Consider the following 56,019-nt stretch of genomic DNA (forward strand, 5'->3'; position numbering starts at 1 on the left):
GTGTGCCTGAATAAGACCCTTAATCTTGGCTAAGCCATTATGTAAAAACCAAGTGTAATCCTCATAGTGGTGTGTCTGCCTGCTTCACTAATAGAAACACAGCTTTTGCATAATGGAAAAAGAAGGCCAGAGGGCTAATAGGTCTGGTGAAGCAAGAGTAAGGACACCTCTGTCACATTCCACTCTGCTTGCCTCTTTAACATGTGTTGGGGGAAAACAGGGACAGTTAATCAAAAACTCATGAATCAGCAGACATGCACATGGACCCTCTTCAAGTCACTCACTCACCTGGGGTGAATATAATATCATTAATTTTCCAATAGATGTGATGTGTCAGGGGCTAAGACACAAAACAATGAGTATAAAAATGAGGACTTTATCTCAGGAGGGTCATCCCAAACACACTATTCCCAAGTGCATTTGCAATGGAGCCAATTTCAAGTGTCTTTTCGGCTCACTCGGGGTACCTATTAAAACCTTTCACCTGTTGGTGCGTCACAGCTACTCAAAGTAGGATGAAGTCAGAAGATGCTTGAAAAAAAGGTTGTATCCGCCTTAGCCTTAGTCTCTCTTTTAGCTTCTTGCAATTCCCACCTGAGCATCATGGGGAGACCTGCTGATTCCCCTAGGCGACTGCTGATTTCAGGTGGAGGATGTTACACCCTTCTATGGATCAATGCTGATGTGGGCCTCTCCGCATTTTCATGAGCTGCTGCAGAGATGAGCTTTTCAGGGTTTCGGAACTGTGGGGTTGGGAGCTTTGGCTTTAATAATTTCTTAGGGGAGCCTAGAGCAATGAACAGGCCCCCTTTATGTACTGAAGTAAAGAGAACAAGACTGTGGCTCCTCCCTATCTGTACATTGCAACTATGGATGTCTGGCCTCAAGGTACTGCACAATTACACGGGGGGTACAACTGCAGCCCTTGCTTCTTTGAGCACAAAGGTTGCTCTATTCTCGCACCCTCGCTGCTGCAGCCACCGCAGAGGCGCCAGGGAAGGAAGGGGTGCAGCCTTCCCAGCCAGCGGAGCGACGACTAGAGAGACGAGAGCACAGAATACATCCTAAGCCATGATTCAGTCAGCTGACTGAATGCATGTAGAGGCATTCTGCTGTGCCTTACTGCAGGCTAACCCATCCCTGAGTGCTCCTTGGAGAAAAGGAAAATTCCTCTGCAGTCTTTGCCCTCTGTTTCCACAGAGCTCTGCATGCACTGGTAACAAGTAGCTTGCGAAAGATGCTGGCACTTAAACACTGTTAGAGAGTACAAAGGCTCCCAGAGGTCCACAAAGGCCAACAGGAGGAATGCTTTCTTCAACCTCTTGAAGTCCCTTAGTGCTACAGTCCTGGCTCCCCTCTGTAGCCTTTAGCGGGGCTTTTGCCCATGGGGCACCACAAATGAGTATAGTAGGCACCGGGGTGCATAGATACTAATTGTGCCCAGCTGCTCTGTAAAATTCCTGTTCCTGTAACACCATCTCCATTGGGATTGAACCAGAGACCAGGCATATGCTGCTCCTTCCCTGGGGCATGTTTTTCAGGGGGCAAGGTGCTCTAACGGAAAATGCATTAGACTAGAAGTCAGGAGTTCTGGCTCCGACACAGATGTTCTAGGTAACCTTGGGCAAGCTCCTTCAGTTCCATGCCTCTATTTCCCTTCTTGCCCTTTGTAATCGCTGTTGGGCAGGGCTTACCTTACTGTTTGTTCAGTGCGTCCCACAGCGAGCACCCCCGCTCCCACCTTATTCGGGACCTTAAAAGCTTCACTTTAATATGAGCACTGTTCTAAATATTTGCCTGTTTTCTAGAAAGAGAACAAATGATTGTTCTCGGAGCTAATTCTTCAGCCATTACATTTAGGTTCACTCTGAGTACCAGTCTTCCCTGGAGAGACCACACACAGCTACTTCTTCCACGCCAGACAGTGTCAAGATAACAAGCTCCGTTAATTCAAGCACAAGGCATTATCTAAGACACCATGAACAAATCCCTGCTCCCAGGAATTTGGTCAACTTCCTGGGGATGTGAAACATTTATATGTTGTAGAAAGGAAATGTTTAGTTAATAAGTGCCCATATATACATGACAGTTAACTCTTCTTTGCAACACAAAGAAGAATGTAAACCAGAATGTTACTTAGCGGTAAAAGGATGTGTACCTGAAACAAATGCACAACCCAATAATTATGTTTTCTTCTAATAGAAATAAAGTGGCTATTTAAGGACAAGTAAGTCTGAGATTATTTTCTGCAAATTATAAGCATTTGTAAAAAATGTACCACTTAGGCTGTGGTTTCCAATCGAACCGATTAATGTAGGGCCCTGCCAGACACTGGTGACACGTGCCGCTATACTTATGTGCCATGTAATCCCATTGGGTTTATAGATATGCTACTAATAGCTAATCACAACACAAGCTTTTGGTCTGTTGCAGTGACATCTGTCACTACACTGTGTATAGGTTGCAGCCAGGACATGTGTTCTGTTGGCATAGTGTCTTCCAACCGCATCAAGGTGGTTCAGAAAAAGAAAGGAATCCAGAAAAGTGTCGATCGTTAAACGTTTCTAATTCACCAATGCTGTCCAGTGCTGTCCAGTTCAATCTTGAACAGGATCAGTACAAAAGAGACCTGGCAAAAGAGTTATCTGCAAAAGAAGCTGAATGAAGGACGTGACTCCAGATCCCAGAGCATGTGGGGCAGGGGGAGACGGGGCAAATGTAGAAACCCCGTCCCACATATGTCTTTATCAGAACAAGTGATATATAAACTGCTATAGGATTTACTGGGATTGTTCTGCTTGCTCAGATTTAGCAACATGTCCGTCAGCAGTGGAGGGCACAGTACGGAGTCCCTAAATTGTCTCCTCTGCCAGGAAGTGAACCCCCACCTCCAACCTCCACCCCCCCCCCCGATCACCACCCCCGGCGAGCCATCAGGTTTGTTCGCACGGCTATGTGAGAAGCATTGTGAATAAGCATTGTGACTTGCCCTTGACAAATATGTTGGCGGTTATTGTACATTGGGATGAGAGGATTTCTTGCCTCAGCTTTAGCTAATTCATATTCTTAAAGAGAGTGAAATAAAGGCTGCAGTTAAAACACAAGGCCTTGTCATCATAAAACCTGGGTGGGGGGGTCTATGTCAAGGACCCTAACCCATTGGAACTATGTTCCACTCCCCTCACAAAACATATGGTGCTCACCCAGTGTGAAGTGCTTGGTGATCATGGAATGAGGAGTGCTAAATACTTTATAGCTCACTTAGTTTTGCCAGTGAATGCAGTGATGTAATTAACGAAGTCATTAGAAAGTTTTCCACGTTTGGTTTCTTAGGCCTTCAGATGAAGCGCATCTAGTTCACTGCCCTGGCACTTTGAAGGAGACATTTAAAACATTACAATTTTAATTATGTGACCTGAAATGCTTCTCCATCTCCAATAAATGAATGTAGTTCTTGGTAGTGACCTGAGTGACAGTGGTGAAAGCTAAATCGTGGTGGTTGCCCGAAGACCAGATATGGCTTCATTAGAGGAAGTATTTTCTTAGTTGTAACCTACCAAGGTGTCCTTCTGCAGAGAGAGTTTCTCTATCTAACCCATTCAACAAAAAGGATAACAAAAATGATGGGGGGGGGTGGCTGAGCTAGGATGACCGGATGAAACGGACAAAATATCGAGATAGATGGGGGAAGCAAAAAAAGAAAAAGGAAAAAAAAGCTGCAGGAGCGAGGTGCCGAAGCAACAAACAACAACAAAATCCCACCTGACAACTGGGACAAATGGCGCCCTGAGAGTTCATCGGGCGGGACCTGGACAAAGTGCTAAGAATCGAGAATCCAGCGGAGGGTAACAAAAAGGATTAGGGGACTGGAACACATGGCTTATGAGGAGACCACGAGGGAACTGGGATTGTTTAGTCTGCAGAAGAGAAGAATGAGGGGGGATTTGATAGCTGCTTTCAACTACCTGAAAGGGGGTTCCAAAGAGGATGGATCTAGAGAGTTCTCAGTGATAGCAGATGATAGAACAAGGAGTAATGGTCTCAAGTTGCAGCCGGGGAGGCTTAGGTTGGATATTAGGAAACACTATTTCACTTGGAGGGTGGTGAAGACCTCAACAAGAGGTCCAAGAGAATCACTAGCCAATGGCCTCTCTGTGAAATGAGTTTGGCGGGTCTCAGCCCAATTCCCTGTAAAGCAACATCCACATGACACAGAAACCACCACAGTTGGTACTAACTGCCCCCACTATGGAGACTAAACTGACCCCATGCCCAGAGTTATCCCTTTACGTCAGGGCAGACATATCTTGGCGGGGGAAGCTCACACTGGGATAGATAGAGGGCTTCAGTCTCCAGGGCTGTCAATCTGGTACCTCTGAGCACCCCAAATATTGCCTGGTTTTGTAAAAGTTAAGATAGTTGCCCTGTGAAGTGCAGGAGCAAGGGGGCCGTACCCCATTCTCCGCTGCTCTTGGGTAAGGGGGTGGGGGGGCAGAAGGGTACTGAATATATCCCAGGTCCCTATGTGAAATGATCTAGCTCTTGGCCTTCAAGGGGCAAGCCTCTCATACACCCAGTTCCCCTCTCCCTTGTGTGTCATGAGTCCCGTGGGGGCAGTGGCGTCCCGGAGGTGCCGGAAGACGATGCGGTCATGTAAGCGGTTGGTTTGGCCCTGCCAGAACTCCACAACGTCTGGTTTCAGGATGTATCCCCCCCAGAATGCAGGCTTTGGCACAATGAGTTACCCAGAGGTTTTTAAAGGTTAGTCTTGACAAAGCACCGGGTGGGGTGATTTAATTGGGGATAGGTCCTGCTTTGAGCAGGGGGGTTGGACTAGATGACCTCCAGAGGCCCTTTCCAACCCTGATATTCTCTGATTCAGCTATGGCTTTTCTTCCGTGACTACTAATTAGCATGATGCAGTGGATGTCTGGTGACCAGGCCCTGGACCTCAACCACCACTTCACTTTCCTCTCTGCTACTTAACAGTAAGGAAACCCTTCCAAGCATATGTTCCCTCGCAGTTACATTTTAATTAAATTACGTTTTAATGAGCTAAATTTAATATATTGATTTGCAACACAAATCACAGTAAATTTTGTTAACCTGGCAGTTATAGCATAGCTACAGACATTAAAGCAATTATATTCCTTTATTTACATATATTCATAGTTTTAATTTTTACATTATCATGTTAGAACTGGTGAATGATACATTTCATATTTGCGAGAAGATTAAGTATTTATTTGTGTCAAGCTCTATTTGTTTGGAAACTTGGAAACGAACACAAATACTCAAAACAGGGGTTCTGGCTCTTAAATAAAACTAATTTAAAAGTTCTGGGTACATAAGAAAAGGTTATCAAAATATACTTCGCATTTTGTTCTTTAAAAACAGTATCTGTAGTTAGTGACTGAAAGTTTCTGGTCATGATTGTGGGACTTTTGGATCTCACCCTCTCATAGCTCATACCTATTTTCATTCATAGATCGGAAGAGTAGAACAACATTTCCTGATTTTTTTTTAGCTGTCAAGCAGTTTCTTAACTTTGAGTGAGCTGCTCATTGACCTGATCGAGTTGAATGAACTAAAATGAAAATATTCCTTCTGCACCTGCAGAAGAGGCTACTGTTGTCAAATACCTAGTTTAGTGCTTCAACTATTTCTAGTATATGCTGTTTTACTAAAGATATGCAGCAGTTCAGTGGTTTGAGTTCCTTTAACAATCCAGAAGCAAACATGTACTGATTAAAATGATTTAAATGAAAAGGAAGCAAAAAAAAAGATTATAGTAAGTTTACGTATTAACAAGTTATCAATTTTAAACAGGTTTATTAAAAAGAAAAAATATATTTAATTTAATGTTAAAAAAGCAACTTTTGTTGTTATTAACTCTGTTCTCGGAAATAAAATGAAGTCTCCCGTCATTTTTGCACATGGTTTCCATCCCGGTCCCTGCATTCCCTTTATTTGGGGAAATAAAAAATAATCAAAAGAAACATAAAATTTCTTCATATATATGATATTATATATATAGGAATAATATATATATTTACATAAGAAAATGACCAACAACAATCAGTGTATCACTTTAATCAAGATCTTCCAACCTCCACCACAGATTCCACCCTCAGGTTCATATAAGGTCTGTCTACACTGCAACTAAAAACTCATGGTTAGCCCATGGTAGGTGACTCGGACTCATGAGCTTGAGATTAGGATCTGTTTAATAATGTGTAGATATTTCGTCTCAGGACCCTGTGAGGTTGGAGGGTCCCAGTGCTTGGGCTGCCGCCCAAGGCCAAATATCTACACCAAAATTAAACCGTCCTTTAGCCTGAGCTCTGCGAGCCTGAGTCAGCTGCTGTGGGACAGTCAGGTGTGTCTTACAGCAGTGCAGAAATATCATCAGGAGCTATGATAGTCAAGGGATGTCGCTCCTCTGCTGGTCTCCTCTAATCCAGAGAGATCTCCCCAGATCAGGGCTTACTGCAGAGTCAGGTCTGCTGCCGTTGGTCAGGTCCTCTCCTGCACACTTGCTCTGCAGAGGGTACAGAAAATCCAAGGAAAAAACACACAGGAAAGTACGATTATTTCAGTTCCTCTTCCTTGGGAAAGAACTCTTGGTCTTTAGACCAGAGCCCTTCTCCTCGCCTCCTATTGAGTTTGAGTTTCACCACCAAGCTAATGTCCACTACATGAGAGCTCAGCGTATCTCACCCACTCCAGAGTATGTCCTGCACAATTCTTATGGCCATTCTAGAGTACAAGAATTAAACAATATTGTCATTTACACTTACACATTCCAACAAAAGCAACCAAACTCAGGAGGTTGATGTATAAGTAAGCATTGCAACATAATTCACGTAGATTTAGCTGGACAAAATCTCTGTAAGGCTTCTAAGCATAGTGTTAAAGTATTAAATTTTTAATATTCAGAAAATGGAGAATTTAGGACTTCCAGTTTACTGAGAACAGATTAAAACAATTGTCAGATACTACCTTGATGGAGATATTAAAAGAGAGCACATTGCCATGGCAACTGCCATTAAATTCTGGTACGCTGTGTATAAATTGTTTTATTCACACAAGCACCGCACTTGGAAGGAGGTGGTCTAACCGCATGCAGAAAGTTCTTTCGTTCAGGTATTTTTTTAAAATGGCCTCCAGAAATGGAGGCAATGATTACGTTAGGAAAAACCTCATTTTAAGTCTTGGGATGAACAGTGCTGAGTACTGGGGTATAACAGATCAGAGTATTAAATTCCCTGTATTTACCAAATGGAGCCTTCAAAATGTATTATGCATGGGCCATGTAGCAACGAGAGCCTGAGACATAAACTCTTGTATTAGAGCCCCTGTTTGAGGCCTGAGGTGTGAACTAAAGTTGTGTTACTATAGCCCCTGTTAATATAAAACAAAGTTTGCAAGAGCCAGATTGTGAGCAGGCTCAGAGAACCTGGCAAGAACAGGGCTGGTATTGTAAAAACACACATTCCTGAGAAGTGCTGGGCCTAGGACACGCGCATAACTCATTCCAGAAAGGTGATAACAGAACACATTGATATCAAGATGGTACAAACACATTCCTCAGAGATAACAGGGAAACAGTGGCTTCTCTTCAGGATAAGGTCAGGAGGACAGAGTGATAGATAAAGATGTTTTGATCGAAGCAGCATGTATCGATATATAAAATGGAGTCTCAGAGGGACTAGCTCTGACCAGGGGTGGCGGGGACTGGACTGACTGAGCTGCATCCTTTGTCACGGGCGTACTTGTGTTAGTTTAATTTTGACATTGATTCAGGGCGCTAGGACCGTGCTGCCTCAGCAATAAACCTGGCTGGGCACCTTTGCTACTGACGGTTGTTGTGGTCTCATTGGGTCGTTCAATCGAGGTCTGTTGTGCTAATTATCTGTGCAGAGATGGGACCAGCACACAGAGAACACTCACAGCCAACATCTGAAGGCAGACCATATATGTTCTACGTTCTTGAGGCCTTATTTTTGTATTTTTGTGGTTAGTTGCTTTTCTCTTCATGGAACTTTAGGAATTAGTCATCTTACAAGAATAAATCCAGAGGCATTTGAATTACTGTGAAGCATGTTCTCAAAGTTAGGAATGTCTGGACTATATTATGGTATTAGTACATGGTCTATTTCAATTGCTTCCTCTGAGCTATTCCAGCATGACGTATATAGCTCCTTGTCCTCAACGTGCTTTAGAAAATCGTATTTTTAGCAGCCCGTGCAGTTATGGATAAGCAACCGTGGACACGCAGGTGCTGACGTTGGATTTAAAGAACTAAAACTATGTCGGAGACACAGAGTGCCAGATGCAAATGAATTCCACACGCACCTGCATCAGCTATATGCCCTGGACCAGACAGCTTATCTTGATACGTGTTAATGAACTCCATATCAAGCTGCCACAGAAGGCAGAAGCGGATAAGTTCGGGGCTGGCTCAGTCTCAGTGCCTTTCAAGCAGAGAACAGTTTTGAACAAGAGGTTTGACTGTTTAATGAGTCACACAAGCAGAGAGCATGTTGAAATACCAGTTCTATGAATGCATTTCAGGGGCTCACTAAATAGCTTAACTTTTGCAGCGTAGCTGTAAAGGAAGATTAGATGTGCGTCCATGATACTCTATAAAGACCTTTTTTCTTGCGCTGAGGTTTTGTTTTGTTTTTTTGCCTTGACCTCAGCCATGTAGTTGTCCCTCTTTCCGTATCTGAGATGTGGGTAGCAACCTTCGTAAACTTCAATGAAGAGGTGGAACGGTTTGGTGACTCTTAAAGTCATCTTTTTCACTGATGCTCAGAATCCTCAATCTTTTACTGGAGTCCCACTGCGCTAAGTATCATGACCTAAAGGTGTTTGTGATTTCCCCCCCCACACACACACCCAAGCAGCTACAAATATATAAATTGTGGTGGCCAGAAAGTTGGGTCACAGCCTCCCCATGGAATATCTGCAAAGATGCTTATTTTACCGAGTACTGATTTGTCATGGATTGGGAATGTTGGACAAACTGCTTTGCTACAGACCACAATCCCAATTTGGACTGGAATGTTTGTGAACGTTTGAGAATGTAAGTTGTTTGTGGCCAGGGCTAGATATGTAAGTGCCTGAGCACAGCAAGAAAGGCTCTTCATGGAATCATTTCTGTTTCAGCCAGCAGTAGGACAATATGTTTCCTACAAAGTGAATTGGCTCTATTTGCCACTCACTTTCAGTGAAAAATGGCTGATGTAGTTGGGATCCAATTTGTCAGGGCATCTAGGCTCTTATCTGATCAGAATCAAACCGCCATTTGTTTTTAGGATCACTAATCTATAGCTTTAGTAGAGTGGCAGTAAACATGTGGGGCTCTTATAAACATTTTATTCCAAGCCTTTTCTATTCAACCTAAACAGATTCACTGACAGATTTAACGTTCACTGAAGTCTATTTCTCTGAGATCTTCTACAAGCATAAGAATAATAAGATGTGCAGCTTGTTAGTTAGGGATTAGACCTGAGCAGTGTATATTTAATTAGACTCTAAAGCGCTTATTTCATTGTTAGCGAGGTCTACCGGAAAGAGAAAAAGCAATATAACCATTTCAGTAAAATTAATACATCAGTATCATCTAAGAAAAAGTGAGGGTGTTCTTAAATATTCTAAAAAAACCCAGCTTGCATGTAAGGTAAAGAGGAAATTTTTTCTTGTGGCTTTAGTATGGGTCATTTAATCTGTTTGCTTAAGACCTGTCCTCCCAGGGATTCACCTTCAACACTATTCTAATGACATTAACTCTTAAAAAGTATTGTCAACCCCTGACCATTCCAGGGGCAGCGTCGCAGAGCATTAGAGCTTCTTGTTTGGGAAGCACACCGGAAGGAGGAACACTTCTCAGAAAGATCGTATTCCTGGGATAACATATCCCAAGATCTGGGAATCTAAGAGGTTCACCATGAGTCTGAAGGAAGATGATGTGGAGAAGTTTCTCGATGGTAACCCTACTTTTGCCAAGCAATATTTCGATAAGAAACTGAGACCAGAGCCACTGAGTAGCATTCAGACATCAGAGGAGAGCGAGATACTTTTTGAGTTGATTCAAGACATGCAGGAAAGCATTAATATGGAGAAGGTTGTTTTCAAGACTCTAAGAAGAATCAGCTCTCTCATCCACGCAGACCGCTGCAGCCTTTTTATGTTCAGGCAAAGGAACGGCACACCAGAGCTGGCTACCAGGCTTTTCAATATTGAGAAAGACAGCATGCTGGAGGAATGCTTGGTGTCTCCAGATTGTGAAATTGTCTATCCTTTGGACATGGGCATCGTGGGGCATGTTGCTCAAACGAAGAGAACTATAAACATAAAGGATGTCAATGAGGTTGGTTTGCTTCTTTAATGAAAGATTCATAAAAATTACCAGGGTTTGTAGAGTTAAGGTAATGATGAACAGGGGTAAGAGAAATCAAAGGTGTAGAAGTCTTATTTTCTATACCAACCTGAAAACGGAAGATATGGTTGTTATGATTACTTTAAAAAACCCCACAACTTTCCAGTTTATTCTGTGAAATAGTTCTCTGTTATGAATTAATAATTGAATGGTCAGACCGCGCGGTCTGAGAACAATGCCTTGTATCACGTAATATACTGGCTCAAAACGGAAAATTAATCTAGTTTAAAAAAAGTCATTTTAGCGGAGAGACTGAAACACTTGCTACAATCTAACACTGCACTGAGTGCACCCTGAGGCACTGAACAGAAAGTGCAAGCCCTTAGAATGAGTCCAGGAATATTTTACCACCAAGGAATTTTTTTCTAACTCAGGTTTCTAGCATCCAGTGCAGGCCAACTGCTTTTCAGAGGTAGTTTTGTGAGCCAATAATTAGCGCAATCCTTAGCAGTGATAAGTGAATTCTCATCAGAATCCGTGAGATATAAACTTTGCTCACCATTCTTATTTTTATAGCCTTATTTATAAGTGAGCATTATATACCCTAGTTTAAGAAACTGAATCTAAACTGAATCCTGTGTATAATCTGTGTTATAATCTAAAATCCATGTGACCCAAATATGATAGCTAGGATTAGTTCATATATACTTCTTTCATAACTATTCAGCCATCTGTCTGTTCATTTAACCAAAAGCTCATCACTTGGTATCCAAATGCCTAAGGAAACTTACTGTCTTACTGTCTGTAAGACCTGTCTTACAGAGTAGCATGTTAAGTGCTAGCTTGGTTTTATAATCATTCATTGCGCTAAGAGCAAATGAGAGGAAAGTAATATTTTAACAGTTATATTTGCCATTACTCTCTATTCTGCATTTCAGAGCAGGGTGTCCTCTGGGAAAGCTCCATATCTGGTAAGTTTCACCTGAAATAATAAAAACAACGCGGAGTCCTTGTGGCACTTTAGGGATTAACAAATTTATTTTGGCATAACCTTTCTTGGCTAAAAGCCACTTAATCATATTTTAGTTTCTAATATGCCACAAGGAATCCTCATTGTTTTTGCCGTTACAGACTAACATGGCTTCCGCTCTGAAACCTGTCACTTTGACTATTTTCACTCTTCGTACCCAGTGTCTGCCCTCCTGGTAGATCCTGCTTATGGAGGGTGAAGAGCATTGTTTGTGTAGATCACTGCTGCTTACAATGCAGACTGCAGCTTATTGAAACAATCTGGGCTTCAAGACTCCTGCTTTCTGTCCAGCTATAGTGCATGGCATCTATCAGGGTGGGAGAGAGACACCGGTAAGCCAAAGGAAGTAGAATCACAGGTAGATATACCATAGCTACTTGGTAGCATAAGAAAGGAAGTGAGGACTCAAAAAGATTGTTTAGATAAGTATTTTCCACGCTTTTTGATACCAGAGATCGGCTTGATGCCCTCCTGAACTTAGATCAGGCAGATCTCAGGCACTGGATCTCTGGCTAAAAGACTACTTACATTTTGTATTTTGTTTTTCATTTTTCCCTCTTTTAAACAGTGCACTCAGTTCAGCAGATTTGTTGATGAACTCACCGAATACACTACAAGGAACATACTTGCAACTCCCATTACGAATGGCAAAGATCTCGTTGCTGTGATCATGGCCATTAATAAGATACATGGCACGTTCTTCACCAGCTCAGATGAAAATGTAAGTGTCCAAAAGAGCCAGAGAACGTCTGTTTCTATGGTATATAGGATCAGCTAGACTGTTCGTTCGCAAGAGCATACCTACACTCCTGCCAATTCCCTTACTGTAGACCAGTGGTTCTTTTAAACTGTTTATGTTTAGGGGGGGTCTATGAAATATGACAATGAAAATAAAATTTTAGATCTCAGAAAGGGCATTCTTTATTTCTGATTAAAAAAATCATATAAATACCTCACCTACAGGTCTAAAGCTATAAATGTTATCGTTACGTCAGAAGCCCCAGTTTAGAGCGCTTTCTCACACTTTGGTAAGTGCTCTGCCAAGCATGTACAACATTTACAATTGAATTCTCTAGAGTCACTATTCCGTCTAACAGAGAACATGAAACAATGGGTGTTACCATACAGACCTCAACAAGAGTGATCAAGAAAGGTGAGGTATTACCAGCAGAAGAGCTGTGGGGGGGCGGGAAACTTTTGTAGTGATAATCAAGGGGGGTCAGCACTTTACAAGTACACTAGGATGCGAAATAAACAAGGGGAAATAGTTTTACTTTGTGTAATGAAACATCTACGCTCAGTCTTTATTCAAGCCTAAGTTAATTTTATCCAGTTTACAAATTAATTCCAATTCAGCAGTCTCTCGTTGGAGTCTGTTTGTGAAGTTTTTCTTTGTTGAAGAATTGCCATCTTTGGATCTGTAATCGAGTGACCAAAGAGATTGAAGTCTTCTCCGACTTTTTTGATGTCTGATTTGTGACCATTTATTCTTTTACGTAATGACTGTCCAGTTTCGCCAATGTACATGGCAGAGGGGCATTGCTGGCACATGATGGTATATATCACATAGGTAGATGTGCAGGTGAACGAGCCTCTGATAGTGTGGCTGATGTGATTAGGCCCTATGATGGTGTCCCCTGAACAGACATGTGGACACAGTTGGCAAAGGGCTTTGTTGCAATTAAAACTATTTCCCCTTGTTTATTTCCCCTCCTACTTTTCTTGTCAAGTGCTAGAAAAAAGTTTCCCCCACCCCACTCCGCTCTCCTGCTGGTAATAGCTCACCTTTCTTGATCACTCTTGTTTCAGTCTGTATGGTAAACCCATTGTTTCATGGTCTCTGTGTATATAAAATCTCCCCAATATATTTTCCACTGAACTCTTCCTATGAAGTCTTCTTTAGGTCACGAAAGTTTACGCTCTAACAAATTTGTTAGTCTCTAAGGTGCCACAAGTATTCCTTTTCTTTTCGCGGATACAGACTAACACGGCTGCTACGATAAAACTTTTAAGTCTAAAGCTTATATAGTAGGGATCTGCAAATAACCAGTAGAATGTGTAAACGGGTACAAATCTATTCAAAAGTTGTTTGGAGTCTGCAAATGAAACAAGTTTGACAACCTCTGCTGTAGACCACAGTGTCGGTGTGGTAAAATAGGCTTACATTGGTGCAGCTTGCATCAATAAAGTACCAGGAGCAATCACACTTGTAACAAGGCTCTCCTTACAAAAGCACAAAGCAAAGCATAGACACGGGTTGGTTGGTGTGCGTTTGAGTGACAGACTAACCTCGTTGTAGCGGTACTGGTGAGGGTCACTGGTTAAACTCAACCAGCGGTTTAAAAGGGTCACTTATTAAACTCAACACTGATTGTTTTCCATTTCAGCTTTTCCTGAAGTATCTGAATTTTGCATCCTTAAATCTGAAAATTTATCATTTGAGTTATCTTCACAATTGTGAGACTCGACGAGGCCAGGTAAGATTACAAAGGCCAATCCCAGTAACTCTTGTCTAGGTTCACAGGTGTTTCTCTTCTGCCATCAACCAGTTTCACTAGGCTCGGCATGGGCACTCACATAGGTCAGCTGAGGGCAGGATTAGGGATTCGTTTTTCTGAGTGGTAAAACTTTTTGGATATTCTATTAGTAATTTTTATTTATAAGATTATTTAGCATTCACATTACTTGCTCTTTAATTCCGTTAAACAAAAATGTTAATTATACATAATTACTAAGAAACTGAATTTTTTTGCTTCTATAGAGTGAACGATTAACTAATACGTATTAATATTGAAGTTTTAACTATATCAGTTGGAGTTGATAGGAGCAGGGGAGCAAGACTACAGAGGGGCGGAAGGAATATATCCTGGTAATAGTATATTTCAAAACGTGCAACTGAACTCAGGAGTCATTAGTCTCTACTCTGAGCAAATAGCTGCGCTACTTTTGACAAAGTCATCCCCTTCTCAGGAGTGGGTGAGTCATTCCCCTTCCCCTCCACCGTTTTTGGCGGTTAACAGAGGAAAGAAAGACAGGTTACCACTGTTACTAGTTATCTAAGTAATGTCGTAGAAGGTTGTGTTATGACTCAATATGCATATCCAAGTTTGGGATCAGTATGGTTCCACCTGATGGAACTTGGGCTTTGGTTTTTGAGGAAGAGTTATTTTTGGGATTCAGTTTCCTACTTTAAAATAACTTTAAGATTGCAAAGGCTTCAACTCAAACGTTTGAAAATGCTATAATTAACATTGCCTGTACAAACCTAATTTTGTCTTCTAGTGCACATGCCAAATTAAGGATGTGCAGGCAACGTTAATTCTAGCATTCCTAATTTAATTGGGACCTTTCCAACATTAATACTAGTTTAATATATAATTTTTGCGATGCAATATTTTACTTCAAGTTACTAAAAGAACAGGCAATTTCCACTGCTAATGAATTTTAAAACAGTAGGTAATTTTCTTAAAATCGGACTATTCAGTTTTGCATTACAGAGCTCGAAAGTGGATTTTACAAAATGCTGAATGTTCTTTGAATTCTGCTCCCAATAAGGTCAATGAAAATGTCGCCCCCGCTATTCAAGCTGAAACACGTAGATAGAAAACTTTAAAATACTGTACTGTTGCATTTCTAGAATGCTAAGTATTATTCACGTATTGTCTCAAGTATAGTTAGCTTTCCGGGAGGAACGATCTACAGAATTAATTCTATTCTTCAGGTGCTGTTGTGGTCAGCGAATAAGGTATTTGAGGAGCTGACGGATATCGAGAGGCAGTTCCACAAAGCTTTTTATACAGTGAGAGCATATTTGAACTGTGATAGATATTCAGTGGGCCTTCTGGATAGGACCAAACAGAAGGTGAGGATTCATATGTATGGCCAGATAACACAGCAAGGGACTTTAGATTTCTCCTAAAGGTGAATTTGGCAATTTCTGGCATTATTTTTTGGCTTCGCAGCCTATGAAATTTCAGAGTGCAATCCAAACCAGTGCGGGGCAGTATTACTCCTGCCCTGCAACCTCGGGCGCCTCACAATGCGTTACTGTTGTAGTTTCCAACTTGGGTTGCCTCTCATCATGATGGTCACATCCTGAGTGTCTGTGTGTAGCCAGAGCCCTGGTACTGACGCTCTGACCCCAGGAGACTGTCAGCAAACCCCTGCCAAGTTTGACTTCCACCACCGTTGGTTCTCACTTGCAGGGTGACCCAACTCACTCGCTGTCCTGGATTTTCTCCGAAAAAAATCTCTTTAGCACTGTCCAACTAAGATCTTGTCTGCAGATCTTTTTTTTTTCTTGCCAAGTGGCCACTTTATAGCTGATGGCCCATCAGAGGTGCTGAGAGCTAGAGCCATCAGCCTTTGTCTAAGATCTGCTAGACCAGTTCTGCTTAATTGGCACTACTTAGATTTCAACATGCGCCACCAATGTAATTTGGGTGGAAATTCATAACTTTACATATATTGTACCACGATATTATTGACCAGCACATTATTAATTTTCAAAGACCTTACTAGGTATATTTTGGACAAAGATTATTATGAGTGGGCGCGGTGTGAATACTGGGGTGCATTTGGTGACAGTGACATTACAAATCGGTTCTGGATCATGATTATCTAAATGGAAAGTATAATGCAAATGCGATAGTGATTTGTTCGGTGGATGTATAAGTCTTGGCTTGGCTCCGAAGTGATTCCAAATTAACGTAATGCCACCTTATGAAGTCTGTTTTTATCATTTTGCCTTTTAAAAACCCAGGCAATTATACGAACTAGATTGAAATGCCAGCAAGGTTACCAAGTCAAGCTTTCCAAAGAGAGTGCCAGAATGAAGGTTGCTCGTGCACCTTCAGTTCAGTTCCCTGGTCTGAATGCCTGAGGATACCTTTGCCTCATTAAATATACAGGATTGTGTGGGGAAGGAAGCTGCTCTCTGCCTGTCTGGTTGCAGAGTTTGGAAGGTGCGCACTGAAAAAGGCAGGGGATTGCAGGAAGACAAAAGATGGCTATTCATCTGAACACGTATCTAGGAAATAGAATTCTTTTCCTGCCTCAGCTGCAGAATTCCTGTGCGATGTTGGACAACTCACTTGCATTAGCCTTTTCACAGATGGTCACTAATTCCGTGTTTCGCATTTTATGGGTGTTTGACTTGAGGCCCTTGTGTCAGATTTGATGAAGTGCTGATCACAGTCTGCAACTGCAGCCAACGGGAGCTCAGCCGTGAACTCATGAAGTGCTCCATGGTGCTAAGTACGTTGAAAAAAATCAGACTTTAGGTATCTTCAGTTGGGCACCCAAATTACTTTAATATCTGTGCCTCAGTTCCTCATCTCTACGGTGTGGATAATATAGTGTGAAAATAAGGCATTGCTCTAAGTGAAGCTTCAGCTACTATCTTGAGGAAAAGCACAGAAAACCTTGGCAGGAAATTAATAATTCTGCCTTCAGAACAGGGTATAAATAGTTTTCAGCACATGAGGCCTGGCAATGTACTCTGAACAACAAGAAGAAAACAATATGTTTGAGTAATTGTCCATTAAGTGAGACCACCATCCATCCTGTGCACTGATTGAAACGAGGTCCTGTGGAAATGAGCCCATTTAATCAAATGCTCTCTTATGCACATGTACAAAGGGGCCAGATATAAAGACTCCCAAATTACCCTATCTCTGGCATTTTCCAAAACTTTGAGTGCTTGAAATGGCAACATAAATGTTTTAAAAGTAAATTATGGTTTAATTTAGAGAGCATCGCAGAGGCAAATTATAATAGCGGTAGTAGAACCCCACCTTTTCCTATATCCTAACACAGATACACTTATTTATATTTATTAAAACTAAAACTTTTGGGGTGTTTTTTAAAACAGGATTTTTTTGACTTGTGGCCAGTTCTAATGGGTGAAGTTCCACCTTATTCCGGACCTCGGACTCCAGATGGCAGAGTAAGTGAATGACCTACTAATCTCCTGCCCCTGTTTACTCTCACCACGAGCTTGAACCAGGATTTTTTTTTTTGTAGGAAATAGTCTTTTACAAAGTCGTTGATTATATCCTACATGGAAAAGAAGATATTAAAGTTATCCCGTGAGTAAGCAACTCTAGTGCCATGTCTAGTGCTATTTCCGTTGACTATCCGTAACACAGCCTGATAAGATCTGATCATCACAGGGTCACAGCTGAAGTAACAATGGAACATGGACTTGTAGGGTTAAACACATATCAGGGTTAAAAAGGTTGGTTGCCTCTATTTATCCGGAATTCATAATATAATTTAACAAGCAGGCCCTATTATCACTGTGAAGGCACCCACTCAGAAGTAAAGTCACCACATCTGTAGATACAAGTCCATTTCTATCCGCTTCTGCTCTACATCAACAGTTTTCCCATCCTCCCATTCAAAAGTCCTTTCTCCTGCCCTTTTCAGTCTCTGGTAGGATCTCTGCCCCCCATATCTTAGGCTTCGCGTAAAAGCCAACTCTTCCTCCTGTGCACTACGTCCAGGCCCAGTAATTCCTGTTTACGATGCCTGCCCATGTACCATACTGCCTCCCTTATCAGCCCTTGGGTGCCTCCTTCCACTTTGGTCTCTGCTTTCCTCCATTCAGTCCCCCATATATGACATGGCCAGGAGCTCTCAGTTCGTCAATATAGCTGCCTCTCCTTGTGAAAAATTTCACCTTAGTCAGAGCACACCAGTACTAGTAGCACCAGTGTGCAACAGCGAGTACGATACCTAGCCTATTTTTTAAAAAAGCTAGGGCTGGAAATCTTGACTACATCTAGGTCATCTATTGCTTTGTATCTGTTTACTTTTGATGGTGAGCTACTCCACAAAGTCTGCAAGACTAAAGGACTGTTACATTTCCCTTCTTTCCACACTGCCCTTTCTTTCTTTCTTTCTTTCTTTCTTTCTTTCTTTCTTTCTTTCTTTCTTTCTTTCTTTCTTTCTTTCTTTCTTTCTTTCTTTCTTTCTTTCTTTCTTTCTTTCTTGTTGACTATTGAAGTCACTAAATACACAACCAGTATCATTAACTAGTAACACTTTGTTACAGACAAGATGAAAAATTGGTAACTGACTGGAATACTCCATGCAATATTGAAACCTCTGAATCTTCAAACTCATCACTTGCTTCATCTGTCCATAAGACTCTGAGCCTATGAATTTTAACTCACACAAGTAGATCCTTTGAAATCTACAGGACTACCTGTCTGACTAAGGATTAGATGTCTAAGTGCATGTTGCATGATTACTCAGATATCTTCCATCTCCACAAAAATCTCCAGGAAATATATATATTCTCCATCTTTTGTTTTATTCAGAAACCCAACAGCAGATCACTGGGCACTTGCTACTGGACTCCCAACGTATGTCGCTGAAAGTGGCTTTGTAAGTATTTTACAAGGGCTTCACTGTGGATTTCCGAAAGTCAAATTAATTTATCCCCTTTAACTACCTTTAAAATTGACTGTTTTTGAAAGGCGGTAATTGAACTTTATGCAACCGTTTTGTAAAACGAAATATTTTTATGATCTTCTAGATCTGCAACATTATGAATGCCTCTGCAGATGAGATGTTTAAATTTCAGGTACTGTGAAACTTAGCACAGCTGTTAAAAACAGAATTGTTAACATAAATGTAATTTACGTTATCTTTTTTATACGTAGAAACTTTTGGCATTACTGAATTCACTTAAGAAAAGCACTGGAGCATTTAGAAAATACATTTTATATAGTTAACGTCTTTCTTCTTTCTCTTGCTTCAAGGAAGGTCCTGTAGATGACTCAGGCTGGATAATCAAAAATGTATTATCTATGCCAATAGTAAACAAAAAAGAAGAAATTGTTGGTGTTGCCACATTTTACAACAGAAAAGACGGGAAGCCATTTGATGAACAGGATGAGACTCTCATGGAGGTACAAGTGGTTACCAGCTCTGAAAGTAGCTTAGATATTAAATGGGAACCCTGCTTAAGACTCAGTAATTCTTAGAAGTACATGTGGTCTCCAGTATTGTGCACCGCCCCCCATATATTTTCTTTGTTTGTGGAGTGTAACCCAGTAGCTCTAGGTCTCAGAAATTGCTTTATATAGAGATTGTAGGCAACTGAAGAGTTCGTGGTAACATGCCCTGAAGGGAATTGTACAACACCTGACAAGCATTTTGAATAGCTAGATCTTGTGCACGCATCCAGAACTAGCAAAATCATTTGTACTATCACCATCAATTTATTGCCATAATATTGCCAAATCCTGACTCCTTGGCCCTCTACAGTGAGACACATTGTACAACCTGGAGAGACATCTCAGCTGTGTATGCTGAAAGTAAATGGCTCTTTGGGCAGCTGCAGAGCACCTATGCAGCTGCCTCAGTTTTTTGGAGCACAGCACAGTTTCAAAGAGCTTTAAGCCAAAAGAAACCGCTTTCTTTTGATGGCTGTTGATGTATTTCCAGCCAACCAGCGGGACAATTGTTCCCTTAAAGGCTCTAAAGAGCCTTCTTTAGATAATCATAACAAAAAGGAACTCAAGATAGATACTTCCAGTAAAGTCCAGTAAAGTTACCTCCAGTAAAGTCGAGACCTAACTTTGTTTAACAACCTCTTATGTCGTCAATCAATCTGTGTCCCAGTATCTCTTCTGAATGATTCGTCTTGCAGTTCTTATGTCTCCCTTGAGAAAATATGATTGTTATCGTTAAAGTTTTAAGCTTGATCCTGAATTATTACTCGCAGGCTTAGTCACAAAGGCCACCAAGGCATTACTCACTCAAGCAAGCATTCTCACTCAAAATTTGCAAGAACAGGAAACTTTGTTACTACTCAGCAAGTGGAAAGGTTCCTCTTCCTCAAAGAGGAACTTGTAATGCCAATGAATTTAATGGTAGTATGGCAGTTTCCGTTCGCAAATTAAAACCACCTACTACCTATTTATAAATTTTGGGCCATATACACTAAGCGAGTGTGCTGTCTTTTTCAGTAAACTCTGGGAGGAAGCTTTTGGTAATAAATCTTTTGGTAATAAGATGTGTTAAAGTATGATGATATTGCCATAATATTGCCAAATACTGACTCCTTGGCCCTCTACAGGGCCAATCAATGACATACTTTAAAGTGCTTAAGGATTGTTCCATTGTTTCTTGTCTTTTTTAAGTCTTTGACCCAGTTCCTGGGGTGGTCTGTCCTCAACACGGATACTTACGATAAGATGAACAAGCTGGACAATCGCAAGGACATTGCTCAGGACATGGTGTTGTACCACGTGAAGTGTGATAAAGATGAAATTCAGGAAATCTTGGTACTGCTTTTCAGTTTATAATCAGAGAAAAAATATTTCATGCTTAAATAGGAACTCCGCCTTCAATAACTTGAATTTATTTAGCATGTTTTGTTCCAAAGCGTGTTTTACTACGTGTACTTCTAAGGCACACCTCACCACAGAGTGAGCTTCCATACATAATGCCCCCCCACCTCAATTGTCTCCAGCCCTAACATTGGCAGAGCTGTGATACAACCTTTAATAGGTACAGATCCATGTAGATATTTCCAGGGAGCCTCCAGAGCTTCATTACCTAAGGCCTGCACAGAGAGATGCTTCTTTATATGTGTCTTGAAGCAGATCTGAAAGAATGGGATTGCTGAAGAACTTGTGCAATTAATTTTAAAGAAGCTTCAGACATAGAGGTACACTTTATCATTGCGATGCCGTCACCTCTGGGGTTTGAGAGCAGCAGCCCTGTGGCCAATCAGTAGCTCAGCATGCTACACTATTGTCTGGCAGCGTTGTAAGCCGTTAGCTAAGGAAAAGCAAATGGTCAATACTTAGCATTAAGAACATATTTCAATACTAGCCTTACAAACTCACAATAGTGTCAGAGAGTAAAAATGGGTTCTTTCCTTCTTGGGCCTTATCAGGGATAAGCAGTTTTGAGGGACAAATCAATTCTTCACTACACAACACCATTAGCTATAGGTCCGTTTCCACAGATTTCACCGAAACCAAAATCTGAGAGTTTAGCTGAGCCTACAGGACCTCTACTCCTTGTGATGAGACTTGAGACAGACAACCCATCTTGATCATCAGTCCCCAGAATGAGTTTGGAGGACATAGGTTTTCCGCTTGACAATGGAGCCAGTTCTCTATTGAGATGAGAGTGATGCAATGCACTTGGGAACCTACCCCGGCACTCAGAGTCACTTTATAAGTAAAACTGCCCCTTAAGATAGGAAATCTAAGTAATGTTCAGGGGATGATTTGTGTTTGAAAGTTGGACTAGCTACCGCCCAAAACGCATGCAGCTTTAGAGATGACTGTGGAGTGGCTAGTAAAATTAACATGTTCGTGATCTCTGTAGCCAACAAGAGAGAGGCTGGGGAAAGAACCAATGGAATGTGAAGAAGATGAATTAACGGTATTACTGGTGAGTTCCCATGAACCGATGATTTCACAGTAAAGGCAAATAAGAATGCGTTTGGCAGATGTAGGAGAAAGCTAACCAAATTATTATATTGAGACCCCCCTCAGCATAGTATCTGCTTATCTTCCAACAGAAAGCAAACAACTCCCTCCTTCCCAGACGTACACACAGTCATATAGCTTAGCCTAGGATAGGTTACAGAGTAACAGCGTGTTAGTCTGTATTCCCAAAAAGAAAAGGAGTACTTGTGGCACCTTAGAGACTAACCAATTTATTTGAGCATGAGCTTTCGTGAGCTACAGCTCACTTTATCGGATGCATACTGTGGAAACTGCAGAAGACATTATATACACAGAGACCATGAAACAATACCTCCTCCCACCCCACTCTCCTTCTGGTAATAGCTTATCTAAAGTGATCATCAAGTTGGGCCATTTCCAGCACAAATCCAGGTTTTCTCACCCCCCCATCCCCTTCCAAAAAACCACATACTATTGCCAGTAGAAGAGTGAGTTTGTGTGGGGCGGGGGTGAAAAAACCTGGATTTGTGCTGGAAATGGCCCAGCTTGTTGAAAGCTCATGCTCAAATAAATTGGTTAGTCTCTAAGGTGCCACAAGTACTCCTTTTGATTTTTGACTCTGCCATATGAAATCCAATTGGAGAGAAAGATCTCTTCTACTAAATCCCTACAGAGAAAACAAAATGGACTGTCATTGGAAGAAACAGTTTTGCCTTTATTGTTACCTAAAAGGTACACTGCAATACTGATATTTGAGTAATCTGAGAGAATGCAGAAGCAATAATTTGGTGCCCTGTGGAGAAGACCTAGGTGGTTTTTTTTTTTTGTTTGTTTGGTTTTTTTTGCGGAATGGCACACCCAGCACGGAAACAAGCCAATCTGTTTCTTTTTCAGAAAGAAGAACTGCCAGACCCCATTCAGTCTGAGATCTATGAATTCCACTTCTCCGATTTCAATTGTACAGAACTAGAGCTTGTGAAGTGTGGAATTCAAATGTACTACGAGCTTGGAGTGGTGAAAAAGTTCCAGATTCCACAAGAGGTAGGTGTCGAATTCTGGTGAGATGTTACTGAATGATGCCTGGGGCTCCCAAACTAGTTAAATCCCATTGGGATGGTAAGGTGCCTATTGGAAGGGTAAATTGGCTATAAGGAAGAAGTTGAAAGCCAAGAGCATCTTTTGAATTACGTTTCTCTGCGTCAATACTGGAAGCAGTAGTGTCAACAAAATGCTATTAGAGCCTGGCAAGTGACGTTTATTGCTCTCTAGTGGTAACTGGCTTTGGTAGGGCTGCAAACTCAGAGTAACGCCGGAGATTCTCCACTCTCCTTTTTCGGTAGTTATTTACTTCGGTAGTCATTTACACTTGGACAAACAGCAACCACTATTTTAAGAGAATGGAGGATTCTGATTTGGTACAATTTTACTCAGGTTAAGTGAATATAAGACGAAACATAATGGATCAGATCTAATGTCCATCTAGCCCAGGATCCCGTCTTGTGACAGTGGCCAGTGCCAGGTGCCCCAGAGAGGAGTGATTACAAAATGTGTCAGGCAATGGAGAATCTGAGTGCCAAATGAAACTATGAGTGTTGTTGCCATCACTAATAGTTTTCGTTCTACCTTAATAAAACAAACAGCTAAATCCCAGAGATTTTTCGAAAACCAGAATAGGGCAGTGACTGTATGGTAAGCTCTATGGTTTACACAGTCTCTGCACACAAGTCTGAGAACACGTCAACTCTCCGCACTCATTCACTTCAGTCAGAACTGTGGAGGCTTGATAGAACAGAGGTGGTACTGATAACCTTGCCGAGATTAGTGCTTAATGAGGCTCAGACAAACTTGCAGGGTTGCTTTGTTAACATCCCTTAGCACCGCTGGAGTTTAGAAGCAAAAATGTACATGTTTATTCTGGGTATTCGCCAAGCTCTAAATAAGGTTAGGAAGAAACTTCTTCTTGGAAGCATCTGCTACCAGTCACTGTCAGACAGGATATCAGACAAGACGGGATCACTAATGTGATCTTTATTATTAACATTACAACTTGATAGTAAAAACTAGGCTTCCTACTTGGGCCAAGAACGACAGCTCTATTTGCTAAGTTTTCAGCACTAACTTGCTCTGAGCTAGAAAAAAATCACTGACTTTTTCTTACTCACATGCACCATTCACCTCGCATACCTTTGTGACAGAGCCGGGAAAAGAGCGAGAGGGGAAAAGACTGATTCTAAACAGGGCTCATATCTGTAAGTAACATATTACTTTGCTACTCTACTACCAGAGCCTTCTGAAACATCTAGTCCTTTGTCTGAAAAAGCTAATTCTTAACATTACTGTAAGGTGGGAATTCAACAGGAAAGAGCGATGCTAACAATCATAAATGGATTCTTTCATTTTGTTAACCAATGTGCTATAAAATATTGTGTCTATAGAGAGAAAATAAAATTTTAAAAGTTTATTGCTAAGTGTATCACAGTACAATCACTTTCACGCAATTGCTTTTGTCTGCCGTAACTCCAAGCTTGCTATGTAACCATACACATCTTTCAAAAGAAGGTTCTAGGTTATTAATCAGAATATTAAAATAGTAGGGCAAAATATAACAGAAAATGGATCTTAGGGGTGGCATTAAGAAACAGTGAACAAACATATTGACAGAGTCAGACGGTACCCATAAGACATCCCCAACAGAAAAAGTAACAGAATGCCACTAGCCATCAGCTACAGGCCCAGACTAGACCCTTTCCAGGGCATCATCAAGGATCTACAAAGAAGGGTACCAATCATGAAGGACTATTTCCCCCTAGATTACTCAAAGCTTCTTGTCAACTTTTTGAAATGGGACACTCTCATTATACCTGCTCCTGTATCTTCCACTCCATGGATCTGATAAAGTGCGTTTTAGCCCACGAAAGGCTAAACGCAAATAAATATTAGTCTCTAAGGTGCCACAGGGATTCCTCTCTGTTTTTGCTGATACAGACTATGACGGCTACTACTCTGAATTCTGTTCACTGTTCTTCTATTTGTACAGGTGCTTGTAAGATTCATGTATTCTGTCAGCAAGGGTTACAGAAAGATTACGTACCACAACTGGCGGCATGGCTTCAATGTAGCACAGACTATGTTCACGCTTTTAATGGTATATCTTATGTACAACTACTATGTTTTCCCTTTTAACTCCAAGGCATAGTTCTATTTACAGCGATTCATAAGTTGTCAGTAGGAATCTAATGAGTTTTCTTACAAGTATCTGCGAATATCCTTTCGGGAAAAAGTCTTGTTCATAAACTATACAAAAATTAATCCGGGAAAATATTCACACAAGGCAAGTGGATTTCGGTCCTCGTCTAGTGGGTGATCCACATGAATTTATGACCCTGATATTATTTTAGGTGATGAACATAGTCCTTTAGGTCTAGCAGCAGAGCCTCATACTGCAGACACCCAAGAACAGCTGTTCTCGTAGAACCTTTCCCTTCAAGGAATTTTATAAAGAACAACAGTCCAACTTGAGTGGTCTTAAATGGAGGAGAAAACAAGACTAGCCACACTGAATGCTTTTATGATGTAGCAGGACCGGCTCACTTTCTGAAGTGCTAGGGAGCTGCAAAAGGAATTAGACATGGTGCCTCCGTGAATTCCCCTGGGGCAACGGGACTCCATGCCAGGTTCAACAAAGATCTGTGCTTAGACAGTTTCAGCCCACCCATGGGAGGTGCTTCTCCTCTGAGTCCATCTCGAGAGGGGATGGGTGTGGATATATTAGCTTAGCTCAACATGTCATTCAGCTCCTACGGTGATAAGTAACACGGACACATAAAGATATCTCCTATATGTAATTAAGATACAAACATGCGCTGATCTTGAGATGTTTTTCCCCTTTCCTTTCTGCAATTCTTGTGCTAATTCTAGTGTAAGTTTAACGCCCTCGTGGCCAAGATGGAGTCTGCCCTGCAGGCAACTCTGCCCAAGAGACGGCGCGAGCAGGAATGCAGCGGCAAATAGTCCGCAAAGTGAACACACACACCAAACAGGAAAAGTACAATGCAGATAATTAAGGGATATATTAGGGATGAGAGGACAAAAACAACAAGGGGGAGCAGTAGAAGGGGGTTACATCCAAACTAGTGGTAGCACAGTCTGAAAGGGTAGACACGGAGCAATATGGCTCCACGCAGCGATCAGACCTCCTGAGCAAACAAAAGTCTTGGGTGCTTCTGTTCCCCTTAAGCGTCAGTATACTTTCCCCAACAACCCCCTCCGGGGCCTTCTTCTGCCGCTTCCTGCAAAGCTACACCGAGCAACAAGCTCCCCTCTTAACTAACTAGCCGCCTCCATCCTTATTATTATTATTATTCCCAAGCAGAGTTACAAGCCCCAGGACTCACAGACCCATGCGTCTCTGAGGAGAAGTGACACTGGGTCAGGCAGGCTCTGTTTCCTTCACTTTTTGTCCAGGGCCCCCCCAAGACTGAAAATATTTAAATGGGCCATGTTCTCTCAACCCCCAAGGGCTTACACTGCACTGTGTCTTCTATCTAGCTTCACAAATTCTACGCTTAGTTCTTTAATTGTGTTTAGCGTAATAGACTCCTACTCACCTAGCAGACTCACTCTGACTTAGTGTCTATCAGAAAGACTAATGAAAGCTTGTGATTCTCTCCCCGTAGACTGGCAAACTGAAGCGTTACTACACAGACCTTGAAGCCCTTGCTATGGTAACTGCAGCTTTGTGTCATGATATTGATCACAGGGGCACCAACAACCTTTATCAAATGAAGTAGGCACTTTTCTATTCCTTTAAAAGTTTCCATTCATTGTGTGCATATAGTCGTGGAGTGGGATCGAACTGAATTCACACCACATCTAGCCTCTTCCTACTGTCTAACCCTTGGAACAACTCCCTCGCTTCGGCAGGCCACTCCTGCTCTTGGTTTTCCTATTAGGACGGTAGACTCAATCTATCTCAGTGCTACGGAAGCAAAATTTCTATAGCGCGGGCAATTGGTGTTTGGCCAAAACAGCAGTTCGTTTTTTAAGATGGGACATTAGATACTAGAGGTGGAGGCCAAATGCTACGCATGACCCCCGAAAGCTTGTGCTTCAAAGTGGGAGCCAGGAGTGACCTGGTCAGAACGAACCCGCTGGGTTTCTAAGCAGCAAGTTGGATCAGTGTAGCATGGATAGTTACTCAGACATTCTGCTCATGGGTATAGTCTCAGGGAAAGCACACAGCGAAGAGCATCACACAACCTCACTATTGCAGTGGCTGGACGAGTAATGCACCTGCATGGTGCTTGCTTTGTTTATCACCCTAGTGCTCTCATGAAGTGGTGGGACTCGCTCACACCCACTTCCTGTACAGGATTTAGCTTTGTGCAAAGATTTGACCGTCAGGGATTCAACCCCAGGCTTTGCACTGGGATAAAATGTAGGAAAGTGTGCAAGGACTACTGCTTTTGCTGTTGTTTTAAATCAATAAAATATCTTGAGTTTGTAAAGTAGAATAAACTTGTTCACGTTTATAAATGAGGGCCAATTATACATGAGTACGTGTTTAGATGGTTCACAAGTATTGCAGTGACGATTGTTACAGCTCTTTAAAAAGCCATAAGAATCTTTTGATCAATTGATAAGCCAGTTAGCTAAAATGTTCTCAGTAAACCCTTTATCCACTAGTTAAACCTAGATCTAAACCGTAAAAACCGAAATATTAAAATAAGACACATTGTAAAACTCATTAGCCTTGCATTAACTTTTGAATTTTTTAATTACACAATTAGATCTCAACATCCGTTAGCAAAACTTCATGGTTCATCAATTTTAGAGCGACATCACTTGGAATTTGGCAAGTTCTTGCTTTCAGAAGAGGTTTGTAATGCACATTTTTATAGAGGCGTTTTATGTGCTTTCAGTTGAATTTTAATTATTCAACCCTGTGCAGTTTCACTTTGCAGGGGATTGTCCCAACATTTTTCTTGGGTTCAGACCTCTGAGGACTTGAATTTATTCCACCAGGTCAGTTAGACTTTTACATATGACCCAACTTCAAAGTCAAAGTGAGATTCGGTTAATATGGCAGAGTTTCTCTTGGCTTCGTGGTGAAACCATGAAGAACTAAAAAGTTCAGCTGCTTTCCTGTCAAAGCTGTTTTCCTGTCCCTACCGAAATGCGGCTTCAGGTGCTACGGCAATATAAATGCGAAACAAATCAGCCCGAGATTGCTCTAGATACTTATGAGCCTTTTCCCTTAATACTGTCCATGAATGTGATGGAACTGAAACCAGACGACATGGGATTCATGAAGCTCTAATCCTGTAAAGGAGACTCTTCAATTCCCATGGTTTATCAGACACTTCCAAATAGCCGAAGCCTCTGAATACTTCCCTGTACTGCAGACAGTCCCTCTAACCTGAACTTTCAATCCTCTAGCTAGAAACAGTGAAAGACATACCTGCAATTTCTGCAATTCAATATGTTCAGTCTGTACATAAAAATACTTTGCACTTACACAACACACGCCATCTCAGGCTCTCACGGCAGTTTACTGGTTTGCCTCACCATTTTTTAATGAGCTAGGCTTATGTTGTTTCAATTCTACAGAAAGGGGGAAATGGAGGTGCAGAAGTTGAGTGAGTTGCCCAAGTTTTAACAGGGTCTCTGTAACAGACTCAGGGGGAGACTTTGACCCAAAGCTCACAACTTTCTTAAGTAAGAGGACTCGGAACCCACAACACCGATTGACTGGCTTTCCTTCCCCCTCTATGGACCAAATCGTAACAAACTCTGTTTAACTCTTACCTCGAGCAAACTCCTATTGAAAACAATGGGGATCCAGTAATATCCTGAGTCAGTACTTCAGAGTACTGGGCCTCATCCCATGCCCATTTAAATAATTAGGTGTCTTTCCATGGACCATGGGTATTGCATTGAGCCCAGTATTGGCTATTACTGTAGCTGGACACGTTGAACAACGAATTAACTCCCATATTCTGGATAAGCATTGCACGGGATGTTCAGAATCACATACTAAACATTGTTTTCCTTTAGTCGCTAAATATCTACCAGAATCTAAACAGGAGACAGTTTGAGCACGTGAATCATTTGATGGAAATTGCGATCATAGCTACGGACTTGGCACTTTACTTCAAGTAAGTGAGTCATAATTTAGTGCGGTGTAAATTTTACCTGAAATTGCAACAGCACAACTTTTCAAATTGTAGTTACAAAGCGTCAACCTCACGAAAACCTATTTTTGCAACATTTAAGTGATTTACAATTATTTACAATAAATACTCTATCCTAATTAAAAATTCAAATAAGAATACATCGTTGTGGTGGGCACTTGGCTGGGGAAACGTAGCCAAAAAGACATTGGTGTTTGACGGTATTAGCTCGAGAGAGTTGTGCCAATTAGTTTATACACACAATCCTGAGACATGTTTGATGTTGTCTCGCTGACATTGCAACAGTGGGTGATATCCCTTAATGGGCATTACATGGCCTGGGCCTAGCTCGCAGTTAGTGATGGAAAAGTGGGAGGTGAAATCCAGAAACCTACTCCCCTAGCTCCTATTCCGTTCCTCCTCCGCCTCCCCACAGTTGGGTAGTCGTTTGTCAACCCCTACCCGTCATGCTCTTGCGACTAAGATCCTCCCCCTCTACTCCTGCTTCTGCACAATGAGCAATGTAGAAAACAGGGCTTATCCAGTGTTCAATGGAATTAATGGAAAGACTCCCTGGCCTCTGACCATTGGAGGGTAGCAGCATGTAGGAGCTCATTCCTCGTAGATAAGAAATTGTTGAAATGAGGGATTGCTCAATGGTTCAATGGGAAAACAAAATGAGGTCTGATAACTCCATATTTAATGCTTTCATATTCCTACATCTTTGGGTGTTTTGAAGAAAGAGAACTATGTTTCAGAAGATTGTTGATGAGTCCAAGACGTATGACAATGACAATGTCTGGACTGAATATTTGTCTCTGGAAACGACAAGAAAAGAGATTGTCATGTGAGTAAATAAAAATCTCTTGATAAGCAAATGGTAAAGTGACAACTATGCCTGTATTAAATAAGTGTCTATTAAGAATAGCTTGCATAGCATGCGGTATTTCCTATAAGGAATATTACGCTAACATTTTAGTATTAAAGGTCTCTCGGAGCCAAAGATGCTTTGCATTCTGGGTTATTCTTGAAAAGAAGCCAGAAAAAGATATTAATCTCTTTTTATTTTCCTCTGTACTAAAGAATTATATGGACACATAGCAGAATTTTGATTAACTGTGTGAGTAGGATGAAGTCACAACTAGATATGTGTCAAAATAATCTTTAGATTCAAATTCTAATTCCAAGTATCCACTTTTCTCTTTTAAATTGCTTATTACGTTTGCATGTTTTTATGGCAACTTTCAAGATTAAGAGAATCCGATGAGTTTTAGGGTGCAGCCGTTCCATAACAAAAGCTAATGTTATTGCAAGCCCCAAGCAGAACCAGAGAGTCTACTGATGAAAAGTTGCAAGAAGTCTGCTTTGGCTTAAACTCTAAGGGAGGCCAAAGCCTCCCTATTGATGAAAACAAGGATAATATTTGGAAAACAGAGTGCAATCCAATATGAATTTGAAGCCTGGTATACACCAGCTCTGCCCTTTCATTGCTGTAGCTAGTGTCTACACCACAGGAACATAGAGCAACCCTCATCACTGGCGAGAAAAAGTTGAAAACAAGAAGCAAGTACACCCTGAAGGTTCACACTAGAAGGCAAATAGAAAGAACACAACTTTTACTTTAAAAAAAAATCAGGATTTTTAAGCTAAAATGATTTCTGAATCCTTGGGATTAACAGTACCAGACAGCTAGAATAGCACAGAGGCCTGAATGCTCACCACCTGTATAGAAGTGACTCCCCCCGTCCACCCCCAACACAGGGTGGGGAAGAGTCATACTGTGTGAAGCTCTGATGATGCCAAAGACCAGGCCCAATAACGGTCAACTGAGTCAGGAGGTTTGTGGTGTGGGAGTCACAGGGAAGAGAATTAAAACAGATTCCATATGAGAAGGGCCTTATCAAATTCACCGTCCATTTTCGTCAATTTCCGTGTTACAGGATTTTTAAAATAATAAATTTCATGATTTCTGCTGTGTTATAATTGTAGGTTATTCTGTGTGGGAGGGGTTTGCGGTACTGCTACCCTTATTTCTGCGCTGCCACTGGCTCTGTCTTCAGAGCTGGACTCCCAACCCATAGCTGCTTCTTCAGCCGCCCAGCTCTGAAGTCAGCGCAGAAATAAGGGTGACCACCTAAAATAACCTTGTGACGCACCTGCGACCCCTTTTGTGTCAGGACTCCCAATTGGAGAAATGTTGGTTTCCCCATTAAGTTTCTCTAGTATTGGGTAAAAGCACACAAAGAGACCAGATTTCACTGTCCGTGACGCGTTTTTCAGAGCCAGACACTACATATCAGATGAATCCGATGAAGTGAGCTCTACTTCACGAAAGCTTGTGCTCAAACAAATTTTTTAGTCTGTAAGGTGCCACAAGTACTCCATGTCTTTTTAAAAAGACTGAGACTATTCAGTCTTGAAAACAGATGAATAAGGGGAGACCGGACAGAGGTCTAGGAAATCGTGAGTGAAGAAGAGAAAGGAAGTGTTATTTACTGTTTCACATAACACAAGAACTAGGGGTCACCAATGAAATTAACAGGCAGCAGGTTTAAAAACAAAAAAAAGGAAGTACTACTTCACACCACACAGAGTCATCTTGTGGAACTCATTGCCAGGGAAATGCTCTGGAGGCTAAATTTATATAGCGTGGATTCAAAAAATAATTAGATAAGTTCATGGACGATAGTTCCATCAACGGCTATTAGCCAAGATGGCCAGGGACGCAACCCCATCTCCTGGGTGTCCCTGAGCTTCTGACAGTCAGAAGTTGAGAGTGGACCACTCAGTAATGCCCTGTTCTTTTGATTCCCTCTGAAGCATAGACCACTGTTAGCAGACAGGATACTGGTTTAGTTGGACCACTGGTCTGACCCAGTATGGCCGTTCTTGAGTTCATTAAATTTTGATAAGTGTCTAGTAATAATTAATAGTGGTCAAGCATATGTTCTGTAGTACTTGGAATAATTAAACACAGACATAAAACCTCAAAGCAGTCTGCTACAAAATCTTTGTTAGGAAGTTTACATGAGATTTGTGAGAATTAGCAAATTAGTAATCACAAAACTGTTTTGGTGGCAGGCAAGAAACACAGTTACACTAGGTTTAACTCAAGATAATACTGCATACTGTCTGGCCCTAGTTTACAAAATGTCTTATGCTGGTTCTCGGAGAGAAGTGGCAAGTGTAGTACTCTTAAATTGCAGAATAGACCCTGGATCCAATGGAAACAGGACTGAGTGCTTACAATACAAACTAACTCTGGTTCTTATTCTGGTCTCCAGGGCTATGATGATGACTGCCTGTGACTTATCTGCGATCGCTAAACCCTGGGAAGTGCAGAGTAAGGTCAGACGCTTGATACACAATGTACTCCAATATATTGAAACGGTCTGTTGTCTGAAACCTGCATGAAGGAGGCTTCTCTTTACTTTTGCTGACCAAGTTTTAAACAATGCTGGTAGAAATGATATTTTTAGCTTGACGAGCCGAGAGCTTTTAGTTTGATCTTATTGTATGAGCAACGATGAAAGAGATGAGGCGTCAGGGCTTACAAACACCACATCTTTCCTCCCAGTATTTCAATCATAGAATATCAGGGTTGGAAGGGACCTCAGGAGGTCATCTAGTCCAACCCCCTGTTCAAAGCAGGAACAATCCACAATTTTTGCCCCAGATCCCTAAATGGCCCCCTCAAGGATTGAACTCACAACCCTGGGTTTAGCAGGCCAATGCTCAAACCACTGAGCTATCCCTCTCCCCCAAGCTTTCCATAGAAGCTTTTTATGGTGTTGTATAACATTGAATAATGTAAATAAATGTAAAGTAAAAGTAAAAATAAAGAAATCTAAAGACCGCACTCAGTGGTAGGATTAGTATCACAGAGCGACATTAGAGAAAACAGTACTGGCAACTCTGACTTTATTGTTAGTCTCATAACATTCAGGGTTTTTCTTAAAGCCCGCACTCCTGGAATGACGTGGCTCAGAATCTCAAGTAACTTTCACTTCAAAAAGCATTTAGTCCTCATTGTTACAGAAAGTTTAAATCCCAACTGCACAAAACCATAAGAAAAACTCTATTTATATTTTAAAACCTCACTTTTTCGGTGTTGCAGGGAAGAGACGTTAAAGCTTCACATTGGTAATACTTGGAAAGGGCAACTGTGTCTTTGAGAATGTAACAAAGAATCCACTAATGCTGTGAGTGTCTCCACCCTAATCCAAATTTTAAAGTCCTGTTAAGGAGCATCGGGGACACTCATAGGCTGATGTGAAGATTTTGCTGGCAGTCACAGAGTTTGATTATGCATATCATAGCCCTAGGGCTTGTCTGCACAGCAAGCAAGCCTGCAAATCTGAGGCACTAACAGCGTGCCTTGAAACAACATCCGAAACGGGAAATTGCTACAGAGCAATAGCAGAGTTCACATGGGACAGGTTTCAGAGTAACAGCTATGTTAGTCTGTATTCGCAAAAAGAAAAGAAGTACTTGTGGCACCTTAGAGACTAACCAATTTATTTGAGCATGAGCTTTCGTGAGCTACAGCTCACTTCATCGGATGCATACCGTGGATACTGCAGCAGGCTTTATATTACACACAGAAATCATGAAACAATACCTCCTCCCACCCCACTGTCCTGCTGGTAATAGCTTATCTAAAGTGATCATCAAGTTGGGCCATTTCCAGCACAGATCCAGGTTTTCTCACCCCCTCACCCCCCGTCCAAAACCACACACAAACTCACTATCCTGCTGGTAATAGCTCATCCAAACTGACCACTCTCTAAGTTTAAATCCAAGTTTAACCAGAACGTCTGGGGCGGGGGGGTAGGAAAAAACAAGGGGAAATAGGCTACCTTGCATAATGACTTAGCCACTCCCAGTCTCTATTTAAGCCTAAATTAATAGTATCCAATTTGCAAATGAATTCCAATTCAGCAGTTTCTGGCTGGAGTCTGGATTTGAAGTTTTTTTCTTTTAAGATAGCGACCTTCATGTCTGTGATTGCGTGACCAGAGAGATTGAAGTGTTCTCCGACTGGTTTATGAATGTTATAATTCTTGACATCTGATTTGTGTCCATTTATTCTTTTACGTAGAGACTGTCCAGTTTGGCCAGTGTGCATGGCAGAGGGAGATTGCTGGCACATGATGGCATATATCACATTGGTGGATGTGCAGGTGAACGAACCTCTGATAGTGTGGCTGATGTTGTTAGGCCCTGTGATGGTGTCCCCTGAACAGATATGTGGGCACAGTTGGCAACGGGCTTTGTTGCAAGGATAGGTTCCTGGGTTAGTGGTTCTGTTGTGTGGTTTGTGGTTGTTGGTGAGTATTTACTTCAGGTTGGGGGGCCCTTGTCTGTAGGCCAGGACTGGCCTGTCTCCCAAGATTTGTGAGAGTGTTGGGTCATCCTTCAGGATAGGTTGTAGATCCTTAATAATGCGTTGGAGGGGTTTTAGTTGGGGGCTGAAGGTGACGGCTAGTGGCGTTCTGTTATTTTCTTTGATAGGCCTGTCCTGTAGTAGGTGACTTCTGGGAACTCTTCTGGCTCTATCAATCTGTTTCTTCACTTCCGCAGGTGGGTATTTTAGTTGTAAGACAGCTTGACAGAGATCTCGTACGTGTTTGTCTCTGTCTGAGGGGTTGGAGCAAATGCGGTTGTATCGCAGAGCTTGGCTGTAGACGATGGATCGTGTGGTTTGGTCAGGGTGAAAGCTGGAGGCATGTAGGTAGGAATAGCGGTCAGTAGGTTTCCGGTATAGGGTGGTGTTTATGTGACCATTGTTTATTAGCACTGTAGTGTCCAGGAAGTGGATCTCTTGTGTGGACTGGACCAGGCTGAGGTTGATGGTGGGATGGAAGTTGTTGAAATCATGGTGGAATTCCTCAAGGGCTTCTTTTCTATGGGTCCAGATGATGAAGAGGTCATCAATATAGCGGAAGTAGAGTAGGGGCTTTAGGGGACGAGAGCTGAGGAAGCGTTGTTCTAAATCAGCCATAAAAATGTTGTCATACTGTGGGGCCATGTGGGTATCCATAGCAGTGCCGCTGATCTGAAGGTATACATTGTCCCCAAACGTAAAATAGTTATGGTTAAGGACAAAGTCACAAAGTTCAGCCACCAGGTTAGCCGTGACATTATCGGGGATAGTGTTCTTGACGGCTTGTAGTCCATCTTTGTGTGGAATGTTGGTGTAGAGGGCTTCTACATCCATAGTGGGCAGGATGGTGTTATCAGGAAGATCACCGATGGACTGAAGTTTCCTCAGGAGTCAGTGGTGTCTCGAAGGTAGCTGGGAGTGCTGGTAGCGTAGGGCCGGAGGAGGGAGTCTAAATAGCCAGATAATCCTGCTGTCAGGGTGCCAATGCCTGAGATGATGGGGCGCCCAGGATTTCCAGATTTATGGATCTTTGGTAGTAGATAGAATATCCCAGGTCGGGGTTCCAGGGGTGTGTCCCTCTGCCATGTACACTGGCCAAACTGGACAGTCTCTACGTAAAAGAATAAATGGACAGAAATCAGATGTCAAGAATTATAACATTCATAAACCAGTCGGAGAACACTTCAATCTCTCTGGTCACGCAATCACAGACATGAAGGTCGCTATCTTAAAAGAAAAAACTTCAAATCCAGACTCCAGCCAGAAACTGCTGAATTGGAATTCATTTGCAAATTGGATACTATTAATTTAGGCTTAAATAGAGACTGGGAGTGGCTAAGTCATTATGCAAGGTTGCCTATTTCCCCTTGTTTTTTCCTACCCCCCCCCCAGAAGTTCTGGTTAAACTTGGATTTAAACTTGGAGAGTGGTCAGTTTGGATGAGCTATTGCCAGCAGGAGAGTGAATTTGTGTGTGTATGGGGGTGGGGGGGTGTGTGAGAAAACCTGGATTTGTGCTGGAAATGGCCCACCTTGATTATCATGCAGATTTTAGGGAGAGTGGTCACTTTGGATGGGCTATCACCAGCAGGAGAGTGAGTTTGTGTGTGGGATGGTGGAGGGTGAGAAAACCTGGATTTGTGCTGGAAATGGCCCAACTTGATGATCACTTTAGATAAGTTATTACCAGCAGGACAGTGGGGTGGGAGGAGGTATTGTTTCATGATCTCTGTGTGTATATAAAGTCTGCTGCAGTTTCCATGGTATGCATCCAATGAAGTGAGCTGTACCTCACGAAAGCTCATTGGTTAGTCTCTAAGGTGACACAAGTACTCCTTTTCTTTTTTCACATGGGACGTTACTGTGTGACAAATTGGCATGTTTTCGATTGACACCCTGATTTGCCATGCAGTCACTCGTAGTGAAGACAAATTGAGTAGAGAATCAGATGCATCCTGCTAGGAGAATCACTTAGCTGTAATATGGTGTTTGACAGATATGATTGCAAAGGAGCAGGGACTGGAACGCTCCTGTTAATGGAGACGAAGTGTTTCAGATTAAAATCCCCAAACTGACTGTAGCTCTTATTCCAACATAGGTAGCGTTCCTAGTAGCTGGTGAATTCTGGGAACAGGGTGACTTGGAAATAAGTGTACTTCAGCAGCAGCCAATCGTAAGTAGTACATGAGCTGCTGAAAGCTAAAATCAGTTCATTTCCTTCTAACAAACTTCTTCATTGACAGCAATTCATGAACAGGGCTGGACGCTTTGACAACATGGGAGGTCCTGGGGGCGGGGGAAAAGACCCCTGTAATAGACATGACAGCTGAGCTCAGTAACTTATAGGTCACAGGTTCCAAAATCTAGCTCAAAATCTAGCTCTGCTAATGAATGCGCTTGAAAAAAGAAAAAAAAAAGGGAAAAAACTGAAATGTTTGTTTCGTTCATTTAAGGAACTTTAGGAGCCCCTTAGCATTTATTGAGAATACAAAGATCATTTAATCCGGTACTATGGTGAGGGGCACAATAGAAAACAATATCCAGGAACAGAAGTGGAGAAGAGCGACTGTAGCTTGTTAAAGAAAAATTATGACAATAGCTAGCCCCATCAGTTCATTGTTTGTGTGGGAGAAGGAAGAGGTCCGAAAAAGAAAGCTTTTGAGAATGATACAGAAGTGTTAGGCTGATTTGCAACACCCTTCAAGGCGAAATAGTTCTAAAAGAAAAACAGAAGGAACTCCAAAGAAATCCTGTTCTCTTTCAGCCTATGATGGACAGGAGAAAAGCTGCTGAGCTTCCAAAGCTTCAAGTCGGTTTCATTGACTTTGTGTGCACGTTTGTCTATAAGGTAAGTGTGTTGCGCAGCAGGGAATGAATGCTTGCTCGTGCAGCAGCAATGAATTTTTTTTAAAAGTACTTTAGCAAAAATTATATAAGTAAGTGTCTCTCCCAGCAGGGAGACTTAACCAACAGCGAAAATATTAAGCAACGAGAGACATGCTTGTCTTCCCCTCACCAAAGACACTGTCCAGGATTGTTACTTTTATTATTTAATGCACGTTATGTTTTGCTATATGGGATCACATCCTCTGCCTAGCAAAGCAGCTTTACACGACACAGCAGTGGAGGGCAGCCTTGATCCCAGCTCAGAGGGCATCCAGTGCTATAGGTGTTCTTTATTCTGTGATCCTTGGGCAGCTCAGCCTCACAGTGCCTGACAACCCCAGGCCTGGTCAATTGTATAGAGCCATCTTTGAACCTCTGGTCATGAACTGCACTGGACCTAGGAAATAAAAGCCAATATTCTACATCAAACTGCATATAGGGCAGTGGAGTAACAGATGGGCTGGTACAACAATTCCACTCCTATTGAAATATGACATAGCGTGGGCTCAGGGTGTTTCTTGAGCGGCCCACAGGATCTGGTCCAAGAGGTAACAAAAGCTGAACTGGATAAATTAATGGAGGATACGTCCATTAATGTCTATTTGCCAAGATGGTTGGGGCTGTAACCCCATGCTCCGGGTGTCCCTAGTCTCTGACTGCCAGAAGTCAGGAGTGTAAAATCGCCCTTTTCTGTCCACTCCTCCTGTAGCTCTGGGAGTGGCCACTGTCGGCAGAGGGGATACTGGGCTAAATGGACCATTGGTCTGACCTAGTATGGCCGTTCTTATAAAAAAAACCTTCTAAAGCTCTGGGATGAAAATCAGGGTGGACAACTCTGCTTCTCCGGCACAATGGAACTTTCCATCCTAAGGGTAAAGATTGTCTGGACAGAAGACAGAGGTTTCCTTAGAGGCCAGCCCAAGAGCTCTTCTTCTCTCCGAGGTCCAGGGGTAAGGCTGCCAGTGCGTACAGTCCTGTATTAGAAGGGATGTCACATCCTTTATTTAAATAAAAATTTCTTGCCCAGTACTCTCAGTACAGGATGTTTTTATCCCATGTTTCAACCACGGCGGTGCAGCATGCCACTGACACTTGAAAGCTAGGCTGGAGTGGTGTTCTGGTACTTTACTTTGCAACGTGCCAGGCTTTGGCAACTTGACCAGACACATGCCACTCAACTTTAGCTCAGCCACCACTGGGCCGCCCCTGGAAGTTGCCCCTCACCGCCATTGAAATTGGAAGCGACACGCCTGCTGGCTGCGGCAAAGTCTCCTCCATCTACTGCATTTCTCCAGTCCACACCCCATCTGCCAACCGCCCCACCCCGGCAGAGCACAGCTGTATCGTAGGTGGAGATGAGTAACTGCAGCCTCCCACTTCACTCCAGGAGGCACAATGACCGTCTGGGTTCTCTGCAGCACCAGAACTGGAAGCAGCCTGAGCAGACCCCTGGGAAGGGATGGAGTAGCGAAATCAAGCCCAGGGACATTAGAGAGCTGTCCCATATTTCTGAAATACAGTATTGGCAGCCCTTCCCAGAAGGGTGGGGGAAGCCTCAGGACCTACTTTGCGCCCTGGCAGGCATAGGAGAGGGGGAGAGGCCTCAGCCGCAGGCACTGCAGAGCTCGAAGTGAGTCAGCTCCTCAGCAGGCTCTGAGCTCCAGCCCCAGGGCAATGAAACAGAGGAAGAGGTAACTACTGCAGTGGTGAGGGAGGAGGCTACCGCTCAGCCCCGACTGCCTGTACCTCCTAGCAGGCCTGTCAGTACTAATCTGCCCCCAGTGATTCCTCAGCTAGGTTTGATGTGGCAGTAACTAGATCTAGCAGGATCTCTTGAAACAGTTTCCATTAGGAGCCTCAAGCTGCTTCCCTCTCCCTGCTGATGGGTTCTGAACTCAGAGGGAGTAAACACTCCCTCTAATTAGCTTTAAGCTTTCTTGAACTACAGCTCACTGAATGCATCCGATGACGCTCACAAAAGCTCATGCTCAAATAAATTTGTTCATCTCTAATGTGCCACAAGTCCTCCTTTTCTTTTTGCAGATACAGACTAACACGGCTGCTACTCTGAAACCTCTAATTATCTGGTACTCCAGTCCAGGGCCAGACCTGTAGCTGGCACCCTTCGTCAGGAAATTAACCCCTTTCCAGCCTGAACTAGCAATAGGGGCAGGCACCTGGTGGCACAGGTGTTTTGAATGAGCCGCACTGGCTAAGTCACTGTTGTACTGTTTATTTGGTATGCTTGGTTCAGGAATTTTCACGTTTCCACGAGGAAATTCATCCGATGTATGAGAGATTGCTGAACAACAGAAAGGAATGGAAGGCTCTTGGTGATGAGTATGATGCAAAAATGAAAGCGTTGGAAGAAGAGAAGAAAAAGGAGGAGGAAAAAATGGCTGCACAGCAAGGTCAGAAATACTTACAATTTTAATACTTCAGAATCTACTCCTATGGCTAACTCCCCTACCCCACCAGTCCCTTGTGTAAATTAATGTCTCCAGACTCCCAGCTCTTTCCACACTTGTGCATTTTGTCCAATAGCTGAAGCAAAGGGTTGGATACAGGGGAAATTCCCAATCTGAACTAGGCCCATGACTCACTCTGCCAAGGTCCCAGGTCATAATAGAGAATGGCTTCAAAACATACAATTGACATCTCACATGGTTACACGACTCCAGAAAGGCCATCTGCATAAACTCCTCTGTGGAGGAGATCTCATGTTGTAATTGGCTAGTTAACACCTGTAAGTGTGGCAAATAGTGCTGAACACTACTGATCCTTGCCTGGACTTGCAGCTCAGCTACAACAGTTGGCTGCACTGAGTCAGCTTTGTAGTGTAGTCTACGGGGGAGAAAGGACACATGCTTGAGACTACAGAGGCTGTGGCTACCATGCTGCGTAACAGGCCAAGGGAAAAACAAGGAACTCACTAGAAATAAGACAAAGCACTGCAGTTACTCCCAAGTGTACCTTTCTAGCCAAACTTTTGCTGATAATAAGACTAGTTATTACAGCTTCCAATGAAGGTTGTGGAGTCCCCATCATTGGAAGCTTTCACAAACAAGTTGAACAAAGTACACCTGCCAGAGATGGTCTAGGTTTACTTGATCTTGCCACAGCATGGAGTGGCTGGACTTGATATGGCTTTGCGAGGTCCTTTCCAGCCCTCCATTGCTAGGATTCTATGCATGCAAATTATTTAGGTTTAATGCTTTTTCCCTGGGCCCAGCACAATTCCCAGTTAAGTTTCTGGGAACTGGACTGAGCCCTTCATTCTTAATTAGTTTTTGTGGTTGATAAGACCATTCAAGGCTGAGACAGTCCCCACCACTCAGGGAGCTCATTATCCTGAAGCATTTTGAAGCACACACAGTTTTGTGTAGAAAATGGCTCTGAGCACATTGGTAGCACTTCACAATAGCTAGGAATTTATACCAGCTTCATCACTGAGAGCCTTCCAAGAGTTAAGAAGTAAAATGACTCAGTTAAAGACTAAAGGATTTCAAATTACAGTACGGTTATAGCAGCTGCAAATGTATCTCTAATTTCTTGTTTCCTCCCTTACAACAGCTATGACAAGTTGCAATGGAAGAACTCCCCCCTCTAGAACCTGTTGTATCATTTAAACCTATTTCTGCTGGTGTATGAACTACGCACCCTGGGAAAGGTCTTGTAAGAGAAAAAAGTTGCAGTGTACGAATATAAATTCTTGATTTAACCCTTTAATTACCTAAACTGGGCTCATCACCTAGCCATGGAAAGGGCCTAGTGTTGTTTACCTGACCTGTGTGAGCACCCTTACTGCGGTCAGTGAGCCAAATTCTGCCCTCTTTCTCACTCCATACAATGCCACTGAAGTCACCGGGGATGTACCATTTAAGACAGGGCAAAATTTGGTTCCATGAATTTACTTGCATGAGTAATGGCTGTAGCAGTTGTCCTGAAGTCTGAATTCCCCATTCCCCCTACCCCAGACCCCCATGCACGTATTTACAGGGCCAGATGGTGAACTTTGTGCCCAATTCAACTGTTATTTACCTAGTGTGCAGCTAGAGGTTGGGGTGGGTAAATTGAGGCAGAATTAACTCCTTCAATGTATCTCACAGGACCACATGGACAAGCCAGCAATATGTAAAAGGGAAGCATAAAGACAGTCAGATCCGTTCATCTCATAGGGAGAAAGATACCCTTTACTCAAATATTTGTGCTGAGATTCTGATCTCAGTTATGGCGGTACAGCTATGTAGTTATTCCACAGAAGTCAGACTGATGCCCCTAGAGCGGAGTTCAGGAAGTGGGCTTTCATCTAGACCAGTGTTGGTGAATCAGAGCCCAAGAGAGTGTTAACAATAGAACAGTTAAATCATCTGTCCTTCTCACACATCAGTAAACTTTATCTTTTGAAGGAACTGAGCCAAATTCAGATCTGGTCTAAACAACTGCAACTCCACTGAAGCCAAAGAAACACCCATGAGGACAAGAATAATTCTGTAGGGGGGTTTGAATAGTGTGCAGTCAGTGCTACATGGGGCCACACATTGCAGGATGAGGATAAAACAAAATATTGAAAAGCTGCTCATTCCCTGAGCATGATCAGTTTTGTGCACTGAATGAGGCAGGGATCCTGGGAAAAACATAGCATGTGATCATGTAATTAGAGTGCGTATCAATGCATAGGCACAAGGGTGCTAAATTAAAGTTGCCAAAGCAACCTTATATCTGGCATTCCTTGAGTGTTTGACTTTGCAACATTATTTTAATATAGTTTGTTCATAATGCAACTTGCCTGGCCAAAAAGTAGGCCTATTTTGATCAAAATAATGGAAAAAAGAATATGGTTAAGCTTGGGGCATGTGCTACATTAGACCTCTTTCTGGTTTTGGCATAACCCCCATTGTTGTTTGCAGTGTTGATCCCAGGATATTAGAGACACAAGGTAGGTGAGATATCTGGAAGTTGGTCCAAAGAAATGTATTACCTTACCCACCTTGTTTCTTTGGAACATCCCTGTATTCCCCAACACCTCTGAAGTGCTGACAGCTGAATTAGAGAAACAAAATCTAACATGTGGCTTCAGATTGGTCTGTGCTATCACACTTACAAGAACATGGTAAAGGAAACGATGGGGAAAGGATGTAAGGAGATATCTTGCTCTCCTCTTATTCAAGGTCATCCCCCCCCCCCCAAAGTCACTGGCTTATGAGAGATTTACTATAGTTAAGTCATATTCTGTTTGCTTTTGTAAAAAAAATAAATACAGCACCTTGATACTCGTCCCATCCTGTGCTTTTACACTTGTGGCTCACTTACATCTATAGCTACTTCTAACTGAAGAGAAAGGAGAATGGGGTTGACAATGACATCCAATTGTCACTGAATGTCAGTAATGCCTGATTTACACCAGTGAAGAAATAGACTGGTTGGTCTCAATTTTTTTTTTTTAAACTTACATGCTCTGTATATTTACTCCTTTATTTTCACCTTCCCATTTTTATGTTTTGGTAACCCTTTTCCCCCCTGGAATTCATGTTTCCAAATTCTCTCATCACCCTCATTTCCCCCATAAATCCTCCCTCTCTTTTCTGACCTTCCTCCACTATCACTACCTTTCTGCTCCATCCCAATGCATACTCAGAGGTATTGCCCTCTGCTACTGCAAAGAATGGGGTACAGAAATCCCTCTTCCCCTAGCTCAGTGGTCCCCCTACTTTTCACATCACACCCCCCCCAGGAACCATGGTCAGGAACCAGGGCCAGAGGCGCGGCTGTAGCTCCTGGGGTGGGTGGGGGTGTGTGGACAGGGGTAAGAGTGCAGAGGCTGGGGCCAAAGCTGCTGAGGGTGGGGCCATGGCCAGAGCAGAGCTGGGGGCAGAGCAGGGCTGGGTGGTGCTCCATGGGGGCTGGCCCAGGCCCTGCCAGCCCCCCTGAATATTCCTCTGCACCCCAGGGGGGGCACACCCCACAGTTTGGGGTACCACTGCCCTAGCCTCATGTAAGAGAGGAAACACATCCTGCCCCACCAAGGGAAAGGCACAGAGCAGTCTTAAGACAAGGTGGGGTCTGAGCACAGCTCTAACATACAAGTGTTGGGTTTACAGGAGCTCATACTATTATTTCTGCTTTAGTTTGCTATTAAATTGTGTTCACCAAGCATAGGATTATTCAGGCAGCACTGTGGCCTAAATATGTTCAATGGATGTTTATGGAAAGCAAGGGAATTCATCTACATTTACAGTGGTTATCTAAACAATATAATGCCTCTCTGCAGAAAAGGCAGGTAGTTAACTTTTGCTCAGTTGCCTTATTCTCAGTATATTAGCCACACCTTGCAATGAAGAAAGCAGGAATCTGCAAGAATAAGAGGGTGATCAGCAGACTCATTAATGCATATGCTAAAGTGCTGAAGACCATATTTAGTCTGACATTTCCCAGTTATGTTCAAATGTCCTTATGTGGCTGTTCTTATAGATATATTAGAGTGCTGGCTATCCAAAATGGATACTTTAAACTGACCCACTCCAGAGTTCATAGCAGCACTGGAAGTACATCTTTTTCAGAAAGTAAATTAGCATTAAATTTCAATTGATTTGAGGTGTAAATGGCAAGTATTTTCACCTGTTTCCCCAGCCCCCTCCATCTTTATATGGGTGAACTTTTGACATGAGACGTGTTTAACATCAGATGTTCACTTTAAGAGACACGTAATTACACTGATAGCCATAAGTTAGTTCAAATCCTGATATGGTTGTATGAAAAGAAGGTAGTGATCTTGAAAATATTAAACACTTTATACACTAGGCTAACCATTTAACCCATTGGGCGTTTACAGGTGTGAAGTTAGGTCCACCATTACGAAAAAATTAAAAGTAAAAAGAAACTGAATACAAGACCTCACGTTGACACTGTTCAGTCCATAACAGTTACAGATGCAAAGTTTCCTGAGTTAGACTGTAAGGTATGCCCATTACAACGTTGTACCTTTTGATTTACTCATTAGAAAAAATTCATTTTCAAGACAGTTTTAGAAACACCCATCACTCAGTAACATAATGAGACCCGAGTACAGGCAGTCCAATCTGACGTTTGACACTGGAAAGGCAGTTCTGAATTTGAATACATGGTTAAAAATACAGGAGTTGTAGGCTTATGCTGTAGCAATGATTTTAACCATGGTTAAACTGGCTTTCACCCATCAAGACAGAGCCTCAATTAGTGACTTTGCATTTTTAGACATGTTGGGGTCACTTTAGCACAAGGGATGTTATTGCTTCGTTACCAGATACATAAAGGAATATTTGCTTATTCCTACATTACATCAATACCTCTTACTTGTACTTTCTATAGTATATGCAAAAATCAATGAATTAATACTGTTCACAAGTATTTATTGATGGAAACAGTAAATATAGTGCTTAAATGAACTTAACATAGCTAATTCAAGGCTTCAGATTTTGCTGAAGATGAAAATGATGTCCAATGCAATTTGTTCATTTCAGTATAGACTCTTCACTGGCTGAAAGGGGAGAGAGAGAGTCAGGTTAGCTCACTGCTCTACAATGCAAACACATCACAGATATATCAAAGCCTCTGTGAAGAAAAAGATGACCTCTTTAAAAAAAAAATCTTTGAAAATTGCCAGTTCTCCCTAACCAGCTTTTAGCAAATGATTTTGCATTTTCCTTGTGTTCACTCTGAAGCTGTTTGGTTTAAAGTTTCAATGTTTCAAAAATTCAGCGTTTCAAATACAGACACTCCCAAAGTGTAGTCTGTGCATAGGGCCACATGCTGCTGACTCTCTTCACTTCTAGTAGCTAACCTGCATTCAGTGAGCCAATAATATATGGAAAAGTAACATTTAAATATTTAATGCAAGTAACTACTCTCCTTACCACAGGGATGTTAGGCAATTGTTAATGGGAAGCAAGCAGTTTACCTATCTTCCCACTTTCCATTATGTAATCCATGATACACTTTATGAAAATGAAGGACTCTACCCTAAGAAAAAAGTCTGGTAACCTCTGTACTAATACAATGTGTGAGCTTTGAAGATTCATGCTCAGTCTTTCTGAAGGTGTTGCTACTCCCAGGAACACACTTCAACCAAATTTAAGTTTCGCGTACCTAAAATTCCATACAAGTCCCATTAGTTTTTTAAGTAGGCTGTTCCACAGCCAAGGCCAACCAACAGAGTCTGCAAGTGTTAAAAATAATTTTATGTACCCATTCCATTACTGCCTCTACATCCAGAATGTGAGAAGTAACTGGTGTTATTACACCAGTAAGTCAGAACTGACTTAGCACCTTCCTTCCTACTATTTAGCGCCCATTCTCACCTGGCATAATATAGATGTGAGAAGACAGTTAAAGTCTTGTGGGCAAAATTTCAGCTTATTCTTAATATCTGGTGCTTATTAGTACAAACTTAATATGAAGTGAAAACTGAGACACAGAACGAGAAGGATCTTGCCATCATCATCTAGTTCAGCCTGTTGTCTAATAAAAATCTTCCCAAAGAGATTCTTCTTCAAATGAAAAAACTCAAAGTTTGATTATTTTATTCTCCTTACTTTAAATAAATGAAATAGGATTTATAAAACTATTTGCCTGTAATATAAAGACTTACTATTGAGTACTTGAAAATAACTAGTTTGTCACCCTTTCTGCTGTTTAGGACTGTAAATGTACAGTGTTTGTACTGTGTTTCAGCTTGGACAACTACATTAAAATAGGGTTTTTTTGAGTTTTATTTTCTGATAATCATGCACTAACACACTGATATCTGTATTTTCCACCATGCTGGTATTAGTTTTAATAAAGACATTTAAATTAAAAGCCACATGTGAAAACATTTTCATCCATGTTCATCTAAGCCACTTTACGGTGTCTTTTTTTTTTTTTAAAGCGGATACCTTCAAACAGTATTTTTCTGTGTACTTTTAGGGTACAGAATGGGTATGCTAACATTTAAAAAAAAAATACCTTCTGCCAATTCTTTTGCAATTCGTTCCAATTCTTCACGCTTCTTTTTCTCTTCACCTTCTATTCTCCTTTCCTCTTCAGCAACAGGCTTTAGGTAGTCTGTCATTGAACAAAAATGTTATCTACCCATAACCTTTTATCTAAGGCACTCTACACATAAGACTTTTAGAAACTACCTCCTCAATGGGAAAAAAAAAATCTCATTTAGCCAGTGGGACTTGGAAAATTTGCATACAACTAGCTCCAGTTTTAAGTTAATTATCACTAAATACTTTAGAATTCTGCATCTTTAAGTCAGTGAAAAAATACATTTCATCTTCCACAAGTGCAAACTTTTTGCCAGCTAATTAACAAGAACTTAAGAAGCAACTATTTCTGCTCTACCCAAGGCATTTAATGTAGACTCATCATCCTAAAACGGAAGGACTTTGGCCTCATATACTTTTTTGTACCAGTGTAAATGCAGCAGTGCAAAAATCTTGTGTCAACATACTACACTGGTGTAAAACTGCATTAACTCTTTACACCAGTGCAGTGTTAATACTGGGGCAGCTATAGTGATGCAACAAACCTCAACACTTAGGGCGACGGTTTTCAAACTTCATTGCACCGCGACCCACTTCTGACAACAAAAATTACTGTACAACCACAGGAGGGCAACTAAACCCTGAGCCCACCCAAGTCACACCATACCAGGTGGGGGGTGGCGGGGAAGCCCAAGGACTTCAGCCCCGGGCGGGGGGCCTGTAACCTGAGCCCTGCTGCCCAGACTGAAGCCCTCAGGCTCGGCCTTCGGCCCCAGGCTGTGGGGCTTGGACAAGTCTAATGCCAGCCCTGGCAACCCCATTAAAAAGGGATCATGACCCACAGTTTGAGAACCGTTGACTTAGAGTGCACAATGCCATAGAAGCCAATGCTGTCGAGGACTTATGGCTCATCTCGACAGTGTTCTTTTTGTGAAATAGTGAGTTAACTAAGATAAAAAACTGATTTAGTCAAAGTGGTTCAATCCTCTATTTCAGGCAGTTTTGCATAGGTTACTCAAATGCCAATCTCTGATCGGCCAGTGATAACAGCCTCCCTCACCAGTTAGGTTTTCAAACAAGCACCTTTGTGCTATTCTCCTCTCCTATGCTGCTCTTGGGAGAAGCTTCCTGAAAAACATCTTCAAAGCGACCTCACATTCCTCCTTCAGGCTCTTCTTTGCCATGCCTAAATTTAATACTAACAAGAACTTTATGCACATGCCAGACAACATGCTCACCAATTTCAAGGTGCCACACAATATATATAATTAAAAGCTTAATATTTTGTATATCCTCATGTATGCTCACTTTACTATTCAAGACATCAAACTAAGTAGACAAATTACCAACAAATGTTTAATTATACCTAATCTTTTTTCTACTGACTGGATTTAGCAAATATAATCCCAAATACACCAGCATCATTAAAGACTAATAAACTTCTGACTGATAACTTATGTAATTTCAAAGTTTATATTCTAATAAAAATGATAATAAATTGTTTTTATATTCAAGATGAAAAGAAAAGGTGGATGAAGTAATCTCTTTTATTGGACCAACTTCAGGTCACTAAAAAAGAGCTCTGTGTAGCTCAAAAGCTTGTCTATTTCACCAACAGAAGTTGGTCCAATAAAATATATTATCTCACCCATCTTGTCTGTCTCATCTGGGACCAACACAATTACAACACTGCAAAGAAATGAAAACACAGACTTATGTCTTATTCTGCTAATCACACTAGGAACTGATTGGTCAAAATAGACAGTCACAGAGTTTAAGGCCGGAAGGGACTACCAAATCATCTAACCTGACCTCCTATACGTCAGAGACCACCAGAATATAGCAGGGTCTTAGATATTAGTGGCCAGTGAGTGAAATTTAATAGTTTCTCCTGCAGCAATAAACGCAGTTTTGGCACTTACCATATCGCTTCTTCCCGTAGAGCATCCCAATCAGTAGGGCTGAGTACCTGGTGAACTGCCGAAGGAAGGAAATACTTTATTTTGCATACAGAGAGGGATGCTGGTTTTCCGGCTGTAGGACAGTGGAACAAGCTAGATGGTACCTGCGGCTTGGGTAGCTGAGATCCCAGGCACCACACGCCATTGGGAGGAGGAATAGGTACCAGCCCAGGGCTGGCCCCACCTTAAAGCGTGGCTCAGGAGGGTTTCCTCCAGGCCAGCCCGGCTCAGCCCAGCCCAGATACCAACCCTGAGCTCGCAGCACCAGGTGTAGTGTAGTAAATTGCTCTGCATAGGAATGTGCTACTTACAGTGTACTGAGCATGCTCAGTACATCTGCTGAAGCCACTGCCCTTCACCGTGCCCTTATTAGCCTTAAGATTCTGGGGACTGCTTTTGACAGGGGTTAAAAAGTGGCAAAGGGGGTGAATCGGAGCTGGGGGTGGCCAGGGTCTGAGCAGGGGGTGGAAATGTACTGGTCGGGGGGGTCAAGCAGCTGGAGGCAGCATTAGGAGAGAGGCTAAATGGCAAAATCAGGAATGAGGGGAGGAAGAGGCAGAGTTAAGCCCAGGGGTGAGGCGCTGGCAGAGAGTGACGGGGGCAAAACCTGGCACAGGCAGGGGCACAGGGGGTAGCAGTTACCCCAGTGAGACTGAGACACTAGTGCTTGAAAAGTTTGTTGGGGGGAGGAGGAAGAGGCTTTTTTATTTGATCCAAGTGGCTTTTTTGTATGGTCACACAAACTGAGCATGCTCAGTAACATCTGCTGAAGCCACTGCCCTTCACCCTGTCCTTATTGACCGTAAAAATTCTGCTGACTGCTATTTACAAGAGTTAAAAAGGGGCAAAGGGGGCAAATCGGTGCAGAGGGGTGGCCGGGGTCTGAGCAGGGGTGGAAACTGACTGTTCGGGGGGTTAAGCAGCTGGAGGCAGCATTAGGAGAGGGGCTAAAGGGCAAAAATCAGGGATGGGGAGGGAGGAGCAGGAGTTAGGCTCGTGGTGAGGTGCTGGCAGAGGGTAAAACCTGGCAGAGGCAGGGGCACAGGGGGTAACGGTTACCCCAGCGGGACTGAGACATCAGTGTTTGCAAAAATGGTGGGGGGCAAAGGGGCTTTTTTATTTCCCCTCTCACAGACAGCACCTCTCAGCATCGGCTTCCCAGGGCTGGGTTCTTAAAGGCACAGGCATTCCAATGTCTAGTCTATGCAGTTCCTCTTTGTCTGATCTAACCTACTGAGGCTATGTTTGCACCAGTGGTTCTCAAAGCCGGTCCGCTGCTTGTTCAGGGAAAGCCCCTGGTGGGCCGGACCGGTTTGTTTACCCGCCAGGTCCGCAAGTTTGACTGATCATGGCTCCCACTGGCTGCGGTTCGCCGCTCCAGGCTAATGGGGGCTGCGGGAAGCGGCACGGGCCAAGCGGCACGGGCTAGCAGGTAGCACGGTCCTACAGATAGCATTTTCACACACACAAATGCTTGTAAGAAACTGCAAACTGTAGGGATGTGCTGCTACCTGTAACACTGCAATCTGATGAAGCTAATTCCTACAGATACCTATGGTGAGAGAAACTGCTATGTGAGACTTATCTGTAGGAATTAGCTACATAAGATTGCAGTGTTACAGGTAGCAGCACATCCCTACAGTTTGCTGTTTCTTACACATGTGTGTGAAAATGCTATCTGTAGGACTGTGCTACCTGCAGCAGTGGCAGGTCCTACTTTGCTAAAAAAGGATATCTGATATAGGTAATTCAAGCAGTCTCACACGTAAAAACCAAAACGATAGCTTTCTTTAACAGTGTAACAAGCCTTGTGGATGGGGGGTGGGGGGGAAGAGTGGTCATCTTGCCTTTAGTAAGGCTTTTTGATACAGTCTCCCATGACTTTCTCAAAAACAAACTATGGAAATGCAACCTAGCTAAAATATGATCGGTGCAAAACTAGTTGGAAAACAGTTCTGACAGTAGTTATCAGTGATTCACAGGCTGAAAGAGCATAATGAGTGGAGTTCTCCAGAGAATAGTTCTGGATAAAGTTTCTATTCAAAATCTTAATCAATGATTGAGATAATGGCACAGAGAGTACACTTATAAAGTTTGTGAATGATAACAAGCTGCACACATACAAAATGGGACATGACTTCCTAGGAAGGAGTATTGTGGAAGGGGATCTAGGGGGTCCTAGTGGACCACAAACTGAATATGAGTGACCAGTGTAACGCTGCTGCAAAAACCAGAACATCACTCTGGGATGTCCACTCTACTCTGCGCTTATTAGGCCTCAACTGGAGTATTGTGTACAGTTGTGGGCACCACATTTCAGGAAAGATGTGGTCAAATTGGAGAAAGTTCAGAAAAAAAAATTAAGATTAGAAAACATGACCTATAAGGAAAAATTGAAGCATGATAACAGTTTTCAAGTATGTAAGAATCAAGTAGCATCTTTTCACAAAAGCTGCTTCTTACAATCTATGTACAAATAATTTCTACACGTCACAATTTCACACACAGTACAGTGCAAGAAGCTGCTACCTGTAGGGATTTGATACATCGGGTAGCCGTTTACTACCATAGCAGTTTCTTACCGTCTAGCGTATCAGTAACTGCTATTTGTGCAGGAAATGGCCTAACTTCATTATCATGCACATTGTATAAAGAGTTGTCACTTTGGATGGGCTATCACCAGCAGGAGAGTGAATTTGTGTGGGGGGTGGAGGGTGAGAAAACCTGGATTTGTGCTGGAAATGGCCTAACCTGTTGCTCACTTTAGATAAGCTATTACCAGCAGGACAGTGGGGTGGGAGGAGGTATTGTTTCATATTCTCTGTGTATATATAAAGTCTGCTGCAGTTTCCACGGTATGCATCCGATGAAGTGAGCTGTAGCTCACGAAAGCTCATGCTCAAATAAATTGGTTAGTCTCTAAGGTGCCACAAGGACTCCTTTTCTTTTTGCTACCAGTAGCACATTCGTACACGGAGCAGTTTACTACACGGCAGAGACCGGCCCCCGCCCGCTAACGGACGACGGGGGCGCGGAGGCGGCGCCAAGGCCGGCCCGTTTCCCCGGATTGAAGAGGCGCCCAGCGCCGGCCGGGCCCGCAGCCAGGAGGCGGTTCAGAGACACGAACTAAGGCAGCGGGGGAGGGGCCGGCGAAGCCCGATCTGGGTCGATCCCCCGCGAGGCCCAGCTCTGACCTCCCCCAGGGTCACCTTCCCCCGCCCGGACCTGGCCTGGCCCGGCTCCGCCCCAAGGGGCTGGCGGGGCCGAGGGAGCCGGTTCGAGCCCCAGCAACCCCGGACAACGCGTCCAGCCCCCTTACCTTGATGAGCGGCGACACCTGCACCGGAGGAACCATCTCGTTGAAACCGGAAGGAGCCGGAAGTGACGTTCAAAGAGAGCCCACCCCCGCGGAGAATTACGGGAACGTGGAGGCGAAGGAAGGAAGGAAGGAAGGTGCGCGCGCACGCGCGCGCGTGCGAGACAAACAAGGGCGCGTGCAGGGCTGCTGGGAGCGAGGGTGATTCTCCCTTCTTGGAGCGGGCGGGTTTGCCTAGCTCCGCCCCCAGCGCCTCACAACGAGGCGAGAACCTGCTCCTTCCCCTGTGCTTGCCTGGTAGAGCAGCACAGGGCGAGGGCAAGGGCAAGGGCGGGGGCGGGGCAGCCTGAGAGGGGGAGCGTCCCGCCCCGGCCCGCGTGCAGAGCCGTTAGCCGGGCGCAGCGGGCGCGAAGGAACGTTAGTGGGGGCACAAGCTGCGCCTGCGGCGGAGGTCCCCGCACCCCCGAAACCTCCTGCGTCGCCCGCCCCCGACAGGCTTACCCAGGCAACTGACTCACACGCACCAGAGTCCCACTTCCGCGGCGCTTGCACGTCACACACACGCCTGACACACTTGCACCCCTGCCACACGCACACCAGAGCCCCCCGACACTTGCACGTCACACGCATACGCACAAGACCTCTCATGCGTCCACGTGTCACAGCGGTTTTGAACACTAGGCCCTGGCCACTTCTGCTGTTTAACACAGTTTACCCAGGCCCTGAATCTAGGGTGACCAGGCGTCCCAATTTTTAGGTCTTTGTCCCGCAGCGTGGGGTGTGTGTGTGGGTGTGTGTTGCTTCGGCAACTCCGGCGGCTTTTTTTTTTTTCCCTTCTCCCATGTGTCCCGATATTTTCTCCGTTTAATCTGGTCACCCTTCTTGAATCCCACGGTGGCAGTGGCCACCTCTGCCCTGCTTATCAGTCACTCCCCTGGGCACCTCTTCTGGGCAGGGAAAACAACAGAGGGCTTGCGTCTGACATGGCGTGTGTGTGCCAAGGACACGGAGTGCAGGGTCACAACCCACTTACTTTGTGATGTGTGCAAATAAGGAAAGGTATATTCATCACCTACACACAGAAGGTATCGTGTCACATAAAATCACCAGATTTCCAGAACTGCACCTGCTAAATGGCTGAGAAAGTTCATTACTGAGGTGGACTCTGGTGTGTGTGTGGCAGGCGTGCAAGTGTGTCAGGTGTGTGTGTGACGTGCAAGCGCCGCGGAAGTGGGACTCTGGTGCGTGTGAGTCAGTTGCCTGGGTAAGGCTGTCGGGGGCGGGTGACGCAGGAGTTTTCGGGGGTGCGGGGACCTCCGCCGCAGGCGCAGCTTGTGCCCCCACTAACGTTCCTTCGCGCCCGCTGCGCCCGGTGACCTCATGTAGTAACAATCAGCCGGTATTTTTCATTCATTTATTTTTCTTTATCTCTACACTCCTTTTATTCTATATGAAAGAAATTCTAGGTGACTTTTAAAAAAAATATTAAATATATAAATCCTGTTCCTGCAGCAGCTCTCTTAGTTTGAATTACCAACGGTGTGATGACATGCTAAAACAGTTAAGCTCTATTCCAAATGCCATTGAATCTAGAGTTGCAGATGAGCGAGAAAATCAGAAAAGAATCAAACTGAATGTATTGTCCCCAACTTGAAGAAGTACTGTATGAACTCCATCTACAGACATTTTTATTTAAATGACAAACAAAACATGTTTACAAGTGTTTCCCTTTGGTGCCAGGTTTCAGAGGGGTAGCTGTGTTAGTCTGTATCAGCAAAAACAAGGAGGAGGCCTTGTGGCACTTTAGAGACTAACAAATTAATCTGGGCATAAGCTTTCGTGGGCTAAAACCCACTTCATCAGATTCAACCCTTTGGTGCCTACTCCTGCATTGTGAACTACTAACACAGACTAGCATAGCTGTACAGGGTATCCATTGCAGAATTGAAGTCTAACTTACATATTGTGGAAGGCACATGTATATTATAAGAAAGTGTAGTATATTAGAAACTTTTTTATGTCTTAGTCTAGCGTGCCACATTATCTGTGAAAGAAGCAGTCTCTCTCATCTCATCTCTCAGTAGAAGAGGCAGCTGCAAACACAACATTTGCTAATTATGCTGTATTCTGATATTCTCTGAGGGCCCTGGTTTAAGGACTGGTGTGTTATCTTTAGATTTTGCCATTCCATGCTTCCTGCTGATCCAACGTAAGAAACTATTTTTAAATAAAGTCCTCTTAAAAATCATCTCACTATACATTCTTAGCTTGGCTTGAGGGAAAGCTAGACTGATTACATAGTTCCTTGTACAATTTCATAATAATTATGTTAATTAAGAACAGATAAAAGCAAAATGTCTCTCATTAACAGTTACTTTGGATAGTTTATATTTTCATTTTAAAAAGCTTTATCCTGTGATTTCTAGGGAAATGTTCAGATAGCTATATTAAAATATATAAAAACCCTACAATTATATATTTATATCTACAACTTAATTTCATATTGTTTCAAGAACCTCTAATGCATGCTGGAATTATATTTTAAAATCCTCTTTATGCCTTTTTGTTTACCTTTTTCAGACCACCACTAGAATCATTTAAATATTTTCTGTGCAATGGGTTGTGAAAGTCAAGTAAACAGAATAAGAATGAATTAGCCCTTTGCTGTGAGGCACTATTGGAGTCCTGCCAATTAGAGTTCCCATAGAGTTCTTCAATACAGCACAAGTTAACTATACCACCCATAACATTTATTTCCCTTTGTAAATTTATGTCTTCAACCTGGCTGGAAGTTCAAGATATTTTTTCTAAACTTTTTTTACTTACATTTATTTAAACTAACATGAGTTTAAAATGGAGGTGTCAAATCACATTTTTGCATAATGGAAATGTGCAACCTATTTGTGTGTGTAGGGGCAATGTAAGTTATTTACATAGTTCCCTTCTCACTTTTGAAGATACTTCAAAGGGGAGCAAAACCTCAAGGGAGCAGTTGCATTTTCCCATTGTGGTGGCAGCAGACCTGATTTTCTATTGTACTGCACCCTGGTGTAGTCATTCTCATGAAGCACTGGTGTAGATGACAAACAGGTTCAGGGCAAAGGAGAATCAGGCTCAGCATTTCCTACTTCTGTCCCATAAAACAAGAACAAAATTATACTTGATGAAATTAAAGCGCAACAAGTTTAGAATGGATAAAAGAAATGACTGCTACACATAATGTAGAATTAAGCTGTGAAACCCTCTGTCAATATTGTTGCAACAAAATGTTTAAAATATTAGATATTTTTATAAATAGGAATGGCATCTGCAGATATATAAACTAGATTATCAAATCAAAGAGCTCTCACTGAATCAAGGCATAAGCTGGTCACTAGTTAGGTTCAGGAAGAAATATTCCCCGCCTGTGGAATAGATTATGTAGTTAGATGAAAGCACACCACCACATCTTTCTCTGAAGCGCTGCCATAAATCACTGAAAAATAATGGGCTAGATGGACTGTTGATCTGTTACTGTATGACAATACCTATGTTCTTCACAATGTACACAGCTTAGAATGTCCTGTTATAAACTGTACCCTGGATGTACTGCAACTTTGGTAAAATTCAACTTATGTTTTTCTCCTATGCTCTTGGGAGGCAATCCTCAGTCCATGAACCAGCCTGAATAGCTGGGCTAAGGCTGTAGGGGAGTCATGGTGGGAAAAGGGAAGCTTGTCCCTGCCACAAGTCTGCAGAGCTGCTAGGGAAGGCTACTTCAGCCCTCCTCGAGACAAGAGCAGTGGAGCATACAGAAACCAGTCCTGTCACCCCATCACCCTCAAGACATCCCACCCTGAGTGATCGTGCACGTGAAGCCTTTAGCTGACTCAGTTCCACAAGGTGCACGTGAAGCCTTTAGCTGACCCAATTCCACAAGAGAGATCCATGGCCTTTAGAATCCACCCCCTCTATGGAACAATGGAACTGCACTGCTACAGAGGCAGGGGCCTGATTCACTCCTCGCAGAACATGAGAAATACTAATATTCCCAGTACTGCTTTTAAAACCTACTGACAAAATATTTAATAGAGCTATATAGCTTTACTGATACCTTGAGAACAGAGCACTATTCTTTTTTCCCCAATAAATATCAATACTAAGTTTCCAGTAAAAATAAAGTTACGGGCAAAATTAGGCAAAGGTCAAGTTATGTATAAAAATATCCCCCAAAGCACCCACTGTCTTGAGAGGACATGGATAACTCTCTAACCAGTAATTTAATTATTTCTCTCTCTTTTAGATATTTGCATGCATAGAGTTGATGCACTATTTTGATTTCCAGAGTGTATTTGAATGCTAACTAATGATAATATAAAATGAAATTAATTTAATTGACATTTCACAGGTAATTTCACACTAGGCTTAGTTCACTCAAAAACCTTGGATATGTGAA

At 42.7% G+C, this 56,019-nt stretch overlaps 2 protein-coding genes across 2 annotated transcripts; one reads left to right on the top strand and one right to left on the bottom strand.

The window, feature by feature from the left end:
* Positions 1–9,955: 9,955 nt before the first annotated feature.
* PDE6B (phosphodiesterase 6B) lies at positions 9,956–39,733 on the top strand. The gene is made up of 21 exons (XM_077818056.1): positions 9,956–10,378; positions 11,986–12,138; positions 13,805–13,894; positions 15,139–15,279; positions 17,290–17,364; positions 17,442–17,506; positions 18,743–18,809; positions 18,961–19,008; positions 19,187–19,336; positions 20,573–20,716; positions 21,774–21,839; positions 22,751–22,897; positions 24,894–25,001; positions 26,533–26,642; positions 27,646–27,733; positions 28,913–29,013; positions 29,768–29,875; positions 32,313–32,376; positions 36,512–36,586; positions 37,178–37,261; positions 39,554–39,733. The coding sequence occupies exons 1-21, from the start codon at positions 9,956–9,958 to the stop codon at positions 39,731–39,733; spliced, it is 2,487 nt and encodes an 828-aa protein (XP_077674182.1).
* A 4,937-nt stretch (positions 39,734–44,670) lies between these two features.
* ATP5ME (ATP synthase membrane subunit e) lies at positions 44,671–51,738 on the bottom strand. Its single transcript, XM_077817878.1, has 4 exons — positions 51,588–51,738; positions 48,230–48,284; positions 46,282–46,380; positions 44,671–44,815 (listed from the first exon to the last, which is right to left on the bottom strand). The coding sequence occupies exons 1-4, from the start codon at positions 51,621–51,623 to the stop codon at positions 44,790–44,792; spliced, it is 216 nt and encodes a 71-aa protein (XP_077674004.1). The 5' UTR covers positions 51,624–51,738; the 3' UTR covers positions 44,671–44,789.
* Positions 51,739–56,019: the final 4,281 nt, after the last annotated feature.

This window comes from Eretmochelys imbricata, chromosome 5 (genome assembly GCF_965152235.1).
Source record: "Eretmochelys imbricata isolate rEreImb1 chromosome 5, rEreImb1.hap1, whole genome shotgun sequence".
In the NCBI taxonomy this organism is placed as follows: Eukaryota; Metazoa; Chordata; order Testudines; family Cheloniidae; genus Eretmochelys; species Eretmochelys imbricata.

Excerpts from the sequence above, each read along its gene's own strand:
- PDE6B (XM_077818056.1), top strand. The coding sequence starts at position 9,956 with ATGAGTCTGAAGGAAGATGATGTGGAGAAGTTTCTCGATGGTAACCCT. Across the intron at positions 12,139-13,804 it reads TCACCAGCTCAGATGAAAAT|CTTTTCCTGAAGTATCTGAA; the intron begins GTAAGTGTCCAA and ends TTTCCATTTCAG. Across the intron at positions 22,898-24,893 it reads AGTTCCAGATTCCACAAGAG|GTGCTTGTAAGATTCATGTA; the intron begins GTAGGTGTCGAA and ends CTATTTGTACAG.
- ATP5ME (XM_077817878.1), bottom strand. The coding sequence starts at position 51,623 with ATGGTTCCTCCGGTGCAGGTGTCGCCGCTCATCAAG. Across the intron at positions 48,285-51,587 it reads AGGTGTCGCCGCTCATCAAG|TTCACCAGGTACTCAGCCCT; the intron begins GTAAGGGGGCTG and ends TTCCTTCGGCAG. Across the intron at positions 44,816-46,281 it reads TGCAAAAGAATTGGCAGAAG|CCAGTGAAGAGTCTATACTG; the intron begins GTATTTTTTTTT and ends CTCCCCTTTCAG.